General features: G+C 41.7%; 1 protein-coding gene and 1 pseudogene across 6 annotated transcripts; one reads left to right on the forward strand and one right to left on the reverse strand.

The window, feature by feature from the left end:
• Nucleotides 1-14,068: 14,068 nt before the first annotated feature.
• On the reverse strand, nt 14,069-49,395 carry LOC121279111 (cytosolic non-specific dipeptidase-like). 6 transcript variants are annotated; one of them, XM_041190049.1, is made up of 12 exons: nt 49,290-49,395; nt 41,642-41,731; nt 39,786-39,929; nt 39,322-39,484; nt 33,957-34,045; nt 32,022-32,222; nt 31,385-31,469; nt 28,341-28,501; nt 26,624-26,788; nt 20,054-20,195; nt 15,835-15,982; nt 14,069-14,546 (listed from the first exon to the last, which is right to left on the reverse strand). In XM_041190049.1, the coding sequence occupies exons 2-12, from the start codon at nt 41,699-41,701 to the stop codon at nt 14,480-14,482; spliced, it is 1,425 nt and encodes a 474-aa protein (XP_041045983.1). In that variant the 5' UTR covers nt 41,702-41,731; nt 49,290-49,395; the 3' UTR covers nt 14,069-14,479. The 6 variants fall into 6 exon arrangements, with proteins under 6 accessions (XP_041045983.1, XP_041045982.1, XP_041045985.1 ...); XM_041190048.1 differs by having other exon boundaries at nt 49,295-49,386; XM_041190051.1 differs by lacking the exon at nt 49,290-49,395 and adding an exon at nt 48,338-48,362.
• On the forward strand, nt 19,536-19,653 carry LOC121279477 (annotated as a pseudogene).
• Nucleotides 49,396-72,089: the final 22,694 nt, after the last annotated feature.

Below are 72,089 nucleotides of genomic sequence, written 5' to 3' on the forward strand. Positions count from 1 at the left end.
ACTGGAATCTACCTAGCAGTGTGGAAAATTGCTCAAGTAAGTCCTGTCCACAAAGAGCAGGAAAAATCCAACCCAGCTAATTACCACTCCATCAGGCTACTCTCAAACAAAAATAAAGTGATGGAAGTGGTCATTAACAAAGCTATAAAGTGGCACTTTCACAGCAATAACCTGATGTTCAGTTTGCATTCTGCCTGGGCCATTCAGCTCTTGGTCCAAACATCGACAAAAGAGCTGAACTCAAGTGGTGAGGTGAGAGTTGACATTAAGGCACCATTTGACCAAGTGTGGCATCAAGGAATCCCAGCAAAATTGAAGTCATTAGGATCAGGGGAAAACTGTCTGCTTGTTGGAGTCATACCTAGCATAAAGGAAGATAGTTGTGGTTGTTGGAGGTCAATCATCTAGCGCCAGGGGCTTTGCTGCATGATATCTTCAGGGTAGTGTCCTAGGCCCAACCATCTTCAGTTGTTTCATCAATGATCTTCCCTCATTATAAGATCAGAAGTGGGGATATTCGCTGATGATTGCACAATGTTCAGCACCATTCACGACTCCTCAGATACCAAAGAGTCTGTGTCCATTTGCAGAAAGATCTGGACATCACTCAGGCTTGGGCTGATAAGTGGTAAATAACATTTGTGCCATACAAGTGTCAGTCAATATCCACCTCCAGCAAGAGAGAATCTAACCACCCCCCTCAGCAGTCAATGGCATTATCATCAATGAATCCTCCACTATCAGCATCCTGGGGTTTACTGAACTGGACCAGCCATATACATATTGTGCCTACAATTTCAGGCCAGAGGTTGGGAATTCTGCAGCGAGTATCTCCTTTGACAGAGCTTTCCAAACCTCAACAGCTTGAAAAACAAGGGTGTCGGATGCATGGGAACACCACCACCTACAAGTTCCTCTCCAAACCACATACCATCCTGTCTTGAAACTAAATTGCTGTTACTTCACTGGGTTAAAATCCTGAAACTCTTTTCCAACACCACGTAGGCTATAGTGGATCAAGAAGGCAGTTCACCATCACCTTCTCAAGGAAAATTAGGGAGGACAACAAATACTGACCTAGCGAGTGAAGCCCACATCCTGTGACTTTTTTAAATTAAACATGTATTAAAATATCATAAGTCTCTCCTTAATCTACTACTGTACCAGACAGTCATATTTAATTGCATATTAGAATCACTCAAAGAGGTATTTGACTGGATATTGATTGTAATGCGACAGTCACACTTATTACCCAAACATTTGAATCCAAAATGGCAGGTAGGCTGTGTAGTTTTGTGATTTACTTTCAATTGCTACTCATTGTCCTGATTCTATTTAAGAAAATGCAATGGAAAACCTTCAGCAGTAACTTTATCCTCATATAAAGTTTGATTACAATCTTCCAAAATTCTCCAGATTCCAGAATGGTTTCAATGGATTGGAAGGAGCAAATGTAACAACATTGTTCAAAAAGGAAGATAAGAGAAACAGGGAAGTACAGGCCTATTAGCCAGTTAGTGTCATTGAGAAAATTCTGAAATCTGTGTTAACAAGACAGTTAGAAAATAAAAATATGATTAGGCAGTTAACATGGTTTTATGAAAGAGACATCTTCTCTGACAAATTTATTAGAGTTTATGAGGATGTAACTTACAGAGTAGATAAAGGGGGAATTAGTGGATATAGTATATTTGGATTCCAAATGGCATATGTCAAGATGCCACCTGAAAGGCTATAATACAACATTACACAAGGGCTCATGGTGTTAGAGGTAATATATTACCATGGATAGAGAACTGATTAAAGTGATCCTGAGGGGACTTGACAGGGTGGGTGTGGAGAGGATGTTTCCTCTTGCGGGCAAATCTCGAACTACAGGTCACTGTTTAAATATAAGGTGTTGCCTACTTAAAACCGAGATGAGGTGAAATTTTTTCCCTCAGAGGGTCGTGAGTCTTTGGAACTCTCTTCCTGAAAAGGCAGTGGAAGCAGAGTCTTTGAATATCTTTAAAGCAGAGGTGGATAGATTCTTGGTAAGCAAGGAGGTGATAGGTCATCGGGAGTAGGTGGGGTGCAGATTTGAGGTTACTATCAAATCAGTTATGATCTTATTGAATGGCGGAGCAGGCTTGAGGGGCCGAATGGCCTATACCTGCTCCTTGTTCATATGTTCGGATGTAGAACAGAAAGCAGAGAGTAGGGTTAAATGGGGCATTTGCAGCTCGACAAGCTGTGAAGTGCCATAAAGATCAGTGCTGACATCTCAGCCATTTAAAAGCTACTGTCAGGCCAGGTAGGACATGAAGCTGTGAGGGAGTCACAAAGGAATAAAGAGAGCTTAAGTGAATGGGCAACAAGATGGTAGTTGGCGTATAGTATGGGAAAATGTGAGGTTATTCATTATGGTAGTAAGAATGAAAAATCTGTTTTTTTTATAAGGCATGAAACTTGTAACTGTTGATGTTCGGAGGGACTTGGGTGCACTTGTACAAGGAACTGAGAAGGTAAGCATACAGGTACAAGCAGCAATAAGGAAAACAAATTGTATGTTGGCCTTAATTGCTAGGGGCTGGAGTACAAGATTAAGGAAGTCTTGTTACAATTATACAGAGCTTTGGTGAGATCACAGCTGGAATATTGTGCACCATTTTGGTCTCCTTATTCAAGGAATGATATGCCTCCTAAGAGGAGATGCAGCAAAGGCTCGATAGATTGATTCCTGGGATGAGGGGTTGTCCTATGATAACAGATTGAGTAAATTTGGCAAATATTCTCTGGCATTTAGAAGAGTGAAGGGTGATCTCATTAAAGCTTATAAGGTTCTGAGGGTGCTTGACAGGGGAGATGCTCAGAGGATGTTTCTTCTGACTCGACAGTCTAAACCTAGGCAGTATAGTCTCTGGATAAGAGGTCAATCATTTAAGAGGAGGAGTTTCTTTACTCAGAGGGTTGTGATCCTTCAGAATTCTCTACCTCAGAGAACTGTGGATGTTCTATCATTGGGTACATGTGAGTATATATTTGGACTCCAAGAGAATCAAGGGATATGGGGATCAGGCTGGAAAGTTAAATTGAGGTCAAATATCAGCTAAGATATTATTGAATGGAGAAGCATGCTCGAGGGAATGTATAATCTACTCCTGTTTCTATTTCTTTTGCTTTTATGGAATCAACCGAGTGTTGTTCCTTCCAGCAGGATGGTGCTGGAGGGGCATTAGGGGAGGATGGTGTGGCCAAGTGTCAAAGGCTGCAGCAGATTCTTTCTCACTTAGAATGCATTTGTGACTTTTTGTGATCTTTGTTAGAGAGAACAGTATGTCTGGCAGAAATGAATGGGAAAAATTGCTTAAAACAGGACTAGCTTGTCCTCAGAATTTTATCCCAATGAAAGTTTCCCTCATGCATCATCTATTAAATGCACAATACTGAACCTTAAAAACAAGGAATGTGCAATTAATGTTAGAGCATGTGAAGGGGAAAAATATCAGCAGGATTCCTACTCTTCTTCAGTTTTCATTAATCTTAGTAAAAATGTCTGTGTGTGAACATTGGATAAACAAATCATTGACCTGAAGCATTGGGCTGAATCCTCCGAGGACTGTTGGATTGCCACTCCGCTCCATTTAACTTACACCGGAGTTGCACATTTCTCACCCGGACTTCTAAACCATGCCTCCTGAGAAAGTTGGAGCGTACCTGCTCCTGGAGTCCTTCCCGCATAGTGTAAGAGTATCAGGATAACTAAGCCATGCCTCCTTTTTATAACACCAGCTGCCATATACCAGTAAGATTCATTGTCCCTTTGTTTAAATGCCACTTTAACAATCTATGGAGAGAGGTACGTATGTAGCTAAGTGGATGAGGGGATAGATTGGTTAGGGGGATGTCAGCGGGGGTAGTTGATTTAGGTGTAGACAAGGAGTTTGGGGTCTAGTCGGTAAGTCAAGGGGAGTTGTCAGGGGGTTCGAGGGTGTGGTCGGGGGTCCAGGGGGTAGTCAAGGACTCCAGTGGAGAGTCAGGAGGTTCACTAGTTTGGTTGCCCAGGTGTGAGAAGTGGCTTTAATCCTTCTAACTTTTCTTGGGTAACTATTCTGCTAAGCGAGTCAGAATCATCCAAAGTCTCTGATTTTATATCAGAATTTCGGAGGTTCCAGACACAGAGTAATTACCCAACAGAAGTTGAAAGTTCCTGGGTAATCCCCATGTAATCAGTGCATGGGAACTTCCACCAGGTCCCCCAATGGATTTTCTGGGGTACCTCCAGACTACGACCATCCGGAGACCTGAAGAGCTGGGCCGACAACCCTCTTTCTCTTTCCAAAGGTGCTGCCAGACCTGCTGAATATTTTCCAGAATCTGTTTCTATTTCACTTTCACTCAGCTATACAAAGAATCTGAAGTTGTGGAGTTGTGATGTTCCACCCGTATCAGGAAACCACCTGAGAGACTGAGCTTGTAAATTCCTTATCCAGTATAAATATTATGTGTCTTGAAAAATATGTACTTGTAAATATATGTATAGCCAAATTATAGGGGGAAGAATGTAGTAGCTATGGTTTTATTTAGTATGTAATGTGCCTTTAAGAATAATACTTGTTAAGGAAGATCACATAATCTGTAGTAACCAATAGGAGAGTACGGTGGACTACCTCAGCAGTCAGTGTAGAGTTAGAGTTGGAGTTGAAAGCACACGTGTAGTTTCTGCTGTGTACATTGTAAATAAACTTAATGTTTCCACCCAAGAAGTGTTTACAGATGAATTCTATCATTAATGATACAACTTGGATACCATAATAGTTGATTGTCCCTCGGTTTGATTTGACCTCTGAGGCATTCTTTGTCACAGGTGCCTTTCTTATGGCTCTCACTTTCTCCTCAACCAGGTGGAGGCCCTGTGAAGCTACCCAGTGACCCAAATCGATTACCTCCCTCACTTGGAACATGCACTTTTCTTCTTTCTAGAGCAGACTTTAATCTAGGCCTTATTTTTGACTTCACTGTTGGCCAGGCTTCTCTCAGATGCAAGCTCAACTTGTCTGAGCTCAGTGGCTGAGTCTCCCAAAATTTAATTATCTGTCTGCTTCTTGGGAAATTCTGTAACTTCTGCTTCCAAAGCCTCTTTGGCTTCACTTAGCTGATTCTTCAGCTCTCCCGTCTCTTTTTTGTGTTTGTTTGCTGCCTCCTGAAAAATTGAACATTGTTACGTTTCTCTGCCAACTCATTCTTCAGTTTATTCAGAGAAGTGCTGAATTCTTTCTGTTTCTCTTCATACTTTTCCAGAGATACTAACTTTGACCTGAGGGAATCTTGCAGTGTGTGAAGGTCTTTCAACAGATTTTTTTTTTCCCTGTGAAGGTTACTCACCCCGTCTCGAACTCTGTCATCAAGCAGAGTCTCTTCGAGTTCCTTCTGCTGTTCTTCCAGGTTTTGGCTTAAGACAGCCTGCATTTCTTCAGCTTGTTGAGTCCTTGCACACTCCTTTTTCAAAACAGGAATGCTTCCAACTTCCTTTTGGAACCTCAGTGGCCAATCAAGGTTGATTTGCCTTAGCCAATTTCACCCTAGGTTTGATCCTCTGTCTCTCAATTGTAACACTGGTAGTTTTGCCAATTGGCTTCCATAATGGACAGTGACTCTGCTTATGCCTTTTACTTGAATGTCTTCACCCATATATGCTTTTAGCTTGGCAGCTGTTTGTTTTAAACTTAATTGATGTTCACCATTATTCAGATATCTGAAAGTATGTTCACCATTTACTGTAGTGGAAGTTCCCATGTCACTTCAATTCTAACAGGTTTGGCATTTATTTTCACTGCGACACTGTTTCACTGTCTCTCCAACTTTCAGATTAAACAACTAGTAAATGTCTGAATTTGTTGTTTCAGGCTGTTCGACATTGTAGATTTCATTGGGCTTCTTCTTTTGTTTACAAGCCTGCTTGAATCTTTCCTTGCATTGCCTCATCATATGTCAATTTCTGTGATAATAATAGCATTCAATTTTTTTAAACTGCCAATAGCTAAAAGACTGATTGTTTCTACCTCTACTAAAATTATTCTTCGACTTTGCTGCTAAGTTATTTTTCTTTATTTTTTGGCTAACGAAAGTTTCCCATTTCTTGGAGAAGTCTCATTTTTTTGTGTTGTTTCCACCTGAGGTTTCCCGCCCAATGTGGAGGAGAGCCCCATTTTGCGCACCCTGTATTGCTTTTGAATCTCATACTGTGCTTTCCATGGCCAGCGGTATCTCTAGCACCTTTTTGAAATCCAGATTCACTTCGGACAATAATCTTTTCTGAATAGTGTCCTCTTTCACACCACAAACTAAATGATCTCTGAGTATGTCATTGAGAGTTGTACTGAACTCACAATGTTCCATTACCTGCTTCAGATTTGCCGTATAGCATGCAATTGTCTCACCCAGGGCTCTATTTTGTGAATTAAACCTGAACCTCTGCATCGTGACTGAGTGCTTGGGTTGAAAGTGACCCATCAATTCATTGAAATTCTTAGAATCTGGGGCACTGGGTGCCATAAAACTTTGAATCAGACTGCAGGTTTTGCTCCCACAAGTATTCAAGAGGATTGCTTGGCTCTTCTCTTGCCCCGTAATCTCATTCGGTTGAAAAAGAACATGAGGTGTTCTATGTATTGAGACCAATTGAGTGTGGCTGGTTAAAAAGGATCAATTCTCCCAAACTGTGGCATTTTGAAAGGGGATAACTTCTTCAATTCTAACAGAGCTTGCTACTTACAATCACTGGGCGAGGTACAGTGCCGATTTCTTATTAATTTGATTTCTTCTGTTCAATCCAGTTTTATCCTCATCAGCAGTTTTTTGTAGGATGGCTGAGTTGTACTACTAATGATAGCATTGATCTGCAGGCACTTCTTGGGTGGAAACATTAAGTTTATCCCCGTGCTATTCTCCTAATGGTTACTACAGATCATGTGATCTTACCTAACAAGTATTATTCTTAAAGTTACATTACACACTAAATAAAACCATAATTACTACAATGTGCTGTTTCTAAGCAAAGCCAACTCTTACCACAATTGTAACCTGGTGTAAAGAATAACGAGAGAAATCTCTATTGAATAAGTACAATTCAAAACGTTTAGAACCAATGAGGTACTAGCAGCAACCAAATTTACACTTCTAAAGCACTTAAAGAATTTAAAACGCATTGGTGTGGGAAAGATGGCCCAAGAAGTAGTGGGGTCATTACAGCTTGTTTGTCGAGTTTCCTTTCCAGTTTATACTCCTCTACCTTTCCTTTTAAAATTTAAAACAATTTTGTTTGTTACCTTAAGGCATGTCATTTATTCTGTGCTGTAAATTTTTCTGCGTTTTCTAAATATCTGAAAGGGAGGAATGTGCAGGGATGTGGGGGCAGGGCTGGAAGTGGCAGTACGTGAATTGCTCCTTAGGAGAACCAGTATGGACATGATGGGCCAAAAGACCTTCTTTGGTGCTGTAACGATTCTATGGTTGTATTCTATGAGAACAGACATTTTTCTCTGTTTGTTTAACTCAAGGTTTTAAGATCTTAATTTTAAAAGATCAAAAAATAATTGGTAAATGATAACTTCCTGTAACATTAAAATCATAGAATGTTGTATGCTGAAACTAATAGCCAGAACAAAGTCATGAATATCATGCTTTCAGTTTACCTCTCTGCCTATTTCAAAGCACACCTTTTAGATCATGAGATAAATTTCTTTATACCAAGAAAACAAACCAGTTACAAATACACATTCCAAAATGGTAATACATGAGAGAATTACAAACAATGTTCCATAAGTGAAAGGTCAGAAATCAATTTTTGATTCATGTGATCCTGTCAATTTATTCATTTCATCTTGACTCTAGGAGCCTGCAAAGACATTCACATCTGGATTCTTTTTAAAGCTACTTGAGAAAAGCTTTCTAATCTGTTTCTTCTGAATTTCTCACATTAAGCTTGGAGTCAGCTTATTAAATCTAGGAAGTGCTGAAAGGCTGCCCCTGAATAGTGAAATATTGGATCTCATTTACTTTTCCTCCTCCATCATCTGTGCGCAAGTGACTCTGACATCACTCAGTTTTGTGGGTTCATCTTATTACATGGCTCTGACATTTTCTCTGGTGTAGGAATGACCTTTGGAGGAGGCTTGTACCCAGAAGCAGAGCAACGGCAATTGGTTTTCGGACCTCACATCCTAACAATACTCCTTGCTGCACCGAGAAAATTAATCACTTGTTTGTCTATTTCTAAGTTTTTTATTCATTTATGGGATGTGGGCATTGCTGGCTAGGACAGAATTTGTTGCCCATCCCTAGTTGCATTTGTGAAGGTGGGCGTGTGCTGCCTGCTTGAACTGCTGCAGCCCATATGGTGCAGGTACATCCACAGTGCTGTTAGAGAGGGAGTTCAAAATTTTTGACGCAGCAATAGTGAAGGAACAGAGATATAGCTCCAAGCCAGGATCATGAGTAGCTTGGAAAGGAACTTGCAGGTGGTGGTGCTCCCATTCATCTGCAGCCCTTGTCCCTCTAGGTCCAGTTTTATATTCGCCACTCTGTGGGACACGGCTGAACATACAGGCTCAGATGGCCCTCCCTTCCATGCATTATAAAGGAGATTGTCTGAGATCACGCTCAGTGGGGATAATTGAAATGTTGTAAGTGAACTCAAAGCCCTGTAAGGAGGATGTGGAATCTGATTTCTCGGTCATGGTCGGCTGCTTGATGTAAATCCAAGTGTGACACAGATCTTGTCAGGGCCAGTGTTCACCAGTGAATGTATGTGACAAAGCTCCGCTCTCCTTGCTCCTCTAAGTGGCAGAGCACACAGGTTCAAAGGTAGCTCTGTCAGGGAGGCTGGCAGGCAATGGTCTACATCTCAAGCAGTTCGACAGGATCTACCGCCCTACTGAATCAAACTATCCCTGTGACTGAGAACATGCCTCCTGTCAGCCAACACCCTGTGTTGGATCAAAAGGGCCCACATGTGGGCTGTACTGACCCGATCCTTTAGATCCCCTCAGGTAATGGGGCCATGGCCATGTAGGTGTCCCCTCTTGAGCAATTCAGATGTATGTATGTTAGTTGTCTCTGGTATCCTGTAAACTTTTCTCCATGGTCCAGGCATCCAGTAAAGGCTCAAGCAAGTTCATGGTCTCCTCCTCAGCCACATCCAATTCAATCTCATCTGAGGAGGAGTGCTGCTCCTCCCCTTCATTTTGTTGCAACAGATCACCACGTTCCCTGGCCCCAGTGTGTAGTGCATAGCTGATCACGACTATTTGTGATATCCTCTGTGGAGTGTACTGCAAAGCCCCCCTAGATCAGTCAGGGCAGCAGAAGCGCATTTTGAGCAATGCAATGGTTTGCTGGATGACTTGATTGAAAGGAAAGCAAGAATGTGGAGTTGAGGTTACAGTCAGATCAGCCATAATCTTATTGAATAGCAGAGCAGGCTGAAGGGGCCGAGGGACTGCTCCTGAGTTGTATATTTGTATGATTTCTCTGGTGGTGTGAGCTATATTGTCATTCCACTGTGCTCTGGGGATACTTCAACCAGGTCCTGAGGGAATAACCCTTATCATCCAGGATCCAGCAGGCACCCTGGGCTGGGGCCTCAGAAAGGTCTGGGATCTGCAGGTTGCACAAAATGAATGAATCATGAGGGCTCCCTGGGAAGTGAGCATATTTGTACATTTTCCTTTGATTGTAATTGCAGACCAGTTGCACATTCAAAAAGTAAAAGCCCCTGCAATTCACAAATGCCACTGGCTGTCCCAGGGAGCTCTAATGGCCCCGTGAGTGTAGTCAATGACCCCTTGCACTCTAGGGAAATGAGCAATGGTCCCGAAGCCCTGTGCCCCTGCTGCCTGGCTGTCCTTATCTGTGGAGTACTTTATTAATGCATTTGTAGGTCAGAACAGGACATTGGTCACTTCATTTATGCGCATGTGTGAGGCAGCTTATGATATATCACAAATGTCATCCGTAAAGCCCTGGAAAGCAGCAGTAGCAAATAAATTGAGGGCTGCAGCCACCTTGAGGGTCACTGGTATAGGGTGCCGTTAAATTCACATGGCTGCAGGCCTTTTCCTGCACAAACCCATATATTTCAGTGAGCACTTTCACAGCCGCAGTTGTCTCTGGCACTGCCTCTCTGACATCTGCAGGTAGTTCTTGTCCTGGTGACCCATTGACATGCCAGTGCTCGTCTTCTGATTCATTTCCTTGATGGCTGCATTGAGGGAATGTGGACTTTGCTGGCTAGGCCAGCATTTATTGCCCATCCCCCATTACCTTGGTGAAGGTGGCAGTGAGCTGCCTTCTTGAACAGCTGCAGTCCACATGGTGCAGGTACACCCACAGTGCTGTTAGGGAGGTTGTGCTGCTACTGGCATTGCAGCTTCAGCTGTTGACCATCACGAGCCCTCTTTTGTTGCATCCTCTACTTCTGCTCTCGAGATTGCAGGAATATAGGGTATATGAGACCCATAGGTATTCCACCAATTGAACTGTGTGAAGAAGGCAGACAGTGAGATAAGAATGGGAGTGTCCATAGCTTTCACCCATACAACTGAGGAACAGTGAGATTTTCAACTCCTTCCGTTGTCCACAACCAGAACTTCACCCATTACATATTGAGATCCTTCTACTTGCTTCTGGAGACATTGAAAAAAGGTATATGTCAGGGGTTTGTGACAGAGCCCATTAGCCTCCACCCTCCTCCTGCTACATTCAGGCTTGTCCCCACCACCTTTGACTCTCCCAGTATCACTTTGTGCATTTCAGTTATAACCCTTAAAGATCTCCCATTACCCTGAACCCTTCAAATGGACATGCTATCCCTCCTACCTGAGCCTACACCTATCCCTGTCAACATTCCCCCTCTGATTCTAGACACTCCTAAGATTTGTTAGATCCCTTGTCCCACACAATGAGACCTTTGATTGCTCCAACCTCAGACTGGACCTACCCTCCTACTGAATCAAACTCTCCCTCTGCCAGCCAACCCCGAGTTGACCCACAGGACACATGTAGACATTACTGACCCCATCCTTTATATCTCTCATTTTCATTACTGATCTGTCAAAGGCCTTTGATCCCATCAACCACAAAGCTCTTTGGGAAGTGATCCAGAGACTTGGATTTCCAACAAAATTTGTTACTATTCTGTGACACATGCATGATGGTACGACAGCAACTGTTCTCAGCAATGGATTGGTGACCAAGCCCGTTTGTATCTGTTCTTCACTTACCTGATTCATACTGGTCATGGAGCTCATTCATGACAAGTTCCACAAGGCGTCATGATTAAGTTTCAACTCATCGGGAAGCTTTTCAATCTCAACAGGCTGAGAGCCAAGGTTAAGATGACCTTCAAGCATATCCACAGCCTACAATATGCTGACAACTGTACAGTTGAAGCCCACACTGCAAGCAACATTCAGACCATCCTCAACATCTTCAACTCCAATTACAAAAGGGTTGGTCTCTCACTCAACAGCAGCAAGGCCAAAATCCTCCACCAGTCCTCTCGGAAAAGCACCTACAGCTCCAGCCATTGTTATTTTTTAATTCATTCATGGGATGTGGGCTTCGCTGGCTGGCCAGCATTTATTGCCCATCCCTAGTTGCCTTTGAGAAGATGGTGGAGAGTTGCCTTCTTGAACTGCTGCAGTCCATGTAGTGTATGTACACCCACAGGACTGTTAGCGGGTTCCAGGATTTTGACACAGTGACAGTGAAGGAACAGCGATATATTTCCCAAGACAGGATGGTGAGTGACTTGGAGGGGAACTTCCGGGTGGTGGTGTTCCTATCTATCTGCTGCCCTTGTCCTTCTACTTGGTAGTGGTCCTGGGTTTGGAAGGTGCTGTCGACTGACTCTTAGTGAATTCCTGCAGTGCATCTTGTAGATGGTACACACGGTGGGGGAGGGAGTGAATGTTTGTTGAGGTGGTGCCAGTCAATCGGGTGGCTTTGTCTTGGATGGTGTCAAGCTTCTTGAGTGTTATGGGGGCTGCACTCATCCAGGCAAGTGGAGAGTATTCCATCGCACCCCTGAACTGTGCCTTGTAGATGGTGGACAGGCTTTGGGGAGTTGAGCGGTGAGCTACTCATCACAGGATTCCTAGCCTCTGACTTGCTCTTGTAGCCATGTTATTTATATGGCTAGTCCATATCAGTTTCTGGTCAATGATGGATCATCCACTCGGCACTTCTGGATGAAAATTGTAGCAAATACTTCAGCCTTATCTTTTGCACTGATGTGCTGGGCTCCCCCAGCATTGAGAATGGGGATATTTGTGGAGCCTCCTCCTCCAGTGAGTTGTTTAATTGCCCACCACCATTCATAACTGGATGTGGCAGGACTGCAGAGTTTAGATCTGATCCGTTGGTTGTGGGGTCGCTTAGCTCTAACACTTGCTGCAAGTCCCTGATGGTAAGTCCTGACTTCTGCATGTCACACGCCGTGTTCTGCACCAGCATGTTTTCCCACTGACATGGACTGTAAATTTGACATGGGAGATGATTCCGGCGAGCTGGGCTTACGATGAGAGGCAGATGCATTATAATGAAGTTCCCAATGTCTGGCGGCAGGAAACCTGGCCCATGACTGACAGGGAGAGTGGATGATTGCAAACATGCTTCACAATGGCCTGAAACCAATTTTTGGCCTTCCCGCTGTATTGTCTTGCTCACACCCACTGCCAGCAGGCACGGACAATTCCACCCATAGACTCGTCAGGTAAGCAGAAAAGTAGCAAATTGAATTCATCTGGAGAAGTGAGGCAATGGATTTGGGGAAAGCAAACAAGGCAAGGAAATACACAAATGATAAGATGATGAGATATGTAGTGAGATCTGTGGAGGAACAGAGGCACCCTGAAGGTAGCTTAAGAGGCATAATTTTCTTTAGTAACTGGGATACAAAAGAAGAATGGGGAGGTTATGCTAGGAATTGATAAAACACTTGTTAGGTCACAGCTAGAGTAATGCGTCCAGTTCTGGTCTCCACATTGCAGGGAGGATGTAATTGCACGAGGAGGGGTTGAGAGGAGATTTACAAGGCTGTTCCCAGGAATAGAGAATCTTAACTTTAAGAAAAATTTGGATAGGCTAGGGTTGTTTTTTTGGAAAGGAGGTTGAAGGGAGATGTAATGAATAGAGTGGATAGGAAGGATTTATTTCCTTTGCAGGGAGGTCAATAATCAGGGCACGTAGATTTAAAGTAATTGGTAAAAGGGTTAGAAAGTTGAGAATTTTTTTTTGCCCGAAGCATGGCTACGGTCTAGAGCTCCCTGCCTGAAACAATAATGTAGGCAGGAACCCTCACCACATTTAAAAAGTATTTGGAATACATTTGAAGTTTCAAACCTTAGAGGGCTACAAACCAAGAGCTAGAAACTGGTAGTAGGCTGGACGGTGCTCTCAAAAATTTACAGCACAGAAGTAGTGTTAGCTACAATTCATACCTGGCACCATCCCCGTCAATCTGCATTGGCCTCAATATCCTTCCTGTGGTGCACATCTCAAAACTGAGGTGGCTTAGTACTTATGTGTTGGAACCACAACTATTTCTAATTTGCATCAAAATTTAGATTCAGAAACTCAACGCAAATTGGTTAGATTTGCCCATGTCTAGATGGGACGATGTTATTAAAAGGTAGTCGTCCAGAAATTACAGAAGAAAAAAATAATGCAAAGAAATGCAATGTATTGCACATAGGAAGTGGGGCAGGTGTGAAATCAAAATTCAGCTGATTATTAACCACTGGCTGTTCGAGTCCTGTAAAAAAGGCTAAGGGATGAATTTTCCTATCAATGACTGGTGGCGCTGATCGGGTTTGCGCTCGCTCCTGCCCATCCCCGCACAACCCCCCCCAACAGGGGGAAAATTCTTCCCGAAAAGAATTTTATATCTAACTATAATTCTATAATTAATGCAAACAAATGCAAAGTTTTGCACATAGGAAGTGGGGCAGGTGTGAAATAAAATTCAGCTGGTCATTAACCACTGGGTGTTCTTAGGACTGTATCAGCAAAGCAGTATGGACTAACATTGGAATTGAGGTATTTTAATAAAAGGCTGAGAAATTTATATCTAGTGGATCAAAAACTTGCATTCCTATTATTTTCAAACAGAAATTCCACATTTGGAGGTTTAAGCTTTTAACTGCAGCCATTTTACCACACCATTTACAAAATGGAAACCAAAAGTAACTGGTATAATAATTCACAAGAACATTTGAGCAATATGAGTGTTTAAGAACAAAATGTAGTCTTACAGTTAAGCAATAAAGAGATTAAACCAGATTCTCTAATATTTACAGCTTGATTTCACAATACTGTATCTACTTCATAACACATTACATACATGTATGAAGATATTATCACTGGATAATTAAACAAATTCAGTTGGATGTACAGTTTTAGAAATCACTTCAGCAATTTTATCATTCCAGTGCAATTTTCACTTCAAAGAAGATATTTCATGGAAGTAGGCACCAAGCACCTTGATTCCCTGAATATAATTGGTCCTGTTGGAGAAACAACAATAAGTTAAAAAAAATCTATGAATTGAAGTCTCCATCATGGCATCATTCCTCCCTATCCCTAGTCATATTCTCCAGCTTGAAAACCACCCCTCAAACGCTGTGTTCCTCTTATGGATTCTGCCTGTCTGTGTCTCATCATTGGCAGCAGTGCCTTCTGCGCCTAGCCCCCAATGCTCCAATTCTCTCTTTAAAACCCTCTTCTTCCTTAAAACCAACCTCTTTGACCAAACTTTTGGTCACCCCTAATTTGGCTCAGTGCTCATTTTTTAATTGCTGCTTAGTCAAATGCATTTTTACAGGTTAAAAGGTGCTACATAAATCTAAATGCTTGTTGTATGACTGTCAGAGTATTATGCCAAATATTAGTGGAAGTGCTGGAAGAGTTTAAAAAATCTGAATGGGCACATTTAAAAATAGAATAAGATACAAATACACACCAATAGTTATTTTATCAAGCTGCATTTTGATGATTTGTGCTTGGTTACATTGTTGTGTTTATAAGGTGAAGCTAGATGAGTACATCGGGGAAAGGAATGGAAGGGCATGCTGACAGGTTTTGATGAAGGATGGCATAAACACCAGCATCAACCAGTTGGGCCGAAAGTCCTGTTTGTGGTGTAAATTCTACATTATACTTTTATTATACAGATATATTCCGAACTTAAGCTTAAAGCACAGGATTCTCATTTTGAGAACAGAGATTCTGACCGGATATCAACCTGCTGTCACTTAGTTCTTCTAACTAAGTATTTTGACTGTCTGCAGAGTACAGCAGAGGCATCACAGGTGCACTCAATACAATGAGCTGCAAAACGTGAATTGATCCCTCAAAAGAGAAAAACTGTCTATATCCTCCTTGTGATGGTAGATGGATCATCAGGAGAGAGGTGAGAGGGAATTAAAAACGTTAAGGGAACGGTGTGCATGTGCATAAATAAAAGGCTAATGGACTAATGGAGCAATAATGCAAACTCTGATTTGCCTCAGTGTCCTGGACTATTGCTGTGGGGGTTGGGGGAGAATAAATATATCAATTAATATTCTGCAGGCCTATGGGAACATCATATAAAGACAGGATTAGGCTTCATTCTGTTTTCTCTTCCCAAAAGAGGGTAGCAAAAACCCATGGACCGCAGTCTAACACGAGAGTGCTTTTAGGAAGAAAACCATGGGCAGGAAGAGCTTTAAGAATTATTTCACAGGAATATGGATTAATGTATTATCAGAACAACTCATGAGGACAATGTCTAACCAGAATATTGTCTCTTACCGGTTGATTTTCTCATTCTGTGAATGAGCGCCATCATCTGCAGCTCCAATCGGCAGTAACATAACACTTTTTCCTGTAGCTTCCTGGAATGTCAAGGTAACTGGAATGCTTCCACCTTCTCTGGTCATATCTGGCTCAACTCCAAATACTAAGGAAGAAAAGTTTATACATTTTACATTGAAAACCAGGTTAAAAATACAATGTGATTATATATATATACACACACACAAACTGTAGCATCCATTATTCATGCTCCAATCATCTACTTGAAATTTCACTAGAATAAAGCTTTGCATGAGATATTGCTTTATTGCTCAGATCAACACCTCCAACTTCAAGCCTTAAAAAAAAAGGCAAATTCAACATATTTGTTTTGTCCTCTCCCTCAATTTCTGTATTGCTATAATATAAAAATGTTACATTCCTGATCATCTGTTAGTTCCCATTATTCACCTAGAAGCCTTCTCCATCATGGCAAATAAAAAGCCCACTGTCGCACCATTACCCTACAGCAATTGACAAGTAGAATACTGCAGATGCTGGAAATCGGAAATAAAAACAGGGAATGATGCACACACCGAGCAGGTTATGTCAGCATCTGTGGAGACAGAAACAGAGTTGACATTTCAGGTCTGTGACCTTTCATCAGCACTTGTCTAATTTGCTACCTTGTTCTAACTTCAGTTGTATTTTGCAGCAGCTTGTCTTTAGCAAACACTGTAGGATGTATTTTGTACTTTCCTCTCCTGGTGTGGAGTATCACCCACTAGTAGCAGGTACTGCAGGATTTTTGCAACAAGAAGTGAATGTCTGTGCAAGGCACCCGTTTAAGGGGCCACTTTTCAATCCAATTACACCTGTTTCACCATAGATGCGATTTTTAAAAAAAAAAACTGAATTACCGGTGTTAGTAGAGTGTAAAGGGAAAAAACAAAGAAATGTAATTACAGAGTATGTTGGGCTAAGCTAGATTAGGTGGAGGCAAAACAGTCCCAATTTTACATTTCGAAACATGGATTCAAAAGTTTGCAAGTGCATTAATTTTTGCGGCACGATTTTAAAAGATACAATTATGCTATTCTGTGTTGGCAAGAAGTGGCAGATTAAGACTGGATTTTGAACAATCAGATTTCTCCCATGCATATGAGAGGGGGGTGGAACGAAGCCTCCTGTAGATCAGGACTTCCTAGTGCTTTCCGGTGCAGATAGTACTGCTCTTGGCTGCTGGAATCTTTGCACAGCAGTAATGTGCATTACTACAAAAGATTAGAGGTAATTTACAGGCTTTTATTTACTTATTTTTAAACAGAATAGCGTTTCTGGTCCCATTTGCTAGGTACCAATTTGTCAAATAGTCTAAGTTGCAAGGTTCAGAGGATATTGTGGAGCCTCAAATATTTACCATGAGGGATTAAGGTGAAATTTCAGACGATAATTCAACAACAACTTGTAGTTCACTTGTTTTGCTCCTTTTGCTTTCAGAAAGTAGCTCTTCACGATGCTGCCATTCACATCTCCTCTAGACATTTTTCTATTTGTCCGATTATCATTCCCTTTGGTTTTGCATCAAGTCTTTCATTACTTACTCGTCTTCCACTCTATCACAGATCTTCTCTTTTGTTCTTTTTTCCCCACCCTCCCTCCCTTTCTTTAGAACCTACCACATTTCTAACTACTTATTTCTGATGAAAGGTCGTCAACCCAAAATGTTAACTGTTCCTCCATCCACCGATGCTGTCAGACTTGCTGAATATTTGCAGTTTTTCTCCAGCCTGTATTTCAGTTTTTCAGCTTCCACAGTATTTGGCTCTTGGTATTCGAAAGGATAAAACTCTGGTCCAATAGATTTTATCCACTCTTGTTAAAGTTAGGGAAGTGGTAGCTGAGGCACCATTATGCATACATAATTCATTAGGAAAGAGAAAAGTGCCAGATGATTGGCAGGCAGCGAATGTTACTTAAAAAGGGAGACAGGGCAAGTCCAGAAAACGATAGACTAGTTAACTTAATGTCACTAGGAAGACAAAATAATAGAATTTTTATTCAAATGTGCAATAGAAAAACCACTGAGAAACTGAAAATATAATGGACTAGTCAGAATGGAGTTCAAAACAGAAGATCATTCTTAACCATCCTTATTGAGTTGTTTCAAGTAAGAGACAAGGATAACATAGTCAAAGTAATAAATCTGAATTTTCAAAAAATATCTTTGCTAAAGATACTACATACTAGATTCATGACTGAAGTCAGCATGGGAGTCAGGACACAGAATGGTTAGCAAACTGGCTACAAAACAGAAAATAGTCAGGTTTAAGAGCAGCTACACAGACTGAGAAAAGATGGGAAGTGACGTTCCACAGTGACTGGTGCTGGGACCACTGTTGTTCACAATTTACAATGATTTGGATTTGGGAATCAGAAGTACAATTTCTAATTTTGCAGACAGCAAATTGCTTGGGTGAGGAGTGGTGGTTAATTAATGCAAAGGGAAAAATGGCAAAATACAGGACTACATTAATAAACTAAAAGAATGGATGTTTAATTGGCTAAAAGAAATTAATATAGTTTAAGCATGAGGTGGCGCATTTTGATAGGAAAAATAAGATCACATACACCTTGGAAAAGAGTCTAATTAGAGTAGAGAAACAGTGATCCAGGGGCACAGATTCACAAATCACTGAAAGTAATGGTGCAGGTTAATAAAGCAAAAAAAAACCCAACAAACCAAGTATTGGAGTTCATTTCCAGAGAAATAGATGGAAAAGCAGGGAAGTTATGTTAAACTTGTAAAAGAATTTTGGGTCAGGCCACACTTCGGAGTACTATGCAGAGTTCTGGCATTTATATTATAGGGGGGCATAGAGGCATTGGAGAAGGTCCAAAAAGACTCACCAGAATGTTACCAGAATAAGAGGTTATAAGCATTATGAAAGACTGAACAGGCTGGGGCTTTTTCTCTAAGTAGAAGGTTTTTAAATAATGAAAGTACTTGAAAAGGTTTAATTGGGTAGATGTGGAGAAAATGTTTCAACTTGTGGGGTCAACCAAAACAAGAGGCTCTAAATATAAAGAATCACTAACAATCCAAAACGGAATTTGGGAGAAACTTCTTTATCCAAAGAATGGTAAGAATGTGGAATGCGCTTCGACAAGGGATAATGAGGCAAAGAGCACAGACACACTTAAGGGGAAGCTCATTAAACACATGGCTTGTGTTTTTAAAATATGAAGTTTTACAGTTATACAGTTAATCTCAATAAGTCAATCACACTGTCACAAGTTTCATGTTGTTTTGTACTATTACTTAGGTTAATTTTTTTCTGGGATACTAGCGAAATTGAGTTGTGGAGCTGGTATCTGGTAGCAAAGTCAAGGATAGGCTTATATTCACACCAAAGATTTGTTTAAACTTTAGAGCTAATTTGGAATAAGACAATTCACCAGTTTCCTTTCATGTAATTTCTGTTAGTACGATGATCCAATGCATGCAGAATTGTTTTGTAACCCCTTCCACATACATTGCCAGTGTAGACTTGATGGGCCAAATTGCCTCCCTTTGCATTGCAAAGATACTGTAATACATTGAAAAGGGCTCAGCATGGTGGAAGATAACAATCCATACAGATGGAGCACAGATTAGCAAAACTTAAAGCTGTTTTTAAAATTATTTGCAGGCAACTCCTGTTTGTTAATTTCAGTAACTTAATGCAATTACTAGTCTGAAAACGCCTGATCTCGTCTGATCTCGGAAGCTAAGCAGACTCAGGCCTGGTTAGTACTTGGATGGGAGACTGCCTGGGAATACCAGGTGCAGTAGGCTTTAAGCTTGGCCTAAGTAGCCAAGTGGTTACGGTACTGGGTTTGTAACCCCAAGATCAAGAGTTCAAATCTCACAATGGCAAACTATGAAACAACTTAACTTCATCTGAAACAGATGAAAACGGGTTTGTACTCGAAAGAGTTACAATGCACACAGGTTCACAAGCACAATGAATACAAAGAAAGTATTCATGAAAAAGCACTAACACTGTAACCTGAAACTACATCTTTCAGATGCTAATTGCCCAAATTGTTAGATCTGCTTCCCCGCACTGTACCTGGAAATAGGATTTTCAGTACAACTTTAACAATAGGATATGGATGCTTGTGCAGGTATTAGCATGTTAAGGTTGCTTTACAGCATGCAGAATGAGTATTCAAGTCAGATTCCTTCACCAACCTGTTTTCATTGCATTCCTGCCAGCTCTGTAATGAGGATGGTTACAGTCTGCTAGCCAGGCCTTTGTACCATGACCAAAGTATACCTTCAATGTGTTGGGACTCCCATATTCAGCAAAGATTTTTTTGATGTAATCCACTACCTACGTAGCAAATAAAAAAAAAATCAAATGAATAAAAGAGGGAGGGGAAATGAAAGGGAGAAAATAAATCTGGAAAACTGCAATTTCTTATGTTGTGCAAAAGTATCTAATCCCTGATTATTGGTCCAAAATAATCTTTTAATCAGGTTCCACTTTATCACTCAGCATGGGTTTAACAAGGGGAAAAGGAAGAAAGCATATGACCAATGTAACAAAACTACTCAAAAGATATTTCAACAAATACACTATTAAGACAATAAAGGCCATTCACCTCACTGTTGTTTGCGTGACCTGTCGGGGCATATATTGGCTTCCTCATTTCCCTACAAATAAGCAACAGAGCTCAAAAGTAATTCATTGGCTATAATGTACTATAGAGCATCCTTTTTACATTTTTCATTGGGCGGTGATTGCCTGAATTGGATTTGTCGAGTTTGTTGTGGACAGGACATACCCAGTCATATTTTCCATTTCAACTGGTAGACAGCAGAGACAACAGCTTTACTGGAATACTTTGGCTAGGGGTGCTGCTCGTACTGGAGCACATCCAAGCAAAGGTTTTGCTGTAACCAGTACAGTCAACCGCTTTTGATATCACCTCGAGCATGATACTGGGGACCTCAGGAAGAGGCCGAGATGGATCATCTGCTTGGCACTTCTGGAGATGGTTGCAAATGCTTCAGCCTCGTCTTTTGCACAGATAGGCTGGGCTCCCCATTATTGAGGATGGGATGTTTTTGGAACCTCCATCTCTGGGTTAGTAGTTAAATCTTCTCCCACCACTCACAATTGGATGTGCAGGGCTCCAGGTCTGTGACCTAATCTGTTGATTGCAGGATTCTTAGCACTGCTTATATGCTGTTTCTGCTGTAAAGCTATACAAAATGCAAGCTCATCTTTTTAAAAAATATACTGGAACAACAAAGGATTACAAGTACTCTGCCTATCTTTCAAATTTTCTTTCCCAAATTTGAATTTAAAAAAGGCTCCAGTGGATTCAGCTATTGGCAACAAAATACTCCCCCCGCCTCCAGCGCCCCCAGAGTACTGTTTATTATCAGGAAACACCAGGTCTAAGCAACAAATGTGCGATAGAAGGAAGCAGCATACAATTTCTTTCCAGCGAAACAAATACGCTTCAAAATAAATAACATACCATTACTAATGTAACTAATGATATACATCAACTCCTTCAAGATAGAATTTAAATACACCTTTGACTGCAAACTCAGCCCTTCCTCTCTCAGGGAGCTTTGTTCAGCTGTCTCCACATGATGGAAGTGAATAATGGTGTCCTCTATGTTGATACTGCCCATCAGCATGGAGAGAAGATAAATCATTCATGTCCCCAACCAGGGAAACAGCTGTGCACATCACTACAGGACATCTTCAGGCTTTATCCCAATAATTGGATCTAATCCCCAAATTAGACAGTTAAATTACCAACAGCAATCTACCCTTGGGTTTCAGATTACAAGAAGTTACTGGACCTTCACACTTGAACTTGAATCAACTGAATCTCTTGATTGAAACACTGCTATTCAAGCCATGCCTACCCTAGAGTTTTAATTGGAACATTGGAGCAGAAGTAGTCCGTTCTTCCATCCAGCATATTTTTCAAAATTAATTCTTGCCAAATGGGAGTCACTAGCAACATAGGAATAAAGGAACATAGAAGCAGGATTAGGTCATTTGGCCCTTTGAGCCTGCTCTGCCATTCAATATGATCATGGCTGATCTGGTTATGATCTCAGTTCCACTTTCCTGTCTGCCCTCCCCAACAACCCTTGACTTCCTTGTCTATCAAAAAGCTATCTAACTCAGCCCTGAATAAAATTAAAGACCTAATCTCCACTACTTCCTGGAGAAGAGAATTCCACAGATTAATTACACTCAAAAAAATTTCTCCTCATCCCTGTTTTAAAAGGTACATCTCTTATTCTTAAACTACATCCCCTAGTTTTAATCTTCCCCACAAGAGGGAAGATCCTCTAGAATGGTTCCTCTTGTGAGACAATCTAGAACTAGGAGTCACTGTTTAAAAATAAGGGGTCGCCCATTTAAAACAGAGATTAGGCAAAATTTTTTTCCTCAGTGGGTGGTGAGTCTTTGAACTCTCTTCCTGAAAAGGTGGTGAAAGCAGAATCTTTGGATACCTTTGAGGCAGAGACGGATAGATTATTGGTAAGCAACGGAGTGATAGGTTATCAGGGGTAGGCAGGATGCAGATTTGAGGTTAATGTCAGTCATGACCTTATTAAATGGCAGGGCAGGTTTGAGGGGCCAAATGGCCTAATCCTGCTCCATGTTCATATGTTCGTATCCACCCTATCAAGTCCCCTCAAGATCTTATATCTTTCAATAAGATCACCTCTCATTTTTCTAAACACCAATAGGCATAGGCCCAACCTCTGTTCAGAAGATAAACCTTTATCCCAGCAATGAGTTGAGTAAACCTTCTCAGAACTACTTCTAAAGTATGTATATCCTTTTTCAAAAAGATCATTACTGTACACAGTACTCCAGATGTGTGCTCAGCAAGGCCCTGTACAGCTGCAGTAAAACTTCCCTACTTTTATATTCCATTCCACTTGCAATAAATGCCAACATTCCATTTGCCTTCTTAATCACTGCACCTTCTGCACCACCAAATTTTGCAATCTTCCTCCATTTAAATAGTGTACTGCTTTTCTATTTTTCCTACCACATTTACCCACATTGCACTCCATCTGCCAAATTTTTGCCCAGTCACTTAACCTGTCTTTTGCAGACTCTCCACCTCTTCTTGAATACTTACTTTCCTACCTATCTCAGCGTCATCGGCAAATTTAGGTACCATATATTCGGTCCCTTCATCCAAGTCATTGATATAGATTATAAATAGTTGAGGACTCAGTACTGATCCCTGTGGCACTCCACTACACCATATGCTCTTATCTTTGAAAATCTAAATACACCACATCTACTGGTTCACCTTTATCCACCTCGAATGTTACTTTGTCAAAAAACTAATAGATTATAAACACGATTTCCTTTTCACAAAACCATGCTGGCTCTACCTGATCAGATTGTGATTATTTAAATTTCCTGCTTTAACCTCCTTTAGGATGGATTGCAGCAATTGCCCTAAGAGAGATGTTAGGCTAATGGCCAACAGCTTCCTGCTTTCTGTCTCTTTCCTTTCTTGAATAAAAGGTGTGACATGGATGATTTTCAAATCTGCGAGCAAGGCCAGAACTTATTGCCCTTGAGGAGTTGGGGGCAGGTCACATGGTGCAGATGCCACAGTGCTGTTGTGGAGCGAGTTCCAGAATTTTGACCCTGCTATATATCCAAGTGAGGATGGTGAATGACTTAGAGAGAGGAACTCTGAGGTGAGGGTGTTCCCAAGCACCTACTGCCATTGTTGCTCTATTCAAGTAGATCATGGCTGATCAGTGCTTGAACTCCATTTACTTGCCTGCTCTCCATATGGGAACATAGGGACAGTAGGCCATTGATCCATTCCATTCTGTTCCACCATTCAATGAGATCATGGCTGATTTCATATCTCTTGATACCTTACCTAATAAAAATCTATTAACATTAGCCTTGAAAATTTCAATTGACTTATCTGCATCCATCTGGGGTGAAGATAGTTCTAGATTACCATTACTCAGTGCGTAAAGAGCTGCTTCTTGATTGCATTCCAAAATGGCCTGCCTCAATTACAAGATTATGCCCCCTTGTTTGTGATTTCTCCAACAAAGGATGGTTTACTACCTGTCCTCCTTTTTTAATTCTTTAGTCCTTGTATCAATCCAGTGAGTCATGTCTAATTCACTAATCCAACAAAATATTGCCATTTGCCTTTCTCAGATCCAAAATGGATGATAGAACACAACTTCAACTGCTGGACCTTTGCCCACTAATTTAGCCTGTCTATGCCCCTTTATAACATCTTGCTTTCATCCAGACAATCTAATGTGCCTGCTAATTTAGTGCCACCTGCAAACTTGGATATACATCTCAATTCCCTTACCCACGTCATTAATACACATGGTGAAAAGCTAATGCTCCAGTACAGATCCCCAGGAACATCGCTTACCATATCTCATCAGAGAATATTCCTTTAATCTCTTAATATATTTTAATTTCAGTTCATCATCCTATCCTCATTATTAATACTTCTGGCTTCTTCATAAATTCATACATAAGCAAAGTTTCATTTGGCTCAACTTCCATCAGGGCAGGGCAGAATTCCTCAGAACTCCAGAAGAATAATTTGAAAGTAACTTCAATTGTTCACAAATTGCAGGCTGCACAATTTATCTTTTTTGCAAACGATTCAGCAACTGTATGTAGTGTTAAAAAGATAATCTGTTACAAATTGCGGCCTTTTATAAATAGCAAACTGACTCAATAAACTCAAGTATCCAACAGGTTCATTTCAGCCACAGAACTTTTCACTGATTAAAGTAACAACTGCTGCACCAAATTGCTTTTGAAGCACTGAGATCGAGCTCCAACTGTAAAGAAGAACTCAGTCATGCTTTAACTATTTTCCTTATTGTAACGAGGTTGTAAATGCTTGGCAATAGAAATTTGTTTGGCACCCAGGGTCAAGTAGAGCAGAGCCAGTTAGAGTGGAACTCCCTCTGTTCAAAGCTTAAACCTCAGCTTCCCTTTCTCTGAATGGAGATTGGCGATTTGTTGTGCAACTTATGCTACATTACATACATACAAGCATGGCACTGATACAGTCCATGCTGGAGTTTATGCTCCACCTGAGTTTCCTCCCATCTTTTCTCATTTAAATATTCCATTGTAACCATCTATTCCCTTTTCTCTCATATGCTTGTCCAGTTTCCCCTCAAATGTATCTATATTCACTTCAATCACCTCCTTTGGTGGCAAGTTCCACATTCGCGCTACTCTGAATAAAAAGTTTCTTCTGAATTCCCTATTGGATTTCTTGGTGACAGATGACCTTTAGTCATGCTCTTCTCCACAAGAAGAAACATTCACAATCAAAACCTTTCAGAATTTTAAAGATTTATATTAGGTCATCCCTCAGCCTTCTTTTATTCCACCCACCAAGTGGCCTGCAAACCCTTCCTGATATGCATAACCAACCATTTCTGGTATCACCCTTGCAAATCTTCTCTTTATACTTTCCAGTGCCTCTATATACTTCTTACAATGTGGCAACCAGAACTGCAAACAGCACTCTAAGAATAGCTAACCAGGATTCAATGCAGGTTTAGCATAACTTCCCAACTTTTTAGTTCTATCCCTTTAGGAATGAGACCTAATGTTTGGTTGCTTTTTTAAAAAAATAGCTTTGCAGTTCTCTGACACAACTTTTAATGATGGTGTATAAATAAATCCAAGATCCCTTTGTTCCTGTACCCCACCTAGATTGGCACCTTCCAAATAATAAGGGACTTACCCAATCTTCCTACTAAAATGTACTACCTCACATTTATCTGTGGAGAACTTCATTTACCAATTATTTGCCCATTCTGCAAGTTTATTAGTGTCCTCCTGTAATTTGTTGCAGTCCCCCTCAGTATTGACTGTTCCCCACCCCCGCACATGCCACCCCTGCCAATTTGCTATCATGTGCAAGTTTAGAAATTGTGTTTTTGATTTCAAGTCCAAATCATTAATGTAAATTGTGAACAAAAGTAGTGCCAGCAATGATCCTTATGGAACACCACTTCCCATCTGAATAACTGACCTTTATTCCACTTTCTGCTTTGTGTTTGGAAGACAGCTAGTGATTCATTCTGCCACTTAGCCCCCTCCCCTCAACTCCTCATTCCCTGACCTCATTCATTGTCTAATATGCGGCACCTTATCAAAGGTTTTTTTGAAAATCCAGGTAAATTACAACTACTGCATAATCATTGCCTATTCTCTTTGCTACCTCCTCAAAGAATTCAAAAAGGTTGGTCAAGCCAGTTTTCCCTTTTGAAACCCATACTGACTATTCATTATTGTAATTCTCATTTCTACCTAGAAGTAAGTACAAGCAACCCAAGACTTCATTAAGACCCAACCTTATTTAAGTTGGATCAAAGTCCCCTCCTAATTGATCTTGGCTGGTTTTGAACCAGGGTACCTGAGGTTAAAGGGCATACTGCTAACACATTTCAGGTCACCTGGGTTCCAATAATACACCCATAATCAAGCAGTTAATTTTACATTGTGATCAATCTGAGAAATGCTAAAATTACACTCTTGCATTCATCACTGGGTAACTTGATCAGATATATCGACGCAGCTCAGGAGTTGAAAGTACCATGTCTTTTGCATGAGGGCGCTCAGGATGTACAAGTGAATAAGGGGTCCCAAGGAGATTCTATAAAGTGTACAGGGTCTAAGGAGGGTGACTGAGAGGACTAAAACAAATAGCTCTTGTTTCCACAGTAAAAGTTCCGTACCTGCTTCTCAACCACCTCTGGATCCATGTTTGGCACCAACCGAATAGAAAACTTCCCGATAACTTTCCTAGGAATGACTGTTTTAGCTCCTGAACCAGCAAAAGCCCCCTCAATTCCATGTAAAGATAAGGAAGGGTATCTCCATCTGTGCATCAGAATTTGTTGCTGTAAACAATAATCAGACAGGTGCTACAGTTTAACAGAAGTGAGCACCAAAGCTGACAAGATGTTCAACAAGTGTCAAAAGACACCTCACTGACATGGACGTCAACAGATCAGAAATATTTAAGATTAAATGGCATGTTTGTCTGGATTTCAACATATCTTGATGTGGTGTCAAGTTGCAACATCGAATTTTATTCCAAACGACTCAAAATGCTTAATGCTTCCAGCAAAACCCAATGATAGAAATCAACAAGTGCTGCAACATTTGCAATTCAGTATTATTTCCAGCTTTGTTTTAAAAACAGCATTTTGTTTCGTAGGTTTAAACTCAAAGATGGTAGTCACATAAATCTTCAGCCTCAAACTATTTTTAATACTGTCCAATGTGGTTCTGCTATGGAGTTCATTCACTCTGTGAAAAACAATTCTACTTAATTATATATTATGTAACAGCAATTGTTAGCTCAATATCAGCATCAATTTAAATGCAGCAAATAGTGTTTTTTAAACTTTTAAAAAGTCAAGACTTCCAGATGTTAAAAGGGAACTTTCTCAGAAGTTCTTGTGGTTAAGAATCTGCTATTACTCCAAGGGAATCATCTAGGTTGTCATCTTAAACACTTCCACTCTACTAACTGATAGATCTCCATGATGCAAGTTAATGGACTGGATTTTGCATTAGGAATAATAGTAAAGCTGTCAGTGTTCACCATTACTCAGGATTAAATCACCAATTTCTGGTGTCCCCACAGTCAGTTAATCTCCTCCACAGGTTTCACTACATCAGTGCCTTGACAAGGCACTCAGCATTCACACACATGAAGGCTGTGAAGCTGTAGTGCATAAAACGCTAGATACACATTAAACATGCCAGCAAAAAAGTTAGAGATCTGAATGGACAATGTGATTTTTTTTGAAACAGTGTGATAAAGCTTAAATGGCTGCCAAACAGTCTTGTTGACACTGAAAATTTACTATTTCATATGTGGAGTTTCATTCCTTCAGATTTTAATTATTGTTGGAGGTCTAACTAAAGAATTAAATTAAACATGATCTTTACTTATTGCTTATCTAACTCTCACTTAATCCTATTTTTCTTTCCTTCCATTTGCTTTCTGTAGATGATTTTACATTGAATTAAATATTCTAAATTACACTTCCTGGTTTAGACTCTCTGCCTCAATAAGGATTCTTCAATCTGATTGCTTATCCTGTACTCAAAGTTCAAGGTCTCCTGTGGATGGTGTTGTGATGAAATAGTAAGTTCCAGTGCAAAAGCTCAGAGAAATTCTATAGGCAAGTGTAAGTGCCAAAGTGAGTGCTATTTATTTGCAACCTACAAAATCCAGGTCCGAATGAACAACTTTAATGAGTACAATTGTAGACATGTACAGCTGTTTAATGATTGTAGGTTCAGTTCCCTCCAGATTCCCACCCGACAAATTCACATCAAGTGTACTCAAGAGGAAATATGCAATTCAGAAAGATTGCCAGGAAAAGTGTTTTATACCAACATTAAACTGATCACGAGTTTAATTACATATAAACATACCTTAGTGTCATGCAGCAGCTTACAGGCACCAACATCTTTACAATATTCTTCCATATCGAAGTCTATTTTATCATACAATGTCTTTTCCTTCTCTGTGAGTGGTGCCACTGATTCATCAACACCAGGAATGAGAATTTTTCCCTTTCTGTCCACCAACTTGCCTAGTCAAATGGGAATTTTGGTTAGACAGTTGGCGTGTCATGCCTACAAGTCCTGGTACCTCTGTATCAAATAGCATGCAAATCAGCACAACAAAGTTAAGTAAGCAAATGGTCTAAAACTGGGCCTGAAGAGCCTTTGGAATTCATAACAAAGCTGGTTTGCTCTGTAATTAGGCCTTTGAGCACAACAGAGAATCTATATTACTTGTAAAAATATGCCCTTTTGAAAACTTAAAAATGTGGAAAATTCTTGATGTGCCTCATCCCTAAAAACAAACTTCTTTTAGACCCAACTGATTCATATAGCAAAATATGGAATGCATGTTTGTGACTGAAAGAGTAAATTGCTATTTCCAAGGTTATTACTGGTCACAGCTATGAATTAAAGCCAAGGCATCCACCTTAATTCTCTTCAACAGGTGACTGTGCACTTAGTGCTAATCCTCTGGCACTAGGGGCAAGATTCCATGGGCCCAATCTTCCAACGAATGTCAACCACCATTCAATTGCCACTCCACTTTTTTTTGTAAAACCCAGTGCGAGAGCTCGACACTCTCTTGCCCGGACTTTTGAGCTGGGCTTCAGAAATGTGGAGTCCTTCCTCGTTGGGCAGGATCGCTGGGGAAAATCAAGCCACATTTCCATTTTACAGCACTAACTGCAGCATTTTGGCAAGTCTTCATTTACTAACACAGTGAAAAGCTTTGGGACATTTAAATAGCTATCCACTGCATTAGTGAATGAGTGTGAACGAGGTAGGGTGGCAGTTGTATAGTTATACAGGAGTTAGAAAGGGTATCTTTCCCACCCAAGGTTTCCTGCATCACTATTCTGGTAAGTGAGTCAGAACCCTCCAAAGTCTCCAAGCCTAACTCTTGAGTTGGAGATTTTCTTCGGAGGGTTCCAATCACAGCATAATTTGTCCATCAGAAGTTGAAACTTCCCAACAATTCCTACAGAGTCCTTGTGTCGGGGCTTCAGAGGTGTTTCCCAGTGCCTCTGGGGTACAACCATCCGGAAAGCAGATGTGGGCCCAAATCTTTAGCACCGCCTGAGCCAAGTTTGAAGGCTTTACAACTTCATTGCCTAACCTCAGTTTTTGTTAATTTTGTAGAGAACTAGTTACTAATAACATTTTTATTGCATTTTCCTCGGCAGACTGCAGTGGGTTGATGCCAAAAATGAAAGCACACTTAATTTTAATGAAAAAAAGTGCAGTAAACTCAGTAAAATATGTAAATATTTTTAAATTAAACAATAAAGCAACAAATGGAGTTGCAAACTTTCCAGTTGTTGACATTGTGTCCAATGTCAGAACGAAACGAAAACACAATCCAGGATGAGGCCTTGCAGCCTTGGTTCAAACGTGGACAAAAGAGCTGAACTCCAGAGGTGAGGTGAGAGTGACTGCTCTTGACATCAAGGCAGCATTTGACCGAGTGTGGCATCAAGGAGCCCTAGTAAAACTGAAGTCAATGGGAATCAGGTGGAAAATTGTCCACTGGAATGAGTCACATCTAGCACAAAGGAAGATGGTTGTGGCTATTGGAGATCAATCATCTCAGGTGTAGGACATCACTGCAGGAGTTCCTCAGGGTAGAGTCCTAGGCCCATCCATCTTCAGCTGCTTCATCAATGACCTTCGTTCCATCATAAGATCAGAAGCGGGGATGTTCGCTGATGATTGCACAACATTCAGCACCATTCGCGACTCCTCAGATACTGAAGCAGTCCATGTCCAAATGCAGCTAGACCTGGACAATATCCAGGCTTGGGCTGACAAGTGGCAAGTAACATTCACGCCACACAAGTGCCAGGCAATGACCATCTCCAACAAGAGAATTTAACCATCAACCCATTCGATAGTATTACCATTGCAAAATCCCCCGCTATCAATATCTTGGGGGTTAGCATTGACCAGAAATTGAACTGGACTAGTCATATAAATACTGTGGCTATAAGAGCAGGTCAGAGGCTAGGAATCCTGCAGAGTGTAACTCACCTCTTGACTCCCAAAGCCTGTCCACCATCTACAAGGCACAAGTCAAGAGTGTGATGGAATACTCCACACTTGCCTGGATGAGTGCAGCTCAAACACCATAAGAAGCTTGACACTATCCAGGACAAAGCAGCCCACTCAATTGGCACCCCATCCACAAACATTCACTCCCTCCACCATTAATGAACAGTGGCAGCAGTGTGAACCATCTACAAAAAACACTGCAGGAACTCACCAGGCACTCAGGCAGCACCTTCCAAACCCAGGACCACTAGAATCTAGAAGGGCAAGGGCAGCAAATACATGGGAACACCACCACCTGGAAGTTTCTCTCCAAGCCAGTCAACATCCTGACTTGGAAATATATTGCTGTTTCTTCACTAGCATTGGGTTAAAATCCTGGAACTTCCTAACAGCACTGTGGGTGTACCTACACCACAGACTGCAGCGGTTCAAGAAGGCAGCTCACACCATCTTCTCAAGAGCAATTAGGGATGCGCAATAAATGCTGGCCTAGCCAGCAACACCCACATCCCATAAATGAATGAAAAGTCAATTTCTTAAAGGAATAGTGTCCCTAATGTTCCCTTTCTCGTAACGAAAGGATGTCAACATCCTACTTACGTACGGAAACTGGATAAATAAGGACTTTAAAAAATCTGATTGGATATATAAAGAGAATGCATCTCTAAATGACCAGTGTATTTCAGGAATTGAGCTCTTTGGCCCACAGTTGACATAATTCCATCCATTCCACCCTCACCCAATGTTGAGTTCTTTCTTCAACATTTACAATATATGGGCCCCTTTAACTTAAAATTACAAAACTGGATTGAGTCCTGTCAGCCCACTAATCCAGGCATCAGCAATTCATGAGCTCTTACCCAGTAAATATATCAGGTCTGTCATCGCTTCATGTATTGTACCACCAAAGACTCCAGAATGCAGATCCTTATCGGAGCATTCAACCTGAACATTGAAACCATGACATGTTAACATCTGATACGTCAAACTTATACAGCATATTTCCATTCCCTGCTGCTAGGTTACTGCAGCAATGTCTAATATTGCACAATTGTGTATCAAGCTCCAAATCAGTCCTTCACTCTTTTGTTTCTTTACTTATTCCATTACAACCACCCCTCTTTTACTACCCCCTGCACTATTATCACTTTTTTCATTTAATTAATCCTGCCCTCCACCCTACCCTTTAGTCCCTTCTTCCCATAACCCTATTTCTTCCTGCCTCTGTACTTGCATCAGAACCAGAAGTTAGCTCCTAAGCAAGGTCATTGATCTACAGATGATATCTGAACCTGCTGAGTGTTTCCAGCATTTTCAGTTTTTAAAACTTAACAAAGACTCCACTGCATATTGAACCTGGTATTAAAACATTGCAAGGATATATATGAAGCAACACTGAATTTAACAGGCATACAATTCATCTTTAAACATTTAAATAATGAAAGAAAGCCGCCAGGACCATATAAAATGCAAAATAAAAGAAACTACAAGATGTACCTCCACATAGAAGTAGCAGATACCTCGGAGACCATACGTTATACAGGGTTTCTTCTTGCCAAGCCAGTAATTATCGGAAATGCAGACAAAATCCACACCCTTGAAAAAGGTATCTTTGCGAGCATACACCAGGTCATCAAGACCATCTGATCCAGACTCCTCCATTCCTTCAAAGCAGAACTTGATATTAACCGGGATATCCTACAGGAAGGCGACAAGGAATCAGTCACAGTTCGGCTTCTATTTACACAATCTGGCACTTCAAAATGTATTGAATCAGAGTTACAAGGCACCAGAAAAACATCACATTTCGTTATTTACTGGCCCAGTGGTACAGAAAGTGATTAAATTCACATATCAAAGGGAACAAACATGACCAGTCAACAATGCTTAATTAAATACAACACAATGATTTGTATTAACTAATAATTGCATTTAGTAGGTAAAATTTATTGATCAACAAGATTTATTAACCCATATATCAATAATAAAACTAGCAAGAGCTTTGGGCTCTAGTACACAATGTGCTGAAGCACTAATATCGAGTACAATAATAGTACCATTTTCAGTGAACTGCCTTCTACTGCTGCAGAAAGGTGCAAAGCAAAATAAAAAAAACAATCATTGCTTCGCTTGTTGTCAATAAGTTAAAATGTAATTGAGTCACTGATCAACTCTTCAACACAGCTGCTAATCCTTGCAGCTTCATTGAAGGCTTATGGAGCAGTGGTGGAATCCCCCAGGGTTATCCTCATCAGATTCATTCTGTATTCAGAGTTGCAGCACCAATCATACCCAGACTGAATCCTCTTCAGGAGCTTTCCTCACCTCATTTATTTCATTGTAAACCATGGATTCCTCAAACAAACTATAAAGTTCCCAGGCTTCAGCTACAGTCTACGTTGCTCTATCTGCTCTCATCAGGACAGCATTAGGGACACTGTCAACATCCGTAGGCTGGGAGAAATGAAAGCTGGCCAATGTTGCAGCTCAAGGCTGCTGTCAAGGGGCTTCATACCGGAAACATAGGCATGCTGGCTGCGGCAGGATTAAACTTAGTTTGAATCCCCTAATGCTGCAGTCTCCTGAGGTAAGTCCTGTGAAACCGTATCTCACAAGAACATAAGAAATAAGAGCAGTAGACGACCATATGGCCCAGCGAGCCTGCTCTGCCATTCAGTACAACTACAGCTGACATTGGGTTCCAAATCCATTCTCTTGCCTGCTCCCCATATCCCTTACTTCCCCAATACACCAAAAGTCTGTCTACCCTAGCCTTAAGTGTTTTCAACAATGGAGCATTCACAACTGTTTGAGTGAAGTAATTTCTCCTTATCTCAGTCCTTATTTTGCTTTTATCTTAATTTTTCCTCATCTGAGTCCTAAATGATTGGTCCCTTATCCTGAGACTGTGCCCCCATGTTTTAGATTCCCCAACCAATGGAAACGAGCAGGATGAGAGAAAGGAGGGGAGGAAATTGAAGGGGCTAAGGAAAGATCGGGGTTGGGGGTTGGGTGCCGACAGCAACAGAGTTGCATTGTATGTATTCTGAATTTAAAAGTTGAAATGAACATTGTAAAACTGAACTGGAAGGGATCATATTTAAATAGTTCTAGTCTTTATTCAATGAAAACACAAATTTTAATCTAGTAAACTCAGAGCAATGCAGAATTTAGAGCATCAAACCTTTCAGAAAAGGGAAAAAAGTCTCACATTTTATGTCATTAAGCTCATATTCCAATATGTGCCCATACAGCAATCATGATGTCAAAGACCCATCATTAACTTCTGCACCAATTTCAGGAATGTAAGCTCAGCAACTGGCAAGGAAAGACTGTGATTAGCATAAATCTTTGAATAGTTTTTTTGCCTTCCAGAGATAACAGATTACATCATACAGAACAAAAATCTAGTATTAAGGATAAAACTTTTACCTCCTTTAGTTTTTGAAGAGCTTCAATACAGTTCAGCCATGCCAGCACTGGTCCTTTGTCATCGGTGGAACCTCTCCCATATAGTTTTCCTACAAAAGTTTTAAATATTAGAATCCTTCTATTCAGTTTAAATTTGAACATTGTTCAGGTATTGCTACATGTAGCCATGGGCCAATTCATTCAGTAGTTGTGAATTGCGCAATCAGCAGCAAACACTGCCATTTCTGACATTACGGTGGAGAGAAGGTCATTAATGAAGCAGCTGAAGATGGTTGGGCCGAGGACACCACCCTGAGGAACTCCTGCAGTGATGTCCTGGGACTGACTAAAATCATTTTTTATGCTTGGTATAAATCCAGCAAGAGAATTTTCCCTTTGATTCTCACTGACAGAAATTTTACTAGGGCTCCTAGATGCCATACTCATTCACTCTTACCTCACCTCTAGAAATAAGCTTTTTTGTCTGTGTTTGGACTCCAGCTTTAATGAGGTCTGGAACCAAGTATTCCTGGCAGAATCCAAATTGAGTAGGTTATTGGTAAGTGCCGCTTGACAGCACTGCCAATGATCCCTTCCATCAATGCTGGTCATTGACAGTAGACTGATGGGGCAGCAATTGGCTGGAAGAGATTTGTCCAGCTTTTTCTGCGCAGGGAATACCTTTTTCACATTGTCGAGTAGATGCCACAATTGCAGCTATACTGGAATAGCTTGGCTAGAGGCATTCATCACTACAGCTTGGACATTGACGGGACACATAGCCTTTACTGTACTGATATCACAAAGAGCAAATAAAATTGATTTAAGGCTTGCATCTGTGTTGCTGGGCATCTTGGGAGCAGGCTGGGATGGATCATCCACTCAACACTTCTGGGTGAAGATGGTTGTATACGTTTCGACCTTGTCTCCTGCACAGTCCTGCTGGGCTCTGCTATCACTCATGATGGAGTTATTCATGCAGCCTCCTCCTCTCCTTATCATTTAATTGTCCACCACCATCCACAACTAGATGGGGTAGGGCTGTAGAGCTTTGATCTGATTAATCAGGTGTGGGATCACTTAGCTCTGTTGCCACTGTTTGGCATGTGTTTTAGCATCAGGAGGTTAGTACCTCACTTTTAGGTATGCCTGGTGTTGTTCCGGGCATGCTCTCCTGCGCTCCTCATTTAACCAGGGCTGGTCCCTGGCTTGCAGGTAATAGTAGGATGACAAAAGAATGTAAAATCAAGTGACAGAATACAATTTGAAAACATGACAAAAATTACCACCTACATCCATTGATTTTTCTTATTTTTGCATAATCAATGAGTTCTCATTATTGCAAAGCAAAACATTAGGGGAAAAAAGTGCTTTGTGAGATGTGAATTAGTTCATAAAGGAGTCTGAAGATAACCCAGTTATGAAGAAACTGCTATAAATAATCAACTGGTCTAACAATGAGAGATCCTTTCATAAAAACTGACTAATCACTTTCAAGCAATCTTATTGCATTCAAGCTCTAAACATTTGTGCCAAGACTAGGTATGTGCTTGGAATTAAGAGAAGAGGGATGAGATATTAAGGGGAACAGAATAGAGTAAATACATACACAGGCGACTGCCATGGTTTGTGGCCTGAGACAACAGGGAGAGGGGTATTTTCCTAAAAATCATGTTATTTAAATGAGCACAATTAAGAGTCATGTGACTTTCTCAACAAAATTCACATACAGAAGTATTGCTTTACTGAAGTTTGCAAGTTTTCGAGGCAAGTTAAATAAAAAATTTGTTCTGATTATGTACTCCAATTCAGGACGTTTCATCAGCCTTCCTACCTTACCAACAATCAGCTGGCCAACCTAGAGATCTAATTACATATCAATTCTGTATCAATTATGGACATTTGTAAGACAGACATATCTTGTCCAGTTGAATTCTGAACAAGAAACAACAGCATAAATGATTGTTACGAAAACCAGTCAATAGAACCCAACACTCAAAAGGAATCTTGAACTCAGGAATTAGCAAATAGGGGCCACGGATTGAAACTGAATTTGCTGAAAACTGTACTGGACCACAAAAGAACTGCAAATGATAGTGGGAATTGGATGGAACAATCCCCTTTAAAAGAGTAATTTAAAAGAGTCATATTAAAACAAGAAAAAACAAAAAGGCCACTATGCCAAATTATTAAAACAATGATTTTACAACACTCAAGTAGCCAATCTAGCTATGGAAAACAAGAATCAAATCCTTACAGCACAGAAACAGACTATTTAATTCAATTGATCATGTGTATGTTCATGCTCCACATGAGCCTCCAGATCTTACTTCATCTCACACCATCAGCATTTTCTTCTATTCCTTTCCCCCTCATGAACTTATCTAGCTTCCCCTTAAAAGGCCATCACAGGCAGCAGAAAGAAATTGCAAAGGACTTAGGAGGAGCAATATTCTCAAAATAATTTCTCTTCATTAAGATGACAGATCATCACTCATCTTAAATGAAGAAATGTATGTGTAGTTCAGTGCCTGTAATGTAGGAATGGAGCACTGGTTTGCAATTTTAATTCAATGTTCAATATCCCATCCACCACTTCACTTCACTGTTAGCTGCTGAATTTGTTCCTGCATAATTGTTACGTATTTGTACATTTTTAACCTAATTATTCAGTCTTCATATAAATTGTTCAATGTAAGTCACACTGCAATTCAGCCTTTGGGCTGCAAATGCATTTCCTGAATAAAATATTTTACATGGGGCTTAATAGAAAAGAATTAATTTAAATGTTATTACTAAAATAAATACAGGAATATTACTGAAGTTATTTTTATTCCAATTTCTTCTTCTTGTTTCAGGTTTTCCAAAATCAGACTCTTTATTTTCAGTAAACTTATATCCAGAGAGAATATGCAGAGGGAAGCACATGACTTCCTGCACACTGACTGCCATTCAAAAACTTTTATGACCCTTGCAGCTGTTTTATTAACCCGAGAAATTATTTCCTTCAATACTGGTGTCAACACATAGCTTTGTGTCAGCTATTGGAATGTGACATTAGAGTACTAAAGTGTTTGTGTTGTGTGACTATAGATTACACCAATATCTCCACAAACCCCTGATCTCCAGTGATATGGAAACTGTTCATTTTCAAATGGAGGGAAAGCTGACACCCGTCTGTACTTGTGACATACCTTCTTGCAGCTAACTTGAGAGCAACATTGGCAGAAACCAGGAAAAGGTGAATGATGGATAACCAAAGAAATATATAAACTTTTTAACTAATACTATCCCCCCCACCCGCCTCTATAATAGATGAAGTTTTAGTATTCTCACCATCCCTTTTCTTTTGTGCAATATTCAATTAGAAGGAACTGTTTCATGATTGTTGCCAGCAATGCAATTTATTCTAGCTGCATAGTCGATTAATTCAGTCAAGAACATAGCACAGGGTCAGAAACAAAATCAGTAGAAATAAATAGTCATTTTACAATAAGACACTTACGAAGTAATTAGGGAAACTGTACACAGATAACTCAAAAGGAGTTATTGGATGTGGTCCATATATCAAACAAAAACAAAAAAATTACATAAACATTGTGCAATCAGACATTTGTGGAAAGAACAGATAATTTTCCATTTTGGATGCATAATCCTACTTCAAAACTGAAAATACTACATCAGCAGGTGTATTACTATTATTTAAAAAAAGGTGGGTAATATATTCAACACCATACAAAAACATGGGCAGAGAAGATTCAGAAAATTCATGTAAAGGAAACAGAAATAAAGTTGATGACTAACAGTTTTTCAGATCTGTGCTGAAATCATTTTTTTACAATTTGCTGATTTTTTTTCAGTAACCACAACCCACCAACGACAAATCTTCACATGACATTTTAATGCTTTGAGTTCCAGATGACTTCATGTTTTACTTTCTCGTGTTTTTAAACTGCTGACAGGATTTTAAAAATTAATTCTTGGGAACAGAATCTGGATACAAAATAAGAAGGAAGTGGGCTGATGTTAAAATATTGAAACATCGTCTGAAGTCAAAATCTAATGTCACAATTACTCTTTCAAGGCAACTAGGGAAATGAATATTGTTTCATATGAAAGAGTGAGCAGAAAAGACCAATTATCACATGCACTCTCTTTTAATTAATCTTTCATGACTGTGGGGGAGAGAAGGATCCCGCAACAACCTTACGATTCTTGACTGACAAGGGAGTCAATCTAGCCCTGCCTTAAAAATATTCAATGGCCTTGCTTCCACCACTCTCGGGGGAAAGATTCATGACCCTCAAAATTTCTTCTCATCTCCGTCTTAAATGGGAAAGCCCTTATTTTTAAACAGCATCCCCTAGTTCTAGTCTCTCCCACAACAGGAAACATCCCTCAGCATCCACCCTGTCAAGTCCCCTCAGGATCTGATATGTTTCAATAAGATCACCACTCAATCTTCTAAACTCCAAAGGTAATTGTCCAATCTTTCTTCGTTAGATAATCACCCCTGTCCCAACCCACGTATCAGTCAGGTGAACCTTTTTTGAACTGCTTCTAACGCATTTATATCCTTTCTTAAGGAAAGAGACCAAAAGAGTACACAGTGTGGTCTCACCAACCTGGTATTAGGCTCAAACCTGAAAGTCGAGAGTGCAAATTTCGCTAAGTTGTAAAATTGAGTTCATTAAATAAAATACTTTGTGAGCTGGTCCAAAAATGATATAGCTTTAGTCACAAAACTCCAACTGGTTTCACCAATGTGCTTCAGGAAAGTACCCAACACATGATTCCAGTCCCTAACTCTATGCTTGAATTTACTACCTTCAGGAAGAGGTGGGTAATAAACACTGCATTGTCAATGACACCCACATTTGAAGAACAATTAAGAAGAACCTTGAAATGCTGCAAATGCTCAGCAGGTCTGACAGCATCTGTGGAGAGAGAAACTGTTGACGACTAATGTTGCCACCCTTAATGTTAACTGTTTTTCTCTCTCCACAGATGCTACATGACTTGCTGAGTATTTCCAGCATTTTGTTTTCCAACATCTGACTTTGCTTTTTGTAAGAAAAACCTTGAATTGATATAGGGCCTTTCATATTGTTAGGATGCCCCAAAGTGCTGAAAACCAATGAATAACATTTAAAATGCAGTTTTAACTCTCGTTTCGTAGCCAAGCACTGCAGCCAATTTTCACAGTACGATCCAGATGGCCAGATATAATTGGCTTTGGTAATGGCAAAGTTCATAGTTCAGAAATGAAGCAAAATACCAGAGATCAAGTGATCAAACCAGATCTGAATTTAATGAAATCTGTTCCAGAACTCAAGCTAGAAATGGAATTCTATTAACTATAAATGACCAAAAAAAACCATCTTACCATCTTTTTCTACCAATGTGAAGGGCTCAGTGTCCCATCCATCCTCAATTTGGGCAGGTTGAACATCCAGATGACCATAGATACATAGAGTCTTCTTTTTTGGATCATTGCCTAGTGTGGCCAATAGGATTGGAGGAAGAGGAATCTTTGTTCCATCAGGCAGCTAATTTAAAATTAAATAAATTAATAAATTTCATCATATGCAATGTAATATATGATTTAAAGAAGATTGCAAAACTTTGTTGCAGAGAATGTTCTGTATAATTTCAGATGTACAATTCCAAAGAACTGATTACATGAATAAAACTATCAAATGTCTAAAAGGTGTGAAGTGAGCTGTCAAGCCCCAGGCAACCATGTCCCAAGATTCAACATTTTGAAGAGGAGAAAAGAGAAAAAGAAAATTTGGAAGAGACATACTTATAAAATTGAACGGAATTCCAATATGATCTATTAGCTCTCACCGTTTGTTGTCCAATATCAGCCAGTTCCACAGATCCACCCAGTCGTTCTATCTCTTTGCCGACAAATTCCACCATCCTTTTGGTTTCATCTCTCTTCTCTGGCCATGCCGAGATGCTCTGAATTGCCACCCAATCTGCCAGGCGCTATGGAAACAAGCCAGTCGAATAACTGAATTTAAAAAGCCACCTTGATGTCTGTGTTTTCTCCACAGATTAAAGATGAATTACCCATCAATTGAGATTATTTAGAGGGTTTATATAAAACAAAATGTAGCCTCAGACAAGACCAAGGTTGGGTGGCTAAGATAAAGGCTATTTTCTGCAAACCACCAGTCCCCAACATGAATTCTATCTATACAACCACACACAGTGCATCCACATAGTTAAATATCTACAATCTGGTTTCTTGCCTTTTTTTCCTGGTACACTTACCGTTTTAACAGAGTATCACAGGAACACCAGAGATAGGAGCAGGAATAGATCATACACCTGAACTAGTAAAAGGCTGGGGTTCCATGGTTGATCAATGAGGTTAGGAACAGGAGTAGGTATACATCTGAACAAGTGAAAGGCTCGGGTTCCATGGATGATTATTACTGCAATGCAGCATGCATGACAGGATATTAAAACAGTACCAAAAAAAATTCATTCTATAATGCCTCTTGATCAAGTAAAATTTCAACACTTGCATATGACAAGCGTGCGGGAGAGAAAACGGCAACTTAGTCACAGGGCTTTCTGCCTGTTCATGTCTTTAGAATTTCCCCTCCCCAGATCTAAATATAAAGAGAATCATGGCTAACGTCTGGTTAAATGGCAGACCAGATGACAAGCCTGAAACAGCTCAACTGACCAAGGCAACTGGTTCGCAGTTTTTAAGAGAACATCCAGCAAGCTGAAGGAAGATTATCTCACCAACTATTAAAAGCAAGGAGGAAAAATTCTTCACTGGCTTGAGTCATATCTAGCACAAAAGAAAATGGTTGTGGTTGTCAGAGGCGAATCATGTCAGCCCCAAGACATTGTGCGGGAGGGAGGGGGTGGAAATGTGGATTAAATGTATGAGAAGAGATTTTACACCGTAATTCCTATAGCCACAGTGAACTACTTTGATGTGGATAGAAATGGGTCTGAGCTTCTTTGCTTTAAAAAAAAACTTTAACCTAGGTTGATCAGAGAATTGATTTCAAGTAAGGATTGGATTGCAATTTTTTTGAACCAAGTGTACAATTTGGCCAAGATTTCAGAATCCCTCCTTCATTTCATACATTAATAGTCTTCTCAAATTACAAACCGTAGTTCAAAGGTTTCATCCCCCTTAAGGATTAGCCTTCATAAAGCTGGCAAATTAGGCACTTGCCAGTATAGTCTGACAGCAGAGACAATGCCAACTCTCGTCCCCAACCCCCACCATCTTGCCCCCAACTGCAAACACCAAATCTCACCCAACTGCACTGTGCTGCCGATCACAGATGATCTTCTCATTTCAAAGCAACTTTTCACTATGAACTGTACACAGCATAAGCGCAAAAAAGCTTGTTTAAAAATAGGCTATAACTGTGGAGCTGTGTGTTTTACAATCACATGGAAATACTGAGCCCAAATTATACCTGCTGACATGAAGGTAGCTGACACAGAGTCAGACTCCTCAAAAAGGACAAGAATTTCTCTATCAACCTGCGTAAGCATTAAGCACTTTATGGCCCGATTACACCCAGCAAATAAACAGATCAAGTATTCAACTCTAACATCGCAACTTTCTTTTTCTCCCCCAGATCATTAAAGTTCAGGTGCTTCTATACTGTATCAAAAAAAGTGTTTATAGAAACATTAAAGCAGTAATAGTAAAAACTTACTTTGACATATAACTCCTGATTGTCATCGATGTACTTGAAAAGTTTGGCAAGGTACGACATTGCTCTAGTAAGCAGACTGCAGTTGGAGCTCTGAAAGCAGAATTATGCTGAGTAATGCAACTGGACCTGGCATCTTCCTGTTTTTCAAGGTTGAGAAATCCTGAAACTCCACCCACCCAAATCTGAAATTACTGCATGGTCTTAAGTTAAGACATGTCATGATTGAGCTAATTAGCCCTTTGTCACTTTTTCAAAAAAGAAATTATGGTCAAAAGGTGACGGTGATAACAAACCTTTGTTTAAAACAAGTGCTACAGAACAGAGGCAGGATTGAAGCAAAGCTTCCATTATCCACATTTTTCTCCAAGCTACATCCTCACTCCAGACATCCAGAATGTTCCAACTTCTCCCAAGGATGGCCTTCCCCTCCTGTCAACAATTTATTTCTCCCCTTCCTTGTGCAGGTGCATAAAGCTGTCAACAAAGGCAGGCAGCTGGAATGAAAATTGAGACCACAAAGCTCAATTCTGTTCTATTCTAGCATGCCAAATATACCCTTTGAAGGAGTTATAGTCTTGTCATATCAGTTGTGGGTGGATTAGAATCACATTTGACATTGGCGTTATCAATGGGGCAGAGGGAATTCACCACCATAAGTAACACAGTGGAGTGGCAGAACAATAGAGATAAAAACAAAAAAAACTGCGGATGCTGGAAATCCAAAACAAAAACAGAATTACCTGGAAAAACTCAGCAGGTCTGGCAGCATCGGCGGAGAAGAAAAGAGTTGACGTTTCGAGTCCTCATGACCCTTCGACAGAACTTAGTTCTGTCGAAGGGTCATGAGGACTCGAAACGTCAACTCTTTTCTTCTCCGCCGATGCTGCCAGACCTGCTGAGTTTTTCCAGGTAATTCTGTTTTTGTTTTGGCAGAACAATAGGTTCTATTCCAATCTGATGCGAGCAATAGACCTCACAAGTATTGGGAAGTTGGAGAAAAGTGGAAATAAATAAGACTGGAGAGATGGTGAATCCACATTGTTTTCACGCTTCTCACGGGGTACATTTACTTTTGTTTTAAAACTGTACGTCAAAAGCACACGAGGGTAGTTTCTGTTTTGCACATAGTCGGAGATCTGGCACAAATTGTGCTAGTTTCGAGAAGTACTTTTCCCCCCTTTAGTTACCTCTCAAACTCTATTTGCATATCAGTGAACATAAGCCTGCCATGAGGCGATGTAATTGGGCAGGGTTTCAGAATGTAAATTGTTTTTAAAAATATTCCTTGATACATTTAAGAGGTAAGTTGGTGCTGTTCAATTCGTCCGGCTGAAAATGGGCCTTCTCAAAAAATATACATTTTTAATCAGTGTTTAGTCCACTACCTGAGAGTAACAATTTTTTTTAATATGCAACTTAAAATAACTTTAAAAAGGATACAGGGCCATTTGCTGGTTACATTGATGTACTGCTATCAGTTTCTTTGCAAATTAAAATAACATTATATTCAAAGCTTTCAAAAGGTACTTCGATGCCCTTGAGCTAAAAATGGCTTAATTTCTTGAAATTTGCAAACAGACCCAATTAATGTTAACTCCCAATGGTGATTAATTCGATTGGGGATCAGCTTTGAGCAAGGCTAGCTTCTATAGCAAATCTTCACAGAAACTTGATTTGTGCTCATCTCTTTTCTCCCACATCTTTTGTTGTTGTGCTCTTGGTTCTATTCCAATCTGATGTAACCTATGTTCTGCCACCCCACTGTGTTGTCACTTATGCTGGTGAAATCCATGGTCTTTTGCTCTGGTTTTGGTTGGTAAACAGTGCAAATTAATGCAAACTCCAATTGCAAACTCCAAAGTTGCCTTTGCACCACCTTCTGCAGTAGAAATAACAAAAGTGCTACAGATCTTTCCCAAGTCTTAAGAACAGCTACAAGATTCAGCAGCTCAGTCTGTGCTCAGCATTTGATGGTGGGGTGGGGTGGGGTGGTGGCAGCTGGGAAATGTTACTTAATCAACACGGCTAAAGGATGAACAGTGGTAGAAAAGCTGAGTAATTCTAATAAATAGCTCAACTCTTAAAGTACACCTTAAGTCAGAGAGCACAATCAATAAGTCATTCTACACAAAGCAGTAATTTAAAAAGTTAAACAGTAAGAATCATTAACTTGCAGTTCCTTATAATATATATGGGACTGACTGGCGATGTATTAGTAACAGATTATTTTAGATAAAATGAAATTATAATAGGGAACAAGCAAGATTATGGAAACAAAGTACACACAAAATAACTTTATAATCTGCAAGAATCAGTGGACTATATATCCTTTGAACAATGGCTAAAGAGCACTGAATTTTTAATTGATATTGTTAAAAATTTAAGGTTAATAATGCAACATTTAGGTATATATCTTCTCACCTACTAATTTACAGCACTATTCTAAATATCTGTGGCATATGCTATTAAATGCATCAAATTTTAGAAAGCTTTTTGCAGAGGACCAAGTCACAAGCAGTAATTCCAGATTCATTGATTGCAGTTACTAATTAAAGCAGTATATAGTGGCAGTGTTGAGTGCACTCTTAATGCTGACAAACAAACTGATATCAGTTTGGCTCAGATACCAAACAGTGCACTTGTAAAAAAAAAGGGTCACATCAATGCTAAAAACAAACGGTCATCCCGTGGCCTCTGGTGATCACTTTAGGCATGTCAGAGCCACCATGTGTGATTATTGCAAGATGCTAACCATAAGAGCCAGTTAGTAACTCAAATGTTTTACTGCAGTAAAAGCATGAAGGAGCAGGCTGTTATCAAATGACAGAAATATGAAACAGGGTTTGATAGAGCTTCAGGTACACACAACAACACCATATACAACATTGGATAAAGAAGAAACAGAAAATCCTTCAACCTGTGCACTTTGAAGCCCTGAATAGGATGGCAAGAAAAGGGGATAAGGCCATCCAGTGTTCAACAAAGGCCAAAACGGCCTCTTAAATAAATCTAAATAAAACTATCAAATAAGAGGAGCTTCAGGAGTGGCTGCTTTACTGACCCTATTTATAGTACTGTAAAAGACATTCTAAATACCAGGATAAACCTGTATTAGAAGGAATAGGAATTAACTTTCTCCTTTCCCAGTAAGTTGCAAACCTATTTAGTAAAATAGTAGAGAAACTGAAAGGCAATCTATCAATTCAAAATACATCAGATTCATTGCAAAACTAAATAACTGCATATTCATGATGGTGCCTCATCACAATGAAACATCTATAATGCTTCAAAGAATAAATTAAACTTAAAAGCACAGTGACTATTATGTAGCTAGTAATACAGGTGATAATTATGTTGATGGGATCCATTCTGCACTAAATCATTTAAACAGCTTATTTTGCTGGCATTGTTTCAGGAAGAATTCAGTGCCATACAAAATAGTTTTGTGGGATCTTTAACAGTCATCCACATGTGCAAGCAAGAGTTTGTCTGAAACAGCTCATGCTAAGCACAGCATTTTTGGCCATTCAGCTTTATTACAGAACTAAAATTAATAGAATTTATAAGCTCAAATCACAAAAGTGGATTAGCCCCCCCCCCTCACTAGAATCCTCCATTTTAATGCTTCTAAAAGTTGATAAAAACCTACAGGTAACAAAGAATGCAGCTCTCAGAACTTGTGCATCAATAGACTGGTTAGTTACAAATTTACAGTTAAAGTTTAAAGTTACAGTTTCCTGGTCAATATTCATTCCTCAGCAAATATTAAAACAGATCATCGGTTCATTATCTCACTGAGACCATGCTATCCATAAATTCACTGCTGTGTTTCCCAAGTTTACAACTTGATTACACTTCAAAACCTCTTAAGTAAGCAAAATACCATAGATGCTGGAAATCTGAAATAAAAACAGGAACTGCAGGAAAAACTCAGGTCTGGCAACATCTGTGGAGAGAGAAACACAGGCTGACAGACCAGCTGAGTTGTTCCAGCACTTTCTGTTTTTACTTCAAAAGTACTTCACTGACTGCAAAGTGCTTTAGGGTAACCCGAGGTCAGGAAAGGCACCTGGGTAAGTACAAGTTTCTTCTTTCTTTATAATGTTGTTCCTCTCACACTCAAGTCTCTTCAGGATTCACCTCTTCTCCCATAAACTTCACTTTAGTAAAAACTGAAACAAAATACTTAGATACCTCTGCTAATTTTTAATCATTACTTCCAGGTTGAAAATTCTCTTTTCAGGATTCAACTATTATGCTTTTACTGATATATTGGTCAAATATTTCCCTGTTCCTTCAGATGTTTTTTGAGATGTTTTTCCTCACACTCTCTCAGCTTTTGTTATCCTGCTCGACCACTTTTCCGATTTACACCCATTTTCCTTTAGTTTTTCTTATCAATTTCCTTTATGCCCTATTTCTTCTATTTGATTTCTAACCATTATTTAACCATGCACTCTAAAATAGGAGTTTTTCAGTTTTAATGCAATGAATGTATTGTTTTTTTTTAAACTCTCACTATTTTTCAACAATGCTGTCTCCTTCCATCTCAGCTCATCAAGCTCACTCATCTTTCTAAGGCTATCCCGAATCAAATCTGGTGTTCTAGTTTTTATGGGTGCTGCATTGAACAAATTCCCATCCAATTTGTACTGGGGAGGAATTATTTATTGCATAAGCCCAACCCATTAGAACCATGGATTTATTCCCTTATGTCTGTAGTGACAATCTTACGCTAAAATATAAAGTGGCAGCAATCTCTTCACAAAACAACCATTCAGCTACAGTTGAGAGCACTGTTTACCATCTAGGGTGCCCCAGTGAAGTGGTGAAACTTCAGAGAACGCACAATGCAGATTCATCAGAATGGATGCTAGGAATGGGAACCAAAGGCCTGAATTTGCTGCCAAAAATCAATACGTACGCGATTATGAATGTGTAAATCTGTCAGCAACTTGTGGCAAGGTAGAGATACCCCATGAATTGCAAATCAAGGCAAACTGCTGGACAATTCACGCTGTTCTGCCTCCAGCCTCTTAAAAACTGCAGCTCATCGTTAGCCTCCTTGTGAATTCCATGAAGATGCTTCCTTTGCGCATTAACCACACCATAGAAAGTTAAGTCTAGCAATTAATAATGCAAGTATCCTTCAACATTATATCTAGAAAGTGAACAATTTAAATTGTGGAGTGTCAGCCCTTCAAGTAGTCATTATTGTTGGAGATACTAAATATGTCAAATTTTAAACATGTTAATTAGTCATTTCTTTTCAATCTTTTTTCTCAATATAATCCTTCTTTCTTTCACTTTCTGTACCCAATTTCACATTGAATTCACCCATCCTAAGTCAGCCAACTTCTTGGTCCTTCCTCAGTTTATTCTCCAACTTCATTGTTTAAGGAGATACACTGCAGGTCTTTTCATTCTTCAGGGTCCAAGATGCCCTGTTGCCCTTGCTTTGTTATTAGTTCGCACTTCCAGTAACTTATATGGTCAAACATTTTGAAGCCAACAGGATAGGTAAAGATCAATGAACTGGGCACATCACACGATGCCCTGCTCCAGCAAGCTCTGGCCCATTGGTTAGGAGACAACAAGAAACCAGGGCACCAGAGCAATGAGGTTTTTTTAAGGGTTTTAAAATGAAGTGTTTTAATAAAACAAAGAAAAAAAAAGTCAATTCCGGAACTGAGTAGTGGTCATCAATTTAAAGTTGCCACTAAAAGACCAAGGGGATGGACTACAGGAAATTCCTTTACAGTGATCTCTTGGAGAATGGAATATTTTGCCACAATGGACAAGGAATGGTCAAGGCAGAGAATATTTTTAAAAGGAAAACTGGACTAATATTTGAAGCAAATGATGATTCAGCACTATAAGGAGAGGGCAGGGCACTGGGATTAATTCTGGATTCCTCAAAGAATTAGTACAAGTGGTAATAGGCCAAATGGCCTCCTCCTGTGCACGATTCTACAGAAACTTCCTTGCTTCTGCAACAAAGAACTTCTGACAGTGTACAACTGCAGTGGATTAAAAAAATGGTGAAAATACAAATGATCAGCTTGGCAGAAAGATTAAAACTGAGCAGGGAATTAGAGAAACAAAGGCCAATGTTATTAAACAAATCATAAAAACAGTGGAAAATGACATAAATCAAGGACACAATGTGAAAAAAAAGCATTGCAAACAAAAACAGGCTAACCAAGGTGCTCTCATAGCCTACTTTGTAAGGACAGGATTGAGCACAGCTGTGCTACTTTTGTGGTCTGGGACACCACCATCTGGATTTGCATTTGAGAAACAGGAGAACAGGCAAAGAAAAAGCTGGAGCGAAAATAGGAAGATAAAAACAAATTAGGTGTACATTTTGTCTAAAATGCTCAAGGCACCTCTCTTCATCCAACAACACTTAGCACTAAATGTCTCATCTGATAACTTGCAGAAAATGATCCACATCCCACAATTCCACATTCAGCTTGAGTCATCTGGTTCAGTCATGTGGTACATTGAGTAATAAGATTGAAGAATCTTGTGCTGGGTCCACAGTCTACAAGATAACTGAAGAGGGTGTTTCCTAAATGCTTGATTATGATTGGGTCTTTGATAAACACCCAGATAACTATGGAGTAAAAGTACATTGGCCCAGTGCTTACTATAGCAGAGCGACTTGTTTGTTAGATTTTTTTAAAAACTCACCCTTCAGCACAAAAATGCTTCATATCGCTGTAATTGTGAGCTGCCACCAAGGTCATCTGGGATCATACTGAAGAACAGGGATTTAAGGACATGAAAGAAATGGGCAAGACAGAAACACAAATAGGGTGAATTTGAGTCAGATTAGGTACATTAAGAGAAATAAAAGGATTGGACCGAGATAAAAGAGACAGAAGGGGAAAGAAACATTTATTTTTTCAAAATCCACTGGAAACAATATGCTGCTTGCAGGAATGAGATTCCACAGTTGAACTGTTTCTGTCTGGTCCAGGGAGATTGATGATGAGCAAGGCTCATGGTGAAAATTATTCAATGTTTTGTACCCATTTGCAACTCAGTGCACCTCTTCCTTGCCACAAGTTGCTGCATTATTCACACACTAATAATGACAAGCAGATCAAACTCACCGGTACTTTGTCAGCAAACTAGAGGCCATCTATATCCAACAGCATTTTAAGCACTGTGGACTGGAATGTACTGCCTAGTCGAAGCAGGTTCATTTGGGAATCGGGTAAATATTGACAGGGCCATGGAGAAACAGCAGTGAGCTAAATGGAAAGCTCTAATACAGGTACGATGGACCGAATAGTCTCCTTCGGTGGTGTACCATTCTATGGTCACTAAATAATGATTAGTTAGCACCTTAGTTTCGAGTTGAAAACCTTTGTATTTTTTTCTGCAGCAAATGCCTCTCCACCTCCAGCAGTGAGGACAGATTGATGCAGTCATTCCGAAAGCCATCATCAACCAACCCCATACCCCTACAGCCGGACCCGCTCCCGGGCCCAAAGCCGCACCTTCTGGCTGCAACTTAGTTTTCCCTTTTTGTGTCTACGCTAAAGAATTGGAAAAAGTAAGACAGACTCTTGTAGGGCATATCCCTGAGATCCGGCTCCATTCAGACAGTAGACCCCCGGCGGCAACCCGATCTCACCTAACCTGAACGTTCCAAATTCGAAAGCAGCCCGGACAGACAGAACGCCAGCAACGTTCCAAACTTCCGCAAGCTGCACTGACTGACAGCCGAGAGAAGCCACTCACTGCTCAGCAAAGAGTTACAACCTGAGGGGAACTTCCTGAGGGGCGGGTTTGGAAGGAAGAAGCTCATTGGATATTTTTGCAGCGAGATCTCACATTACTTAAAAAAACCCATTCATTAGTTTGAATGTTATAATCTGCTTCCATGTGCCGGGCTGGGAGAGAAAAGGCTGCCCCGCCTTCCTTCCACCCACTGTTACCAAACATTCACCTCTTCTCCCTCCTACAGGAGCCTCGTCTATCAGTGCATCTAGTGCACGACTCCCCTCTCGGCATCTTGACTATGAGATTTATTTCTGTTCCTTTGATCACATTGCCACTAAACTAATGAACACTTGGTTTTCCATGCTAATTGCTATGCTAGCTGATATTTCAGAGAGCTCCCATTTCTTTGGCACTAACTGCTCCCTTTCAAAAACCACTGTCATCAACATCCCCGCCCCCCGAAACCTATTTCTCTGCTCTTACTAAGTACTATGTCATCTTCAACTTCCCATTTCTCGCAGCGCTCCTTGCGTGTTGTCTCCAATCCCACAACTTCAGGATTGCATCCCACCAATCAAGTTTCTGCCCCCACCCCAAAATTACCCAAACTAAAGTCAGGAAACACATTCTCTGATGTGACAAATGTGCAGGATTTTTCTTCGCTCTCTGCAGCCTTCAGCATGGTTCAGTTACATTATCTCCTTCCAGTGCCATTGATTCGTTAGTCCAGTTCTCTGAATCTGATCTGGCTTTTGTTTCACTTCTGCTTATCAAATTGTGGCCATGGTATGTCCAGAAATGAGGAGAATCATACAAACTCGAAACATTGCCCACCCCCCACCCGGTAACAGTGTGTGGGCCATCTGCCACTAGCTTGCTTCCCATTAGCATATCCTTTAGATAATATCACCACCGTCAACGTGCTTTTGTCTATGACATCTTTAGCAGTCTCTTCTTGGCCTCCACCTATCACTGGCCCCCTATCGAGCTCTCTTGTCCTACCCACTTCTACCAGCTTATATTTCATCTCATTTCTATAGGTCTTAGTTCTGATGAAGGGTCATACAGACTCGAAACGTCAACTGTATCCCTCTCCACAGATGCTGTCAGACTTGTTGAGTTTTTCCAGGTATTTTTGTTTTTGTTCTAGATTTCCAGCATCCGCAGTATTTTGCTTTTATCTTAGATGGTTGCCATACCCTTGCTGCATAGATGAGATCATTCAACCTCTAACTGCATTGGATAGCCAATCTCTTCTGTGCAATGTTTGCACTGACCACCACTGTCATTGCCTACCAAACCAGAGTGGTAATGTTGCAACCATTCCTGCAGCCAGAGTGGGAGTAGAAGACATCACAGCAGGCCTCCATGGCTTCCAAAAGGCATACCAGGGCTGCAGTCTTCTTGCCTTTTGAAGCCATATCTTCTTTGCTGCAGTCCTGGGCTGGAAGCACTGAGCATGGCTATACTTTTAATGTGATCCCTGGTGTGATGAAGCAGCAAGGTGACGGCATGGAGGGCAAATGAGTGTTAAAATATTTCTGCCTTTTATTGTAAGACTGTGATCAGACTGCGCATCATCCATCAGGGAAAATGCATTCACATCCCAGACAAAAACAGAATTACCTGGAAAAACTCAGCAGGTCTGACAGCATCGGCAGAGAAGAAAAGAGTTGAAGTTTCGAGTCCTCATGACCCTTCAACAGAACCTTCTGTTGAAGGGTTATGAGGACTCGAAACGTCAACTCTTTTCTTCTCTGCCAATGCTGCCAGACCTGCTGAGTTTTTCCTGGTAATTCTGTTTTTGTTTTGGATTTCCAGCATCCGCAGTTTTTTGTTTTTTGCACATCCCAGAGTTGATCTGAAAATTTAAATAGTTTTTTTTCTGAAGATCAAGAGAGAAGAATTTCCGTAACAAAACATGAGGTTGGAAGATGTCAAAGTTAACAGCTCACTGCAGTGATGGCTTGGCTGAATGAATTTATTCACCCAGAATGCCAATCCACACTTCTATCAAAGCATTTGCTCTCCACAAGTTTAGTGTTTGCATGCTAATAAAAGATATTTACTAAACATGGAGCAGAATTCAGGTTTAAAAGCCTGAACTGACTTTAAAGCAAAGTATGAGATGAGCAAGGAAAGTAGGGAGTGACTTTCTACTTCCAAGGATTCTCATTCCATGTTGTTCCAATGTTAGGTAGAGCCTTGAAATTGGATTCAGGCTTAACTTACTCTTTAATGACAGTGTTTTTTTCAAATGAGCTAATTTTCTACTACAGGGATCTCCTTGATTATAAGGTTAGTTATGTCGTGCTAACAACACAAATCATGTGCAAGTAGATTGGAATTGAATGCATGCTGGTGAAATTACATATAGGCTGCAAAATGCAGATACATAGTGGCTCTGGAAGCCAAGTGATTGTGTACACTGTGTCTCCAACCACTTCTGGCATGATACAACAGAGTGAGAAGGATGCTCACATGGGCGTCCCCTGCAAGCAACAGAACTAGCAAGATTGTGACATCACACAACCCTACCAGCTGATGTGATGCCCATTTTGAAAATTTGGACCACACAGGTCCACGCAACTGATTAGCATGCCACTTAACAAAAACTAAGTGTCCAGCTGCACCAGCACTATTTAAAGGACCAGTTACCAAGTTGCAATGAGGTACTTTTTATGTACTGCTGAGGTTAATTTATGCAAATACTGTGCTGTACGTCAAAGTTGGCTTTTGAGAGCTGGTGCTTACAGGGATGGAGGACAGAGGAATAGCTGACTCAAATTATGGGACTGTCGTAATTATTTTTGGAAGTCTCAACTTGGGTTTTATTCAAAATAAAGAATTTGGAATACAATATATCACATGACTGCCATCTTCAAGTACAGTAAATATTAAATCGTTAAGACTGTTGGTCCTTTTCTTAGTGATTGCCATTTTATTTTTTGCTTTCAACCTTCCCTTCTTTTTTGTTGTGTTTCTTGGCAAACTGCGTGTTCCTCAAGAACTTGGGATCAACTCCTTTCAGGGATTCAAATTGATAAGACTTGGGCTTTTAGATCCCTGTCCTGTGCCATTTGCTGGGCTGATTGTGATTGGTGTGATTCTTGGACTTAGCCATGACTCTTAACTGATCTCCTGAGCCTCCTCCTCCACCACTAGCAGCCACTGGAAAAGTGCAGCTTAATCAACCTTCTCAATTTTAAATCAGATGATGCATCCACGCCAGCAGAAGCACTGCCAGCACCAGGAAAGCCCCCTGGTGGTCATTTAGCCCAACTGATACAACTTTGTATTGATAGGATTGTTGATTTTCTCGGATTCCTCCTGTTGATGCTTTTACAACAGTCTAGTTCTTATCTAGCCAGCTGTTAACTCCATTGCATTTGTCCAAAATCTTTTGCTTATTATTGTCCCTAATTTTTCCCTTTAGTTTTTCATCCTCAGTTGTGGTCTTTATATTGAAAACATAGGGCAGAATTTAGCCCTTGTAGGGCAGGCTCAGCGGGGGTGGTCGGAAAGCCGACTGCCGCCCATAATCGAGACTGGAAGACGATTTCATGCTGGTAGGCCAATTAAGGCTCAACGTTGCCTGTGTGGTGGGGGAGGAGGGCGAGTGCGAACTTCGCGCATGCATGCAAGTATGTGCTGGAAAAGCTCCCTGAGGCACAGAGCTGCCTCAGGGAGATGAAGAGTTTTCAAAAAAACATAAAGCTGTGACAAATATTATAAAACATGTCCCCTCATGTGACCCCATCACATGAATAGAGACATGTTATATGTGAAATTTAACACATTTTATTTTTATTTGATGTTGGAAACCTCATCCTGCCTGTGGATGAGTTTTCCAAAAAAAAAATGCAAATGCAGGTTGGCCTTTTTGCCTGCCTGTCAACCGTTAAGGTTGGATGGGCAGCGAAAAATTTTACTTAATTGAGACTTTAATGGCTTTAACAGGCCTTTTAACCCAAAATATCACGCGACTGAGCGTTGACGTCGGGGAGCATCCTAACATCAACACGCATCATTTTGCACTCGAGTGGGTCGGGTACGCACCCGCCTGCTGAGGTAAAAATTTTGCCCATAAGACACCAAAGCATTTGGAAATGGGGTCTCTGGTGGTAGCGCCTCATTGTTTGCACAATAACTGAGAAATGAAGCTGAGGATGCAGACAGTGTAAGCTCCATGAGGAGGGTGGGGGAGGAAGAGGGCTCTACTCAGTCAGCCCTATCCAACAAGGATATTTTGACAGCATTCCTCATACCTATATCTCACCCAGGAGCATTACTTGAGGCAACTCAGGTTCATCAAGGTTCAATTGATCTGGACCTTCATAGCAGGGTGAGAATGGCCCTACTAATGGCTAGCAATATTATCGCTGCACCCAATATTTACGCCTCAGGGTCCCAGCTGGCATGAGTGGGAGACATCAGTAACATTCTCCAGTATATCATCCATCAGAGCATCTGGTGACAAAGGCCATCTGCTCCAGATAAGGACAGGTCATCATCTTTTTGCTGAGGATAGACAACCAGGATGAAAGGGCATTTGGCTTTGCCAGTATAAAGAAATTCATGATGGTGCAGAGCATCATTGAATGCAATACATGGCTCTGCGGGCTCCCATGTCAAAGGGGAGAGGTTTGGAAACCATAAGGGTTTCCATTCCATAAATGTGCTGTTGGGATGTGATACTACCAAGGCCATTTCGGGGAATGTCTGCAGCAGCAGACATGATGTATTCACACTGCCAGTCAGCAGGGAGGAGGCATCCAGCACCACTTTTAACTAAATGAAAGGATCGGATTATCAGGCTCTGATTTAAGTGTTACAGTTCCACACACCATCATCAACCCATCATTACATTGACCTGTGATGTCCAAGAATAGTGGCTCCTTGGCCATCATCCAACAATAAAAGCCACCAACAAAAACCTTACCATAACATCTTTATCCAACAACACATCCAATTATGCAAAGAGTAATGAACGGTTCATCCTTGTGCATTCTCTTATTGCCTGTCTTGGGTTCTTTGGCCGTCTTTGTGCTCCCATGCAGCACTACCCCAGTGGCTGCAGCATGGCTGGTGGAAGGCTGCTGACTTTCACTGACTCAAACTGCAGATGGACTTGAAGGCCTGGCTTCAGAGAGCACCACCTCAGCATGGGTGGCAGCAGTCAGGACTGGCTGGTTGAGAGGGAACAGCAAGGACACTGACAAATTGGTAGTTAGTGGTGGGAGGGTGAATGGTCTCATGTTGAGAGAAGACAGCAAAGGCCAAGATTATACAGCCCCTCCTATCCGGTGGGATATTACGAACTGAATGGAGATTTATTTGGCTCATCGCATTCACCGGGGGGTGGGGGGGGGTGGTGAGGGGGTGGAGGTAGGGGGCGGAGACACACCACAGCAGGGCTATAAAATCCTAGCCCAGGTCTAAGCACCACAGCCATTAGCACTCCTGTGGGGCAACACCTCAACAAATCTTGGTAATCTACTGGAGGACAGATTGTTGGACTACTATGGAAGCCTGCATTCTCCTTTGAGTGCATGTATCTGCTGCCATGCTGGCAGCAACCCGAGTCTGTGTGGCACCAAGCTGGGCTTGCATGGCAATAAGCAACGATCTCATGACTCTAGACTGAGCTTTCACTGCAGCATTGAGATGTGGTGCAGCCTTTGCTCATGGAAGCTTGGACAGCAGCCACCTGACACTCTATCATGATTGGGTCTGTGAATGCATTAATGCTAGCACCCAGTGACTCACCATAAGTTAATCCCAACTCAACACTAGTCTCTAAGGTACACACTGTGTTAGTATCTGAGTTGGTAGCTGTGATTGTAGGCCGAGTGATGGTGCTTACTCATTACTGGCATGGAACTGCTGTCTCTCTTCCCCCTGGCTTTGTTGAGGCTGGCCAGGTGGGAAATCTTAGGTATCTGAAAGCATAAAAGCAGAAGTAGAATGTTGAGTTGAGGGAGTGGGTTGGAGAGGAAAGCAGGAGATTCATGGTCAGCTCATTTGCAGTTCTCATTTTATACCAGATTTCAGAAGGAGGGTGAGGAGGGAGTTGAAAAGGTGAATAATTTAGTAACTTGCCATCTTCCTCAATAGTTTCAGCAATGCCAGATGCCAGGGCCTTTTTTGCAACTGGCCCCATTATATGCAGTTGTATCTCCTCCATCAGGCTGAGCGGATGGAGTTGAGGCAGCCCTCCCCTGCATTTCTAGTTCTCCCTGTGGTTATGGCAGAATGGCAGTGATTGTGTGTCATCTTGTTTGGGTGGTGTGTCTGCCATAGCTGGTAGCTGGATGTATGTGGAGGCAGTGAGAAGTGGGTATGAGGCTGGCATCAGTGGAAGCTTTATGCACATGAGGTGCATATAGGGTCTATGACGCTGGATGTAAATCCTGAGTGAGTGATGAGGGTGTGGTGCACTGAGCACTGTGAGAGGCTGGTGATTTGGGGTGTATGGCAGTTGAGGTGACTCTGATCAAGCGCTTTTTAAATATTCTTTCATGGGGTGTGAGCATCGAGGCCAGCATTTATTGCCCATCCCTAATTGCCCTTAAGATAGTGTGTGAACTACCTTCTTGAATCGCTGCAGGCCTTGTGGCGTAGGTACACCCACAGTGCTGTTCGATAGGGAAATTAGGTCATTGAGTTTATTCCGACACTGCAGCCAGATCTTCAGGGCCAGACTCTGGGTGTTTACCTCCATTGTAACCTGTTCCTACTCCCTGTGGTGGGTCTGTTGTAAGGGCCTCCTGGCCCATTGCGGAAACAAACTCTTTGAGTGACCTTTGACACCGGTGCTTCACGGCAGCATTTGAAAATCTTACAGCCTCCTCGCTGGCCTGGTGTTCCATTTTCCTTCTCTTTGACTATTCCGAGTTCAGTGATTTATAGCCTCAGTTTATCAGTACAGCTTCCCTTTTGAGGGATATACTGTTTTGAATAGCTGGAGGCCAGCTAGAACACATGTGTTAGGCACCCTGTTACGTGCCTAACAGCCAGCAGTGCGTGTCGGCTGCACCTCACAACTGTAACTAAGATGGTAGCACAAAGTTTACGTGCTGCCTATCTCCACAGGGACAGGCACGGGCAGGTTGCAAACAGGGAGGATGATACTAATCGTTTGCAACAGGGCATTGATAGACTAGCAGAATGGGCAGATGTGTGGCAGATGGAATTTAATACAGAGGAGATGAATTTGGGCACAAGTGATAGGGATATGCAATATAGGTAAAGAGTGCGCAGAGACAGAGGATCTGGGGGTGCATGTGCACAGATCTTTGAAGATGGCAGGATAAATTGAGAATGGTTAGCAAAGCATATGAGATCTAGGTAGTATTGAGTACAAAATCAAGGAAGTTATGCTAAATCTGCATAATGATCTGCCAAGCAACAACTAAATTATTGTGCCAAGTTCTGGCCACCACACTTTAAGAAGGATGTAAGAATCCTTCAAAGGGTGCAGAGGAGATTTACCTGAACAGTTCCAAGGATGGAGATTTAGCTACAACATTAGGTTTGAGAAATTGGTGTTGTTCTCATTGCAGCAAAGGAGGTTGAAGGGAAATTTGATAGAGGTATACAAGATTATGATAGGTTGGATAGATAGACAAGGAAAAACTGTTCTCATTAGCTGATGGCTAGGGGACACACAATTAAGGTTTTGGGCAAAAGGTGCAGGGGGATGTGAGGAAGAACTTTCTTATGCAGCAAATGACAATGACCTTGATCTCCATGCCCATAATGATGGTGCAAGCAGAAATGACCAATGATTTCAAAAGGAAATTGGATGAGCCCTTTAATAATCTTGCAGGGTTATGGGGATTGAGTTGGGAATGGGACTAACTGGATTGTTCCATTGAGAGCTGGGATGGATTTGATGGGCCAAATGGATGCCTTCTGTGCTGTAATTGACTCTATGACCCCCAAGGACAGCTAGGTGCTCTTCTTACATGTGCTCCTACATGGTGCTCCCCCTTTGCTGCCAGTAATGGTGGGGTCAGGCTGCTGACCTTGCTGTTCCATGGCTTGAGATGAGACCTTGGTGGCCATTTCCTGGCTACCTGAGTCATAGAGTCAAAGAGTCATAGAGATCTACAGCACAGAAAAAGGCCCTTTGGCCCATCGAGTCAGCGCTGGTCAAATAAGTACCTAACTATCCTAATCCCATTTTCCAGCACACAGCCCACAGCCTTGTATGCCATGGCATCGCAAGTGCACATCCAAATACTTCTTAAATGTTTTGAGGGTATATGCTTCAACCACCCATTCAGGCAGCACATTCCAGATTCCCACCACCCCCGGATGAAAAAATTCTTCCTCACAGCCCCTCTAAATCTCCTGCCCCTTACCTTAAATCTGTGCCCCCTGGTTATTGATCCCTCCACCAAGGAAAATAGTTCCTTCCTGTCTACCCTATCTATGCCCCTTATACACCTCAGTCATGTCTCACCTTAATTTCCTCTGGTCCAGGGAAAATAACCCCAGTCTATCCAATCTCTCCTCATAACTAAAACTCTCCAGCCCATGCAACATCCTGGTAAATCTCCTCTGCACTCTCTCTAGTGCAATCACATCCTTCCTATAATGTGGATTCCAGAACTGCACGCAATACTCTAGCTGTGGCCTAACCAGCATTTTATACAGTTCCAGCATAACCCCCCTGCTCTTTTATTCTATGCCTCAGCTAATAAAGGCAAGTATTCCATATGCCTTCATAATCATCTTATCTACTTGTCCCGCTACCTTAAGGTCCCTCTGATCCTCGTTACTTCCCAGGATCCTACCATTCATTGTGTATTCCTGTGCCTTGTTTATCCTGCCCAAGTGCATCACCTCATGTTTATCCGGATTAAATTCCATTTGCCACTGATCAGCCCATCTGACTATATCCTCCTGTAATCTAATCATCACTATTTACCACCCAACCAATTTTTGTGTCATCCACAAACTTACTGATCAATCCTCCTACAATTCTACATTCAAGTCTAAATTGTTTATATATACCAAAAACAGCAAAGGACCCAACACTGATCCCTGTGGAACCCCACTGGAGACAGGCATCCAGTCCCAAAAACACCCCTCGACCATCACCCTCTGCTTCCTACCACTCAGCCAATTCTGGATCCAATGGGCTCTTACCTTTGTTATCAGTCTCCCATGTGGGACCTTATCAAAAGCCTTGCTGAAGTCCAAGTAGACTATTTCAAATGCATTGCCGTCATCTACCACTGGTCACCTCTTCAAAAATTCAAACAAATTGGTCAGACATGACCTCCCCTTAATAAAACCATGCTCACTGTCCTTGATTAATAAAAATACAAATACCTGGAAAAACTCAGTTTTGTGTTCCTCTCCGCAGATGCTGCCAGACCTGAATTTTTCCAGGTATTTGTATTTTTATTTTTATTTTTGTTTTGCAGCATCTGCAGTTTTTTGCTTTTTTCCTTGATTAATCTCTTCCTCTCCAAGTGTAGATTAATTCTGTCCCTCAGAATTGCTTCCAATAGTTTCCCACCACTGTGTTAGACTAACAGGCCTGTAGTTCCCTGGTTTATCCCTTCCTCCCTTCTTGAATAACAGTACCACATCGGCTGCCCTTCAGTCCTCTGGCACCTCTCCTGTGGCTAGAGAGGTATTAAAAATTATTGCCAACGCCCCTGCTATCTCCTCCCTTGCTCCACTCAACAGCCTGGGATACATTTCATCCAGACCTGGAGATTTATCTACTTTTAAGCCTGCCAGACCACTTAGAACCTCCTCCCTTTCCATGCTAATTTCTTCAATTATATCACAGTCCTTCAGCCTGATTTCCATACACATGTCGTTCCTCTCACTTGTGAACACCGACACAAAGTATTCATTTAGAAGCCTAGCTACATCTTCTGGCTCCACACACAAATTACCACTACAGTCCTTAATGGGCCCTACTCTTTCCCTATTTATCCTGTTACTCTTAAGGTACTTGTAAAATAACTTTGGATTTTCCTTTATTTTACCTGCCAATGTTTTTTCATGCCCCTTTTTTGCTCTTCTAATTTCCTGGATCCCATACATTCTATGCTCCTCTAGGACTTCCGCTGTTTTAAGCCTTCAGTATCTGCCATAAGCCTCCCTTTTTCTCTTTATCCAATCCTGTATATCCCTCGACAGCCAGGGTTCCCTGGATTTGTTGGTCCCACCCTTTGTCTTTACTGGAATATGTTGGCCCTGTACTCTCCCTATTTCCTTCTTGAATGAGTCCCACAGCTCTGATGCAGATTTAGCTAAAAGTAGCTACTCCCAGTCCATTCTGGCCAAATCATATCTGATCTTATTAAAATCAGTCTTCCCCCAATTTAGGATTCTGATTTCTGGCCCATCCTTGTCCTTTTCCATAACAACCTGAAACCTAATGGAGTTATGATCACTATCTGCAAAATGCTCCCCCACTGATACCTCTACCACTTGCCCGGCTTCATTCCCTAAAATTAAGTCTAGGACCGCCCCTTCTCTTGTAGGACTTTCTATGTATTGGCTTAAAACGCTCTCCTGGATGCATTTTCAGAATTCCACTCCCTCTAAATCTATGACTAACCCAGTTGGCGGAAGTTAAAATCCCCCACTATTACTACCCTATTATTTTTGCACTTCTCTGAAATTTGCCTACATATCTGCTCTTCTATTTCACTCTTGACTGTTTGGGGGCCTATTATACACTCCCAGCAATGTGATTGCTCCATTTTTGTTTTTAAATTCTACCCATATTGCTTCATTTGAGGAGCCTAAGATGTTATCCCTCGTTCCTGCTGTAAATGATTCCTTGATCAATATTGCGATACTCCTGCCTCTTTTACCTCCTTCCCTGTCTCACCTGAAGATGCTAAATCCTGGAATATTGAGCTGCAAATCCTACCCCTCTCTCACCCATGTCTCTGTGACAGCAATGGCATCATACTTCCATGTGTTAATTTGTGCCCTCACCTGCCTTATTCATCAGACTCCTTGCGTTAAAATAAATACCATCCAAGCTCCCTTGTGCCTTAACTGGCCTGTAATTTCTATGCCTTCCAGACTCACTTGCTCTCTCTTCTAATTTTGGCTCTTCGTCTCCCCCTGCTGAACGTCCTCTCAGGATCCCATTCCCCTGGAGAGCTCCGCCATGCTGAGGTGTGCCTGCACAGATGAAGGACCCTTTTCTGTCATCATGGCTACGCGAGATGCTGGTGTCATTGGCATACAAGCTAAGGAGCAGCTGTCCACACTAGGAACATCCTGAGAGGAGCCCCCACATGCAAACACCAGCCAGTCCTCTTCCCATGCAAGGCACACTTTTAGTTCACTTGTCTGAAACTGTACAAAGTACTCCCATGGGGGCCTCCCCATCTGAGAAACTGAAGCATTATTTTCTCACTTTTTGTATCCTAACACCACTTTTTATTACTTTTTGTACCTGTAATGATTTGAAGTTAGTAAAAGAAGCAATGGAGATGTTTGGAGATACTCTCATGCAGCGAGTGGTTAAGACCTGGAACGTGTTGCCTGAGATTGTGGTGGAGAAGGTTCATTTGAGGCATTCAAGAGGGAATTGGAATATTATCCAAAAAGGAAGAATGTGCAGGGTTACGGGGAGAAGGTGGAGGAATGGCACTAGGTGCACTGCTCATTCGGAAGGCCAGTGCGTACAAGACAGGTCAACTGGCCTCCTTCTGTGATTCTGTAAACTGCTTGCTGATCTGAGAAGGATGAGGACCTGGTGGAAACCTTAGGCGCCTTGTCCCTCTCTCGGCATGTTCCTGCTGCATAAAGATGATGGACAAGGCAATGGCATGAAGATCTGCATGCATCTCTAGCATCCACTGACTGGTCTACTGGAGCTGGCTCTCCATGGGGGTTGCCAATCTCTCGCTAGAGGAGGTTGCACGCATAGCCATAAGACACATGGCGGCCTGAATGGACTCCTCCATAATCTGCACATAGGTGCACATAGCCTCTGGCAGTCAGCCAGAGGTTCCTGCCCTACATATCGATGAAGCTCTAGCAGTTGTCATGATGATAGAGGCCATGTTATCGGCCTGGGGTTCAACATGGACCTGGCCCCCACAGTCCTCCGACTGCCAGTGGCCTTGGTTGTCACAGCCTCCATAAACTGCCCAGGCATGTCTGTGATACTTACCTACCAACATAAGAGTATCTGTGCTGGTGGAGGGTGCGGGGAAATGATGTGACACTGCACCCTCTGAGGATCTCTCCTCCTCCTCAGAGGCGGCTGATTGGCCCCTGGTCTGTCAAGCTCTGCGACTTCAATGTGACTCTTACCTGCATGAGAGAACGGAAATGTTGAAGGGCAAAGGCCTTCCCATTTCCTCATCCATCCATGCTTGATGTGCCACTCCATGTGCCCAGCGATGGACACAAGAGCACTCTGCCCTGTGTGTGACAGATGTACCCTTGTACCCCTGCACTTGTTCACTCACCCTCAGGTTGGCACTCTTGCCTCACCATCAGCAATGAGATAGCTGCCCTGATGCCTTGCCAACTCCAAGGCCTTACTTCCTCCATGGTCATCAGAATTTGAAGATACAGCATCCCTCTGCAGGTCTTTGCTGTTGTGTGGTGTCTTCACCTGAAAGCACAGGCAAGGGCACTGTTCATTTCTCTAGAGATACAAACACCATGTCTATGCTGGTGGGAGCCCAGTGGTCCATGATGGGGGCACACAAATGCCTTAGGTTACAGTCAGCCTCAAGAGTCCTTCTGGGGGTCAGCAAAGATAGATGTTGGCCTCTTGCTGAGATGCAGCCATGCCACGGTAGGAAATGCTGCTTCCTGACACCCTTGCCACTGACTGGGTGATCATGCTTTCTCCACCAAACACACCCCCTCGCATTGTCACTGCAAAGGAACAAAGTGATAAGAGGTATGGAGAACTCACCTGGGCAGACTGAATAAGGTCATTAACATGCTTATGGCAGTTGATCTAGCTTCATTGGTGACCCCACGGCTGCTGACCTCCTCTGCAATCTCCATCCAAGCTTGCATGGTCAGACAAGCCAATCTCCTCTTCACATCCCTAGAGAAATTACCTCCCATCTTTTCCTTGAAGCCTGGAGGAAAACCTGCAGGGAGACATCAATGAACCATGGGGGCCGTATTGAGGTCTTCCATCTGCCATAGTGGCTTCTGTTCAGCTCTTTGACAGAAGGCAGCAGTGAGACAGATGGTGTTTCAGAGCAGGCAGCAGTGAGTGCAAGGCTACAGCACCAGCACCTCCAAATACATGACCTGATGTTGCCATCGCCACCTTGCTTACCGCCTCTGCACTTCAATTGGCCGACCGCCATGAGATCATATGCGATTGCCCACTGAAGACCCGAGTGGAAGCAACACTCGCTTCTGGTGCTGCCGCTGCGACCTGTGGCCTTGCTGCAAAATCCAGCCCATAGTGACAGTTGTAATGTAGGAATTGCAGCTGCCAATTTAGCACAGCAAATTCTCACAAACAGCAATAAAATAATGACCAGGAATTATTTTCTTGATGTTGATTGGGGGATAAATATAGGTCAAGACATGGAGGAGAACTCACCAGCTCTTCTTCACGGAGGTGAATGTAGCCCATCATGTTGTACAAGTCTTAACATATGTCTTTATCACTTCCATATTCAATTGCTCCAATGCTCTTTTGTTTATCTTTCCATCCTCCACCCACCCCCTCCTTCAAACATCTGCTGGCCATATCCTAACCTGCATTAAGTTCCTATAACCTAACATTAACTTCCCTTGCTAACCTCCATTGACACCTGGTTCCCCCAACATCTCCTATTTAAAATTCTCATTCTTGTGTTTAAATTCCTCTCTGGCCTTACCCTTCCCTATCTACAACCTCTACCCATGAATATTCCATTCAACTGACTCCAGCTTATTTTATATCCCTCTGCTTTTGATCCAACTATAGGCAATTATAACTTCAATTTCCCAGGTCTCACTGGGCGGTATATTATGGGGCCTGTATGAGTGGGAAACATGTTTGCCAGTGTGTCTTAATTAGGCCCGTTGGGATGCAGAGATTCCAATAGCGGCATTTGCATGCTTGTCCCTTGGCAGGTTCATACTTTTCATACATTTGCATGCCATGGATACTCATTAACCTACTTTTTAAAGAAATTAAGTACTACCTTCAACATTAGTCAATGGCACGTGTGAATCTCATGGCATCCAGTTCACATTTGTTTAAAGGTGGCATGTGACAGTCAGCTTTGTGCAGTTATATCTGAGGTTAGTAGTTTACTTTTTTGAATTCTGTGGCATAAGGCAGCTTGCATGGAGGTTCCTTTAAGACTGACAAGGGTGAGTCAGATATGAGGGGGACCATAGGATGGTGCTGGGCAGGGCCAGGGAGAGAAATCATGGGCCCCAGTGCTTGTCCTTGTTCTGGATCCCTTATTTCAACACCTCCCCCCCCAACTTTAACCTCCCCCTTTGAGCATGCAGGATATTTGTTCCCCTTTCAAGATTCACCAAACAATCACAGAAAGATACTATTATTCATTTGGTTGTACAGAACTTGAGTATTGCTGAAAAAAGACATTTTGTTGAAACTTTTTTTCTTGCACTCATCAGGACAATTGCAAAATACCAACGTCAGGGGAAGCAACAACTTTATACTGTATGAGAAGAGAGTGCTGATCGGTTGGCAAGCGGTTGAATTAGAATGGGTGAATTCAAATGTGAAAGTAAAAGAAAGAAGTATATATTAAGATAGAGAGAAAAAAGATTGAAAGGAAACGAGCATTTAACATGATTAAAATTTGACATGTTTGTATCTCCAACATAATCACTATCTGAAGGGCTGAGACTCCACAATTTAAATTGTTAACTTTCTGGACCTGAGAGATTGTCATTAGCAATCAGTCATTAACAATAATCACAATGTTAAAAAAGTACTTGCATTACTAATCACTAGGCTTAACTTTCTGGGACCTTTTATATCCATCCAAGAGGGTAAACAGAGCCCTTGTTTTAGGTCGCATCTGAAAGACAGCACCTTTGACAGTGCACCGCTAACTCATTACTTCATTAATGTTGTGTGTTCATGTTTCTGGAGTGGGACTTGAATCCAGAATCTACACACTCACACAAAAGTGCTGCCATTGAGCCAAGACTGATATGATGATGGAGAAAAGGAGCATGTTAGATGTTAGTTAGGCTAAAGGAGGACATAGCATCAAGGCCCATGACATATATTCTAAGATCCACTGGTTGATAAAGCATAGCATTTAGATGTGCTTATAAGAATAACTTGAGATGTAAATAAGTCACAGCAAGGATTTAAATTTCATATGCAGTTCCTTTAACCTACCTGAAATCCATAGGCTGTGTGTTTGGACATCACTGTTTTAGAGGGTAATAGAACATATGCAGAGATAAAGACATTAACGTGCTGTGCAAATACAACTGACTGAAGTTGTCTCCAGTGCTAGCCTTTTTATGAGCTGTTATTAACTTCTATAACCAACCTTCCTGTTTCTTTTATGTAAGAAAAGCAGGAAGTGGATTTATTTTTAACAGCATCTTTGTAACTTACAAATCCATTGATGCACGAATGCTGTGTTCTTTGTTATCTGTAGATTTTTAGAGGCCTTAAAATGGAAAATTCAAGCAGTGGGGGGGCTAATCCACCTTTGTGATTTGAGCCTATAATTCTGCTAATTGCAATTCCGTGCAAAGCTGAATGGCCAAAAATGCTATGAGTTATTTCAGACAAACTCTAGTTTGCACATTCGGATGACTGTTAAAGATCCCACAAAACTATTTTGCATAACAGGGAGTTCTTCCTGAAACAATGCCAGCAAAACAAGCTGTTTAAATAGTTTAGTGCAGAATGGATCCCATCTACATTATTACCACCTGTATGATTAGTTACATAATAGTCATTGTGCTTTTAAGTTTAATTTATCCTTTGAAGCATTATAGATGTTTCATTGTGATGAGGCATCATCATGAATATGTGGCTATTTGGTGTTTTGCAGTGCATCCAATGTATTTTAAGTTGCTAAACTTGCTTTTGGTTCCTCTGTTTATTCAACTTTGGCCATACTCTATTTTACTAAATAGATTTGCAACTTACTAGGAAGGGAGAAGGTTGATTCCCATTCCTTCCAATACAAGTTTGCCTGGTATCTGCAATGTCTTCCCTGGAGTGGCCGGGGTGTGTTATGACAAAATGCCAGACAGGCTGGGCTTGAGTCCGCTGGAGTGTAGAAGAGTCAGAGGCAACTTGATTGAAACATCCTGGGGGGATTCGATAGGGTAGATGTGGAATGGATGTTTCCTCTTGTGAGAGAATCTAGAATTAGGGGTCACTGTTTAAAAATAAGGGGTCGCCCATTTAAGACAGAGATGAGGAAAAATATTTTCTCTCAGAGGGTTGGAACTCTGTTCCTCGAAAGGTGGCTGAGGCAGAGTCTTTGAATATCTGTTAGATTCTTGATAAGCAAGGGGTGAAAGGTTATTGGGGGTAGGCAAGAATATGGAGTTAAAGTTAAAATAGATCGGCCATGACCATATCGAATGGCAGAGTAGACTCGAGAGCCGAGTGGCCTACTCCTGCTCCTAATTTGTATGTTTGTATGCATGTTTGTATGTTCAGTACTATAGATAAGGTCAGTAAAGCTGCCACTCCTGAAACTTGTCTTCAGTAGATATGATAGTTTCATTTAGATTCGATGGCTAAGAGGCCATTCTGGTCTTTGTCAAACCCTGTTTGACCTAGCACCTCTCCTTGCCACCCTATTCTGGGCTTCAACGTGCACAGGTTGAAGGAATTTCAGTTTTCTTCTTTACCTAATGTTGTATATGGTGTTGGTGTGTGTACCCGAAGCTCTATCAGACCCTGTGCCGTGTTTCTGCCATTTGATGACAGCCTGCTGCTGAGGTACTCCTTCATGCTCTTACTGCAGTAAAACACTTGAGTTATTAACTTGCTCCTATGGTTAGCATCTTGCAATAATCACACATGGTGGCGCTGGCATGTCTAAAGTGACTGATCACCAGAGGCCACGGGATGACAGTTTGTTTTTAACGTTGATGTAACTCTTGTTTTTTTTTTACAAGTGCACTGTTTGGTATCTGAGCCAAACTGATATCAGTTTCAAAAACAGAATTACCTGGAAAAACTCAGCAGGTCTGGCAGCATCGGCGGAGAAGACAGGCATAGCTGGGGCCCATGCGGGTACCCATAGCCACACCTTTTATTTGGACGTTTCGAGTCCTCATGACCCTTCGACAGAACTTGAGTTCGAGTCCAGGAAAGAGCTGAAATATAAGCTGGTTTAAGGTGTGTGTGTGGGGGGCAGAGAGATGTGAACAAGGCAACAGAGAAATCTTAATTGACTGCCACTGCTCTTCAAGAAATGCCTACCTCCTTGAAGAAGTTCTGTTCCTCTCTGCGACAAGATTTCCGGATTTCTCTGTTGCCTTGTTCACATCTCTCTGCCCCCCACACACACACCTTAAACCAGCTTATATTTCAGCTCTTTCCTGGACTCGAACTCAAGTTCTGTCGAAGGGTCATGAGGACTCGAAACGTCCAAATAAAAGGTGTGGCTATGGGTACCCGCATGGGCCCCAGCTATGCCTGTCTTCTCCGCCGATGCTGCCAGACCTGCTGAGTTTTTCCAGGTAATTCTGTTTTTGTTTTGGATTTCCAGCATCCGCAGTTTTTTTGTTTTTTTCTCTGATATCAGTTTGTTTGTTAGCATTAAGAGTGCACTCAACAATGCCGCTCTGCTGCTTTAATTAGCAACTGCAATCAATGAATCGGAATTACTGCTTGTGCCTCGGACCTCTGCAAAAAGCTTTCTAAAATTTGCATCATTTAACAGTACAAGCCACAGAAATTTAAAATTGTACAGTGAATTGGTAGGTGAGAGTTAGGATGTATACCTAAATGCTGCATAATCAACCTTAAATTTTTAATGATACCCATTAAAATAATTCAATGCTCTTTAGCCATTGTTAAAGGATATAAACTTTGATTCTTGCAGATTGTAAAGTTATTTTCTTAGAGTACCTTGTTTCCATAATCTTATCTTGCTAACTCACTATTGCAGCTACATTTTATTTAAAATAATCTGTTACTAGTGCACCAACAAGCAGTCCCATATAAAAAAGTTCACTGCTTGATTGTATAACAGCGAAGATAAGAACAAAAGTATCTTGCATCTTTGGGTAAAATTACTTGAAGCGCTGTAATTTTGCTGCAAATGTTTCATGGTTATGGCAAAATGTTGTAGGTCATGTGAGGAACCCAGTTTTGGAAAATTTGAAGGACATTGAATTTTAGATATTCTTTCTTCCTCATGAGTTATTTTTAAAAGTTTGCAATATTAATTCGAGACTGTGAATATGCCATTCTTTAAGAAAACATAGATCAAGATAGATGTCCAGCAGGGAACACCTGGAGAGGAAAGAGATACTTTGTATATCTAAGTTATCAAAGAACTGCTGTTGCCAGGCTAAAGAGTCTTGCTGATTGGTTAAAAATACCTGGCCTAACAGAAGTATTCTTTGAACATCTTGGTCTTTAGAACTCTCAGACAGAGCGAGTACCTTAGAAGCAAGCTGCAAGAAAAGACTCTCTGTTTCTCCCTCTCTGCCCCACCTTTGCATTAAATTTTCCTCAGAAACATCTTGTCGGAATAACTCATCTGTATTATTGTGGAAGTCTGCAACGTTGTGATAAGCAAGAGTCATCAAGGACAGTTTCACCAACAAATCCATCTGAAGAAACTTCCAGATCTATTGTATCCAGAATTCTGTTAGATCAACAGCATCGAGATCTCTTCCAATTTTATCCTTTGAAAAGCAACATTCCTGCACGCCAGCCTCTGCGGGGAACTGTGTTTATTTTGTCCTGTTTTGTGTTTGTGTGTAAGTTTATGGGGGTTTGAATATCTGTTGTTTAAAAAGGGGGAAAATAGTTACAATTCTAAACCACAATTTGTATGTTAATCAGTTCATTAACTTGTCTTTAAAAAGTAGTTTATCATAAATCAATTTTTTTGTGTTTACTGAAAGAAGTGTGGTTAAAGTCTTTTTACGCTGGGAATAACAGCATCAGAAGTAACAATTGGCCAGTTTTGTGAGTGAATTAAGCATGTAAACTATTGTTGTGACCTATGGAGAAGTGGGGCTGAAATTGACTGTGCACTCCTCCCATCACTGTCTATAAGATTGGGGTTTCTCATGGGATTGAAGCAGATTGAAACAAGTGATTGGATGCAGATTAACAATAACTGTTAAAGGATAAAAAGGCAGATACCAGGGCCGAGATTTTCTGCGCCCCCTGGTGTCAGGAGTTTTCAATGGCATGAGCAGACAATACATCAAGAAGGCCAAAAATTGGATTCACGTCTTCGTGAAACCAGCTTGCTTTCGTCCACTCTGCCCACCAATGACGGGCCCCATTGCCCGCCATCAAACATCAGGAACATCATTGTAATACATCTGCATATCATTATAGAGACAGCCCACTGGAATTGATGGACCATCCTCCCACTTCAGCATGATTACATGCCGATGTGTTTCACAACAGCAGATACAAGGCATGCACTTGGCGGGCTACATTTTGAGGGGAACTTGGAGGTGAGTAACAATGCGGAGTGGCCGCCTGTTGGGCTTCAAGGTTGAGATGCTTGGGGGAGGGATAAGGGCTGCTTTGCGGTTGAGGCACTTGAGCTGGGCGGGGGGGTGTGGCAAGGGCTGCCCTGCGGTTGAAGGTAGCGCACAAGCATGTGCAGGGTGCAGGGAGGTGGATGAGGTAAGTGTCCATGCATTAGAGAAACTTTGTATAAAGTGACTATTCCTCCGTAGCTGAGACAGTTCAGGCACAGCCACATTGATATGATTGTAGTCGGGCCTCTAGCTTCTCTGCCCCACTCAAGCAACGCAGAGGCATCAAAGTGCCACCAAATGCTCCAGAGCTTTTCACCCCTCGGGCACACGACTGCAAACTAATGAGCATTTAGTGAACTGCAGAAGAGTTGGACAACCGGGCATGTTGTACAATCCCCTTGCTAAAGCTGGCCATGGAGCAGTCACTGGTGTGGGTGCTCACAGCCCCTTGCAATGTCATCATCCCGGTTTGGACCAGTTTTCCCCATTGTTCAAGCTAACAGTGCAGCCTTGCAGTGTGGGTTAGGAGAATGCCTGCACCTGAGCTGAGAGCACAGCATGCAGTCCAATGGGTAAAGTTGCTGCCAACCGGTCGAGTAGAGTGGGATGGAGGTGGGTGGGGTGTCGGGCAGCCATGCAGTGCACTAATTTCTGGCCATCCAAGTGGTGACCAGCACACTCCAGGAGCCTCTTAAGGGGCCTTAAGACTTAACCAAGACAGGTTCTTAGTACTGCTCAGAGTGAGGAGCAGCACCCTCTGGAAGAAGGGGTTGCTGGGACTCTCACATGCGCCACTGCAGAGCCACAGTGAGCTATTGCTGGCCACTGCCTAGCTAGACCCAGGATCGAGAGATACCACCTTTAATTCCTGCAGGTGACCGAGAGCCAGTGTTGCCAAAGACTGTGCATGTCTAGGGAATGGTCAGTCACATCTGCCAGCTACAGGATTTGGTGCCATGGGAACACGGAGAGCATTCATTGCCAGTGGCTGTGAAAGTGACAGCAGCGCTCAATTTCTATGGCAGCGGCTCCTTTCAGGCCTCCACAGGTGAGCTCTGTGGGATATCACAAGCTTTCATCCACAAATGCATCCACAAGGTCATGGATACCACCTTTGCGAGGGCACACAACATTGTGTATTTCACCCAGGACCAGAAGAGCTAGGATGCAAGAGTGATTGAATTTGCCCAGATCTTGGGTTCCCCACAGGTGCAGGGTGCCATCGACTGCACTCATGCAGCGCTCAAATCTCCATTGCAACACATGGTCAACTATGTCAACCGCAAAGGATTCCATTCGCTGAATGTGCAACTAGTGTGCAACCACCACAAACGCATCCTGCAGGTCTGTGCACAGTTCCCAGGAAGTCTGCACAACTCCTACATTCTCAAGAGGTCACAGATCCCTAACAGATCCACAGAGGTTGTAGGGATGACTCCTTGGGGACAAGGTCTACCTGTGGAGGACGTGGCTGATGACAGCCATGGCGGCCTCTGAGTGCAGCTAAGTGAAGGTAAAACAAGGCTCATGCTGCAACTCACAACTTGGTGAAGCAGACCATTGGGATGCTGAAAATGAAGGCACTGGACCGGTCTGTTGGAGCCAGGCAACATAATTTACACAGGGTGTCACACATCGTCATCGTCTCCTGCACCATTTACAACCTGGCACTGCAAGCGGTAGAGGAGCTGGCTGAAGAGGGGACGGAGGAGTTGTAGGTCTCCTCCAATGAGGAGGACACTGACGGGGATAAGGGTGAGGAGGTCCTTGAAGGCAACGATGACAGGGGTGAGGCCCTCGTACTGGCCAGTGAGGTGCGCATGGGGGGCCCTCTTGGCTGCTAGATTTGTGGAGGATAATTACAATGTGCAGTGAGGAGACACCATAGATCCTCATGTTGCATCTATGAACGTTTGACTCCAGTCTGGCTTATGGCAACGCACATAACCCTGTGTGATAATGCTCCTGTCATGGAGATACAGCGGAGGCCCTAATAGTCACTTGCTAGCAGGATGATGATGACTCATGCAGTGAGGAAAATCCATAGCTCTCCATATAACCTCTGAGAATATCTGACTCCTGTCTGGCTGAGGGCAGCTCGCTTGTGCTCTGTGATCAGGGTCATATCATAAAGATGCAGCCATGAAACTTTAAAAGCATCTGACCCTTTGTCTGCCTTCAGCACCTGAGCCATTCAGGAGCACAGTGTCACTGGTCACATGTGCTGAAGAGATGGGGGCCAGCCCCACTTTAAAGGCGCTGAAAACACACAGAGAATGATGGTACACTGTGGCACCTGCCCACAGCTTTCTGGCAGCAATGAGACGCACTATCGAGGCACAGACATCAGTAATGTTTCCAGGGAGTGTGAGGCCGGATGTGGCTGATGACACCCATGGCGGCCTCAGGCTGTGTAAAGCACAGGGAAGAGGCCCTGGACTGAGACACCTGCCTTTACCTTGTGCAGAATGGTTTCACTGTGATGGGACTTCAAGGAGGGTGCCTCCAGATTCCTCTTCAGAGGTTTCTTCAAGCCTTGATGGAGGTCCTAGGTCGTGGACTCTGTCGGCTGTCTCCCAGATGCACAAGTAGGAGCAGGGAGATAATTAATGCATGGCAGTGGCGTGTGAAACAGGACACAGTCACAGCATGGTTGTCTGATGGATGTTGCTCTGCTGGATCCTCAATTGGTAGAGCAATGCCGACCTCACCATCAGCACAGATCCTTGCTGGCCAGCTGGATGGCTGTTTTTAAAGTCCGTAAGGACATTCGTCCACCGGTCTGCAAGCTCTCTCCCTCTTGTTGTGCCAGCTTGTCCTGCATGAATAGAGATAGAAGAGTGTAAGCAGGATGCCTGCCAGGCCAGATGATAAGTATGCCTGGAACTTGTGGGTGGTGAGTGGTCCCACGGGATGAGGACAATGAAGGTGTATACAAGAGAGTTAATGGTGATGTCCCTTGAACTGGCAGTGAGTGAGGTGCCCTGTGGACGTGTGATGGATTTGTGAGTGAGAGAGTTGAGAGTGATAAGAAGAGTGA

Source organism: Carcharodon carcharias, chromosome 6 (assembly GCF_017639515.1).
Source record: "Carcharodon carcharias isolate sCarCar2 chromosome 6, sCarCar2.pri, whole genome shotgun sequence".
In the NCBI taxonomy this organism is placed as follows: Eukaryota; Metazoa; Chordata; class Chondrichthyes; order Lamniformes; family Lamnidae; genus Carcharodon; species Carcharodon carcharias.

What these genes read in the sequence shown, in the direction of transcription:
- LOC121279111 (XM_041190049.1), bottom strand. Translation starts at nt 41,701, where the DNA reads ATGTCGTACCTTGCCAAACTTTTCAAGTACATCGATGACAATCAGGAG. An exon ending in CTCTTCAAAAACTAAAGGAG is followed by an intron (nt 32,223 to 33,956) that starts GTAAAAGTTTTA and finishes GCCTTCCTGTAG; the next exon opens with GATATCCCGGTTAATATCAA. An exon ending in CAGAGGTGGTTGAGAAGCAG is followed by an intron (nt 20,196 to 26,623) that starts GTACGGAACTTT and finishes TTTGCTACGTAG; the next exon opens with GTAGTGGATTACATCAAAAA.